The sequence below is a fragment of the Taurulus bubalis genome (genome assembly GCF_910589615.1).
Source record: "Taurulus bubalis genome assembly, chromosome: 4".
Lineage (NCBI taxonomy): Eukaryota > Metazoa > Chordata > Actinopteri > Perciformes > Cottidae > Taurulus > Taurulus bubalis.
Genome location: NC_136592.1, coordinates 32,911,897 through 32,983,985, shown reverse-complemented (window position 1 = coordinate 32,983,985; position 72,089 = coordinate 32,911,897). Strand labels below are relative to the sequence as shown.

The window sequence follows — 72,089 nt, the reverse complement described above, 5'->3', positions numbered from 1 at the left end:
TGTTCTTGTCTTTCTTAGCGTGAGGTAAAGAGTGGAGGCTGTTTTCCATCTCTTCCTCAAAATGAGGCTCTGCTTGTTTTTCTTCATCCTCTTTAGTATCTTGTTCCTTAACTCCTTCTACCTCCTTTAACTCCGCTCCTTTTAATTCTTCCCCCTCCGCCTGCTTTTCCTCTTTGAACTCCTGCTGCTTCCTCTCTTCCTTTATCTCATTCCCTTCCTCCTGTTCCTCTACTTCTTTTATCTCCTCCACTTCCTCTTGTTTCCCCTCTTCCTTTATCTCCTTCCCTTCTTCCGGTTTCCCTTCTTCCTTTATTTCCTCCATTTCCTCCTGTTTCCCCTCTTCCTTTATCTCCTTCCCATCTTCCTGTTTCCCCTCTTCCTTTATCTCCTCCACTTCCTCCTGTTTCCTCTCTTCCTTTATCTCCTTCCCTTCTTCCTGTTTCCCCTCTTCCTTTATCTCCTCCACTTCTTCCTGTTTCCCCTCTTCCTTTATCTCCTCCACTTCCTCCTGTTTCCTCTCTTCCTTTATCTCCTCCACTTCTTCCTGTTTCCCCTCTTCCTTTATCTCCTCCACTTCCTCCTGTTTCCCCTCTTCTTTTATCTCTTCCACTTCCTCCTGTTTCTCTACTTCCTTTATCTCCTCCACTTCCTCCTGTTTCTCTACTTCCTTTATCTCTTCCACTTCCTCCTGTTTCCACACTTCCTTTATCTCCTCCACTTCCTCCTGTTTCCCTACTTCCTTTATCTCCTCCACTTCCTGTTTCTCCTCTTTTTTTATTTCTTTCACATCCTGCCGTTTCCCCTCTCCCTTTAACCGCTCCTGTTTCTCTACTTCCTTTATCTCCTCCACTTCCTCTTGTTTCCCCTCTTCTTTTATCTCCTTCTTTTCCTCTTGTTTCCCCTCTTCCTTTATCTCCTTCCTTTCCTCCTGTTTCTCTACTTTCTTTATCTCCTCCACTTCCTCCTGTTTCTCTACTTCCTTTATCTCCTCCACTTCCTCATGTTTCCCTACTTCCTTTATCTCCTCCACTTCCTCATGTTTCCCTACTTCCTTTATCTCCTCCACTTCCTCATGTTTCCCTACTTCCTTTATCGCCTCCACTTCCTCATGTTTCCCTACTTCCTTTATCTCCTCCACTTCCTCCTGTTTCCCCTCTTCCTTTATCTCCTCCACTTCCTCCTGTTTCCCCTCTTCTTTTATCTCTTCCACTTCCTCCTGTTTCTCTACTTCCTTTATCTCCTCCACTTCCTCCTGTTTCCCCTCTTCTTTTATCTCCTCCACTTCCTCCTGTTTCTCTACTTCCTTTATCTCCTCCACTTCCTCCTGTTTCCACACTTCCTTTATCTCCTCCATTTCCTCCTGTTTCTCTACTTCCTTTATCTCCTCCACTTCCTCTTGTTTCCCCTCTTCTTTTATCTCCTTCTTTTCCTCTTGTTTCCCCTCTTCCTTTATCTCCTTCCTTTCCTCCTGTTCCTCTACTTTCTTTATCTCCTCCACTTCCTCCTGTTTCTCTACTTCCTTTATCTCCTCCACTTCCTCATGTTTCCCTACTTCCTTTATCTCCTCCAGTTCCTCATGTTTCCCTACTTCCTTTATCTCCTCCACTTCCTCATGTTTCCCTACTTCCTTTATCGCCTCCACTTCCTCCTGGTTCCCCTCTTCCTTTATCTCCTCCACTTCCTCGTGTTTCCACACTTCCTTTATCTCCTCCACTTCCTCCTGTTTCCCTACTTCCTTTATCTCCTCCACTTCCTGTTTCTCCTCTTTTTTTATTTCTTTCACATCCTGCCATTTCCCCTCTCCCTTTAACCGTTCTATCTCCTCCTGCTTTCCCGCTTCCTTTGACCCCACTTCCTCAGTCTGAGTCTCTCTTCCAGAGTCTGTAGCTGACTTGAGACCACTTTCATTCAAAATGTATTTCCCAAACTCAATCGTCTCAGTTTGAACTGGCTGATTGTTTTCGTCACTGTGTCTCTGAGTTTCTTGAACAGTTTCCTTTAGCTCGTGTGAATCACCAACACCTTGAGACACTGAGTCCTGATCTGCACTGTTTTCCATCGGTGTTGTGCTCTCACTGGTGGAAAACGTTCTTCTGTCCTCTGAAGCCTTTTCAGTACAGTCAGTACTTTTATTAGTAGAACGAGATGATCCCTCACCGGCCTCCCCATCCTGTCTGATCTCACCCTGAGGTGTCTCTGTTTCTGTGCTGTCGATCATAGCCAGTGAATCTGAACCATCAATATTGGTTTCTACACTGTGAGCAGGTAGAGGTTCATCAGACACAAAATCCTGATCCTTGCCGCTTACAGTTTTACTCTCGTCTCCTCCTCCTTCTCTGTTATTAACCTCAGCCTCACTTTCTATTGATTTAGGCATCTGATGATATTTACCTTTCATTTCTGCAGATTTCTTGCGATCATCTGAAGCACCGTCTTCCTCTTCTTCCTTACTGCTGTTGAGCATTGACGGCATTCCACCATCAGTCTTGGACGTCGTCTCGACCTCGGTCTGAAGAGGAATGTCTTCTAGGTTGACCTCGGCTGCTGCATCTTCAGGTGAGACACGGTCCTTGCTGCTTTCTGAAGCACCTTTACCGTTATAGTTCGTTTCAGGATGGACTCGGATCTCTGGTGGGACATTTTGGTCTTTCGGAGTTTCTTCCACCTTTGATGCATTGGCAGTCTCTATCTCTACCTCCTCTGTCAGTGCACTTTGAGATCGACTGGTATCCACATTCTCTGAGCCTGTTGGGTGTTCAAAGGTTGTGTCCTCTTCTGTCCCCTTCAAACCACTTCCTGCACTCTCCTCAACTTCCTTCTTGTCTTTCCCGAAGCCTAAAATGTCCCCGATCCCCATATCCAACCAAGAGCCGGACGCCGGCTGTTCTTCCTCCTCCTGGGTTGTCTCCTCTCCTTCAGGCGTTGCCTCGTGCCCTGCCTCCTGATTGGTCCATCCGAACCCCAGCGTGCTTGACAGTCCGTTTCCCAGCCAATCCAATGTCCCCGTCTCTTTCCGCTCCTCTTTGTGTAATTGGCTGCCTTCTAGGTCCAGAGTCATCCTCCTACTCCTGAATCTTTCTGCCTGTTCCTCGCCATCTTCTCTTTCTTCATCTTGCTCTTTTTCTGACGTTTTTTCTGTCCCTCCTCCAAAGCCAAGCCACCCAGTCATGGTTGACGCCAAAGAGTTCGCACTGTCTGTGTCTTCTTCTGTACCTTTCTCAGCGTCATCGGGTTTCCCTTCTCCTCCGAACCCCAGCCATCCTGTCACGGACGAAGCGACAGAAGCTTCGGCCCGCGTCTCTGTTATCTCGGCGGCGTCTTCCTCTTTAGCCAGACCTAACCACCCTGTCACCGAAGAACCGAGCCAGGAGGAGGGGGAGGGGTCAGACCCACCTTGTTCCATCCGAGCCGCAGGAGTCTCCCGCGATCCCTCGGGAGTCCCGGCTGCCGCGTCGCCAGCACTTTTGCTTTCGTCCTCTTCTTCCGAGGCTACGCCAGCTTCCGGTGCCGCAACTGGAGATTCTGCAGAGGGCTCTTCTGATGTCGGGGGACTTTCAGCGCTCGTGCCATCGGGGTAGGGAGTGGTGTGGGCGGTTTCTGACTCCTGCTTTTTCTGATCACCGTCCGCATCACCGTCCAAATGACTAGAGTCAATGGGGTAACCAAACTCATCCATGCAGAAGAAATCAGATTTCTGAATGAAAAAAAGAGAAGTGAGGAATAACAGATTCGACATTACTACTTTAGCAACAAATGTGGGGTTAAATACTGTACCATTTCACTCTATTCATTAGCAACCACATGCATAGTCTGTATGAAAGAGAAGTCTATAATCTGAAGAGCTACTGAAAATCAAACTACCTGTGTTGCCAATACTTTCTCCGTGGCAGCGTAAACCTGCTCCTCCTGCACCGCTTCCTTCGGGAAATAGCCGAACTGCTTGTCAATCTGAAAGCAAAAGGAAGCAGAGTTCTGTAAGGCCACGGCAGCATCGTGGACCAATGGAGGGAAGGAGGGAAGGAGGGAAGGAGAGAAGGAGGGAAGGAGGGAAGGAGAGAAGGAGAGAAGGAGGGAAGGAGCACACGGCGATCAAGAGGAGAGGAAAACGAGAGACTGATGAAGAGGACAAAGCGCATTTTTTATATTTCCTGAAAAAGTTTCCCACTTCGTTTTAGGCCCAGTGGCTATGATTATGTTTATGGCTGAAGTGTTGCAAATGAAGAAGAAATTTAATTTCTGTTATTTTTAAATATATTATATAAGCTAATCTCATTCAAAAGCCACTCAATGCCATCTTAATCAATAATGACATGTCTCTGAAAAGCAGAGCCGTTCTTATACAGTTAAGTGAAAGACTCACATGCAGGTGGTGATGTTGGGTCAGCACATTCATACCTTAGTGTTTACAATCTATCACTCATTCGGCCCTGTTTCCGTACACAAGTACACCATCATATAAGTGAACTGGAACTCTCACAGACATTTGTGTTCATCAGGTACAGAGTCACCATGACTTAGTCCAGTGGTTCTCAAATGGGGGTACGTGAGATTAAAACATATATATATTTAAAATGAGCATCCATTCAAAAATCCTTTAAAATAGCTATTTAATTAATATTCAATCAAATATAAATGAAAACTGAATTGTATATATTCTATATTAAATCAAAAACTGATGGCATACCGCTGTGTTTTACATCTTTTTTTTCAGCTTTGCACTAGTTAGGGGGTAGGGGGTACATCACTGAAAAAAGGTTGAGAACCAATGTCTTAGTCAATCAGTGCATGATTCTGATTATTGCAGCTGATTAATTCCAACCTCTGATGATCAAATTACTCACCTAACCAGCACACATTAGGATATCTCTCTGTATTATAATCAGGACTAATCTCCTCAATCCAGAACTTGAATTAGGAGAGAGCGATGGCGCTGTCAGACTCACGCTGCCGGCCCAGAGGTCTCCTCTCTTCCCAGCCAGTTTGTGGTAAACAAAAATGGTGTCTCCTCGTCTGAAGCTCAGGAAACGGCAGTCCTCGGCATGGTGGTCCCTGGTGGCCTGAACTCTGCTGATCAGGCCTGCGCACACACACACACACACACACACACACACACACACACACACACACACACACACACACACACACACACACACACACACAAAACAACAACACAGATCACCATCATAAAGAAAGTTTCTAGAAAGACAGACATATATTATATATACACCGGATCATAAACTACAATACAAGAATTAAAAACTTACTTTGACACTCAGAATCCCCACAGATCTTGTAGTCTGACAACGATCCCAGACTGAAGTGGGGTAAAATCACAAATACCATGCCAGTACACCACAGGATTCTGCGTGCCGGTGAAACAGCCATTCTTGTTGTTTTAACAGGAAATGTCCATACTAAGTCTGAAATAACTGCTAGTTATGCTGCAAGTGGACATTGCCTCCCAGCTGCTGCCGTCATGAAGACTCAATGGTAAATGCGAGGGCTGAGATTAGATACAAGGCTAGCTTGAGGATAATCATTAACACAAGAGCTGTTTGCAATACATCATTATCTGCACCTTGGTCAAAGGTGTTGTTTTTATTTTTATTTCAGTTCAATATTACAGAGGAACTTCTATGATGGACTTCTCCCCGTGGAATAAATTAAATAAAAAATAAAAAAAACATGGCAGCAGATTATTTGTGCTGGCTACGTCGTGGAGGTTTTGGGGACTTTAGCCTCCGTAGTGGCGTTCACGTCACCATAACAACCAGCCGCCGCGCACTGAGCCTACGTCATCACTCCGCGTTTCCAATCAAGATGGCCACCTAAGTTTGGGAGCTGCTAGTTTTCACACGCTCTACCAGCACACAGGACCCGGCAACAACTTTTGTTTGTGTTACCTCACATGTCTTGAGAGGAATTCGCTTTCCATCGGTTCACAATGAAGTCGGACGTGGAGGAGTTAATGCCGAGGCTGCTGCCCGTTGACTTTGGAGCCGGTGCGGAGGACCTGGACCTGAATGGACCGCCGAGAAACCCCCGGGAGTACCTCCGACAAGTCCAGTGAGTTCACTTCACATTATTCTCATGTGTCTTCTTCTCAGACAGTGGAGAATTGGGGTGACTGCCGCGTGCTACGCTTATGCTACCGCCGGAAAATAGTGTAACAATGGCGGAGAACAGCGGGTTCGTGACCTAACGTTAGATGGGTTCACGGACCCAGTGGACCTCGGACAGTAGAGTTGTATCGTGACAGCCAGCGTGACAGTACATCTTATTTTACGCATATGTACATTTTATGTATGCATATGTTTTATGTTATATGTATATAATATATGCTCTTCGACAGGTTGGAGGCGTCACTGTGCCCAGAGGTGGTGGTTGCTCAGATTGACCCCAAGAAACTGAAGAAGAAACAAACAATTAATGCCTCTGTGAGTAAACGTCATTTACAAAAAACAACCCATGCATAGACATACGGTGCAGTACATATCCTAATTATCCTCTTTCAAGACATGTGTGCTGTTTAGGTGAGTCATTTGAACATCAGAGGTTGGAGTTAATCAGCTGCAATGCAGATTTGTTTTAATTTTTATATGCAAATCCATAAAATGAGTTTGAAGGGAAACATGGAGGATGATGTTTCCTTCTGTTTGAAGGTGGCGGGCTGCCATGCTGCTCCAGAGGGTTTCTCCCCCAGCCTCGGTTGGCAGCAGCACCAAGTCGGTACCTTCTCAGACGTCAGACAGGTAAAACAAAACCCATAAGACATCTTATCTTACAGTACATGTTTTACACTTTAGTTAATAAAATGGCAAACCTTGTATCACATTGTACATTATACATCCCCAAAACCTCTGAGCTGCCTATAACAAGTGAACTATCCTGCTCTAGAACGCTGTAATGTCACATGTGTCTTGGCTCGGTGTTTGCCTGCTTTTAAGTGTGTTGCAATGATGCTCTTTGGCCGGGTTGAATAAAAAACTAAATCATATAATGATGATAATTCTATTACTACAATTCTGCCTTTTGCATTCAGAGCATCACAAAGAACAGGAGTCACTGGAGCGGCCACACTCTGGACGACAATGTGCAGATGGTGAGGGGATGGTGAGGGGATGGTGAGGGGTCATTTGAGGCGTCCGTTTGAACCGAATGCCGATCACGACAAAACACTTGCATTTGTGTGTGTGTGTGTGTGTGTGTGTGTCTGTGTGTGTCTGTGTCCGACAGCCAAATCTGACAGATGAGGAGGGCTGGAAGAGGTTTTGTTTAGGGGAGACGGTCTGCCTGGACACGGCATCCTGCCACACAGATGCTGGAACAGAGCTGGCGCTGGATTACAGCAAGGTAGCCTGTGTGCTGCTTGTGTGGAGGGAAACGATAACGAATCATTCATTGAACTATTGTTATTGTGATGGCAATCTAACATTTAAATAATTTTAGGTAATGGGCTAATATATATATTTTAAAGAAAATAAATCTGTGATAACAAAACTGAAACGTGTGTCTGTGCTCAGGTGGGCTTCCCTCCATTCCTCACCATCGTCAGCCGACTGAACCAGGTGAACAGTTTACTCATTTACACACGGAGCTCACATTCTGAACCCAGATCCAATTCTTAATAGTTCTCTCTCTCTCTCTCTCTCTCTCTCTCTCGCTCTCTGTGTCGTCAGTCCACTGTGCTGATGGTGTTGGAAACTCTAATCTGCTGGTTTGAGGAACACGAGTTTGTTCCACAGCTGGTGGGTTCAGTTCGTTAACTTCCCTCTGCACATTTTTTTAATAATCGGTTGCCAACGCCTCGTGTGTGACAGCGTTTCCTTGCTGCTGTGCGTAGGGTCGCTGGCTGTACGCCTTGTTGGCCAGCCTGGAGAAGCCTCTGCTGCCCGAAGCCCACGCCTGCATCAGACAGCTGGCCAGGAGAAGTGCTCAGCTGCGCAGCACAGTGGTGCGACTCAACCTCCTCTACCAATGTGTTTGCTGCTCCCTTCGCTCCTTCTTCTCTTTCTCTGTGTATTTATTAGTAGCAACCTAGGATGGTAGCTTATAAAGCTATAGAATCCGTATTCCAGTAGAAAAACATCACTGTACTTTTTAAATGTGTACTATTCGCTGGACCCATTATTTTATTTACTTTTCTGATCCCACAGGAGAGTCAGGAGGACGAGACACTGCCTGTCCTCAACCTGCTCATCTGTCTCGTTGCCAGGTATCATCTTCCATTGAGTAGTTCATATTGTCAGGTCACATGACATTTAATACATGAGGGCCGTCTGGTTAGTCGTATTCAACCCAAGGCAAAGAGAGAAAGAGCTGCCAAGAGCATGCAGTCCTACCAGTATCTTGTTTGAGTGATTATGCCAACATTTTACATACAGTATGTGAGCTATAACGTGTGCCATTATGCTCCATTGCTTTTCTTTCCTGCAGATACTTTGAGCAGAATGACCTGGCAGACCAGCCGGAGTGAACACAGGGTTGAGTAGAACGTCCAGATGTGGAGGAGGAATGTGTTGCATCTCTCCAAACAGTGAAGCAACAGGAAACACATGGACAACTGAAGATGTTGACTCTTTAAAAGAACAAAACGGAAAGATGCAAACAGCCGCGTGGAGGGCTGTGGCCATTCAAGTTGAGGACATAACCAAAAGATCTCGATCATGAACTCTCAACCGGGAATATTTCAATTCGCATTTGGATCTCTGCTGACGTTAACAGGACCATGAGAATGAGAGATTTGATTCTGTACATTTTGTTCTGGTGTTTATGGATGTATGGAGTTTTCTATTAAACTGTGATTTACTACTTATGTGGACATTGTCATAGAGCCCATTCAAATAGTTGCCAAAATCAGCATTTATGAAAGTGAATATCTTAGAGATGATTGGTCTTACGGTTAATTCAGAATCAGGTCACAAACTAACCACTGGGAGCTGTAAGCTGCAAGGTCAAAATGTAGAAACGTTCTAAATATAGCTCACACACACGGTTCTCCTGCTAAGTCCGAGTGTTTCGGGCTGTCCCACTGCCAGAGCATTGGAGGGCTCTCTGGCAGACAAAGCCCTTTATGAACCCTTCCGGCAAATCAGCATTAGATACCGACTTCCCCAAAGGGAATTACCCACAATTCCTAGCAATGTGACTAAGCATATTACCCGTAGAAGCATGGCGATGTAATGCATGCCGTCTCTTGACGTTATGAAATTGTTGAGCTTGGCCTCGCTGGAAATAGATTTGAAAAGACATCTCATCTCGTGGAAGACATTAAACCAGGGAGTAAAAAGTAAAATAAATACCTGCAATTGGATACAATATTTGTTTGTTGTCATGGTGACTTGATATCTTGCATCAAAGTGCTGTCCCATTCATATCTACACCACATCAAGCCCTCCGTCTCCTACACTGAACCAGTTAACGTCAGTAAGCGCCTGAGGGTTCAGGGATCGGGTCTGAGACTCTGGGGAATTGTGATGGAATCTTTCTGTATTTCGACATTCAACAAACAAATTAATCAGATTTCGTCGACACCGAAAACATTTGCAGCCCTAAAATGATTGGCAGGAAAGAAATACACCACACACGTCCACTAAGATCTCACCTTTAATTTGAAGCAGATTTTAGGTCGGTACAAAAAAAAAAAAAAAAAAAAAAATGGAAAAAACATTTTCAAAAACCAGCATTTGAGCTAAAAATCACACATGTACCAACGTGAGGAAGATACAAGGGCCTCAACATTGACCAAATGGTGGAAATAAGAGGATGAATAGCATTTAAAACACTAGTTAATGCTCACTGCTACCAGAACGCCCTCCTCCCCATTACCTGTGGCATTATGATTAGGATGGAAAAACGTTAACATTCAACACAATCCCTGCGTCATGAAGACTTTTCTTAAACTCAGACATCAGGTCGAAGATAACATGACTAAATTAAGCCTTGAATAAACTCGTAGGTGTCAAACCTGTTCGTCCAATTAGAGACGGATGCGCCGCTGACTAAGAGTTCAGTTTACATTTCTTTTGCCAAGTTAAAAAAAAAAAGTTAAATTTATAACCAGCCAGCCACTGTTTTCAATTCCTTTTTGACATCAACTTGTAAATCCCTACACTGAGAAGAAACTAAATCATATTAAAACCTCAAACGGCCTTCGTGACATTTTAAGAGAAATGCTAGTTTAAAAACTCTTCGTGTGCCATTAAGTGAATGGTGGATTTCCCCTCAGCGGGTTCCTGCGTTTGACATCCGATCAGCGTCTCTTGTCCTTCCTGTCTCTATCTTTATGATCCCTATCGCTGCGGGACGACCTCCGTCCTTCCTCGCTCCTCTTCTTCTCCTTCTCCTTCGACCCCTTGGAGTCTCTCCCTCCTCTCTTGCGGTGACTTTTCTCTTCTCCCTTCTTCCGGTCCCTGGCCCTGTCAGATGGCCTCCTCTTGCGCTTGCCGCCGTCTCGGCTACGACTTCGGCTGCTGGACGATGAGGACGACGAGGACGAAGAGGAGTGGCTGGATCCGGAGGATGAGGAGGAGCTTCCGCTGGAGGAGGAGCCAGAGGAGGAAGAGGTGGAGCTGTTGCTATGACTGCGGCCCTTCTTTGGCTGTTTCTCCTTCTTCCTCCCTCTCCTGCCCACCTCCTGCTTGGAGGGTGTGGGTGGGATGCCGGCGGCCTCCTGGGAATCGGGCAGTTTTTGAGGTGCTCCGTCCCCCGGTTTCTCTTCCACGGCCTGCTTCTTTGTTGCAGTGTTCTGGACCTCCAGAACAGGGATGATGGGGATATCCTGCCCAGGAGCCGTGAAGGCCATTTGGGGTTCTGGGGTTGGAGAGGATGCCTGGGTCTCAAAGGGCTTCACTGCCGGCTCCCCTGCTGCTTGGCTGAGCTGGTGACTGCCGTTTGGTGCTTCTTGGCTGGCTGCGGTTGGTTCAGAGGACGGGGTGTTCTGGGTCTTCTTAGTTTGGAGGTCTGTGGGCCCCTGTTTACTGTCTGTCTCTTTCTCCTCGCCCTTTCTCCTGTCCACCTGCTCTGGCCCGCCCTCTACCTCCACCTCCATCTCCTCTGACTCTGGACTGGCCTCCTTCTCTCCCTTCCCCCCCCTGTCTTCTACTACTTTAACCCCCTCCTCTACGGTATTCTTCTCCTCAGTCCCCTCCTCAATCAACTCCACCATCTCTACCTCAATCTCCACCTCCTTCAACACTTCCTTCTTCCCTTCCTCCCCCTTGTTATCCTTCTCAGTCACCTTTCTATCCCCCTCCCTCTCCTCCTCATCTTCCTCATCCTCTTCCTCCATCTCTGCATCCCCCTTGTTACCTGTCACCTTGACTACCTGACCTGCTGGCTTACCCTCCGCCGGGTGGTCCATCCCTGTTGCTGCCATGTTGCCATCCTGGTCGCGGTTTGGTTGCCGCCGGGGGCGGGACTCCATCTTGCTGAGGTGTTCGGCAAAAGCCTCACGCCTCTCCTCAAACACGCCTGTCCAGAAAACAGACTCGAAAAGGTTACAAAGTGATAAACACAAGTTCTCCCCCAGCACAAGAAACGCATGTATAAGATGCTTTCCAAACAAGAAGAATCACACTGACCATTTAGTTTCTTGGTGGAGTCGTCGAGGAGTTTCTGTGTGGCGGAGCATATTTTTCCAGGTACGTAGAAGAGATGAGGCTTGGTCTTGGTACGAATGTATTTCACCAGACGATTGTTGTGGCTGGTCCACTCCTCTTGCTGCCAATGGGGGAAAGTGAAGGTCAAATACAATTCTGTCAAAGTACAAACTTTCGTTTTTACATGCAATCATAGCATAAACATGGCACCATTTCTCAAGCCATTTCTCTCCAAATGCAAACAATCCGTCAGTGCTGCCAATAACCAAATTCAATGTCTTTTGTTTCTACTCGTATTTTCTTACCAGCTGAGCCAATTCCACTTTCTGTTCCAGCAGTCTCAGCTCAGTCTGCTTGGCTCTCCTCTCTTCAAACAGCTCCCTCTTATCAGTCTCCACCTTCTTTTTCTCAGTCTCCGCCTTAACCTCGAGCTTCTGCTCGATCTCGGTACGACGCTTTTGCTGCGGGGGCAGAAGATGGAGAAGACGGGATGAGTTCAAGAGGAAGAGGAGCACAGTTGTAGTGCTCAAGCATCAACGCACTGAATGATTATTGAGCCAGCAGATGGTCTCCCAACATTGTTATGTACGCTATTCTCAACTTCAATTTAAAATGTTGTGATATACAGCGATAACTATATATTATACATTATTAAGTGCATTACAAAACACAGACAACCCTGCCGACATCCATTACTTTTTAAATCAGAGTACATATATTAACCAAATGGTTTATGCAGTCTGGTTTCGGTGACAGATTAGTCGGTAAAAGGAGAATTAGATGAAAATATTTCAGGGGCATATAGTTCTCATTGTGCTGTGGATGAAAATAAGCGCATGTAATATGTAATGTCCATTTACTATTCAGGAAGTCGGTATATTTGCTTTGCCGACGCTCCTCAATAGTGAACAGTTCACGAGTAAAGTGGACAGGTTTTCCCTCACCTTCTCTGTGGAGACGTGAGACTCTTGCTTGAATTTTTGCAGGGTCCCCATCAGCAGGCCAAACATACGCCGATTCCTGAACAAGAGAGCACAACCCCACCATCACACACACATATATATTACAGCCAACTTCATATTGTCCTCTACATGTAAAAAAGTTGTCCGCGGGCTTGCAGCTCACGCCGTCCTACCTCTGTTTGCCCCTCTCATCCAAGGTCTGATCTTGAATGAGGTCTCTGCGCGTTCTCTCCTTGGAGGTAGCTACTACAGACGACTGCAACGCCGGCTGAGAAAGGAAGAAAACACGTAAACCAATTTGTTAGGTTTGTTTGTCTTTAACAACACCGACTGTCTTAGTCGAGATTAATTCTTTCTTTGTACCTTTTTGACATCGTCATCATCCTCGGCGTCGCTGTCGTGACGCGAGTCTCTCCTGGCCCGCTGGTCCCCCGCCAGCCTGCAGACACACAAAGATAAGACACTCAGAAATACTTCAGACATTCTATGTGCAAAGCTATCGGCTAAGACACATCTGTCAGAACACACAGCAGTAAAGTGAATCAATATCTAACGAGGCTGGCAGGATCTGAACACACTGGTTAAAGAAAAGGGTAAATGTAGTCATATTTCCTGATTGTCATTTGGCCGGAGGCAGTCTATGAGCTATGCCAAAATGAAAGTGGTTGGATCCCCTCGAGCAATACAAGCAAGCAACCCATTTAATTTCCCAATAAACTTATTTAAACGCGCTACACTGTATTGATAATTGAGTGGAAGTCCATTTGTTTTTCCCATTCACTTAACTTGTTTTCAGCAGGTTTGATTTAATCTACCTGGGATGTTTTTCCAGCATGAGATTGTGCGCAGAGTTGCTGTTAGTATGACAGTTAGATGGGCATTGCATATTGAAAAGAAAATGTTTTCATCTCACCTCAGCAGGGCTCCTTCGATGTCCCTCTGCTTGGCAGGGGGGCCGCTGCTTCCCATGTCTGAGAGACTACGCCTGGGGAAGGACGGAGACAGACGTCAAATGCATAATTGTAAAAATGCATCACTGTACATATACTTATCGAGCGTATTGTACACTTGGTGGCCAATCTATTAGGCAATGACTTTTCCATGACTTTAAACCAAATTTCCATGAGCAAACATTTAGTGAAATCTGGGTGTAAACAGTAAAAAGTGAGTAAATGTAGTATTTAAACTAACAATGAGAATACAAAGCATACACTAAACCTTAAGTGACACAAATGAATGAGACAATAGTTTGATTAAAAGAATAAACATTTATATAGATGCCTGTATGTATGCCTGCTTGCTTATATTTTGAGTCTTTCTTTTAAAAGCATATTCATTATTTCAAACTGAGCGTAAATGAACGACATGAACACATGAATATCACACATGTACATGACTTTTACAAAGCTTTGGGGATTTAATTGTTTTCAAGGACTTTTCCAGGCCTGGAAACAACCATTTTAAAATGCCATGACTTTTCCAGGTTTTCCATGACCATAAGAATTCTACAATTAGCCGAACTCACACATGTGGCATGCACCAAAATTCCCCTTAACCCGTCTTCTAATCCGAGCTTTTACCTCAGCAGGTTCAGTCCTCTGCCTCTACCTCCACCGGGGCCTGCCATGGGGCCGCCGAGCCGACGGATCTGACCCGGTCTGTAAACACAAAAAAAACAATGTCAGCGGCAACAACAACAACACAAATAAGTCACATTCTCAGCAACGACACAGCTACTTTGTTGGCCCGAGAAACGAGACGGGTCCATCTGGAGTGACACGCCTGCAGGGGGCCTTGCCCAGGTGGCGCACTTGTGGTACTCCACTCCCAAGATTGAGAGCAAAGTCCCGGGTTAACTTGTATTAGTTTCGCGTGGCAAATGGATCCATTTGGACGCAGTTAAAGGCGACAATTGTGTTGCGTTCAACAAACACAGCGCAATGTAGGGACACGAGAATGTTTGCTAACGAGCTAACCGACTCATGCTAGCAAACATCGCTACTCGTTTCGATGCTAGCACTGTGGTTAGCGTATCAGTAGAAATACGCCAAAAGCAACACAAAACCAACACTCGGGTATTTTTTTTTACCTTGATTCATTAGGGTCACGTCCCGTTAACTTTCGAATATTATCGTCCACATTTTTCAGGCTTTCCTTCGCTTTTTCGAGCTGGTCTTGCAAGCTCCGCACTACAACCGCCATCTTGCCAGCCAGTTTGTGCGAATCACGTGGTCTACTTCTTCTTCTACTACTGCGCTCGCTCTTCTTTTCTTCGCTTGTGGCAGCTGACATGCGCGGTCTTGGCGCACTACCGCCACCTGCTGCTCTTTTTGTTGTTGCATAATATAAAAGCATAAACTCATAATTTATGACTGTTTGAACTAAACAACAGACAAATATACCAACTGCATGCAGTATGATCTTTTAAAACCCAACGTGGATGAGAAGAAGAAACACTTAAAGAAACAAATCAAAATAGCAGCGGCACAAGGTTCTAACGTCTGTTGAATTAGTGTACAATTTTTTCTGGAAATTTATCTCTCGTTTTCAGAAATAATTAAAGTCGGTTTGTGTATTTGTAGAACAGAACAAAGTGTTCCTCCTTTAGTTTCCCCTCTTTCTCTCTCTCTCTCTCTCTCTCTCTCTCTCTCTCTCTCTCTCAATTCAATTGGCTTTATTGGCATGAATGTTGGAACAACAATATTGCCAAAGCAAGTACAAACACAAAAATATACAACTCTCATGGACAATAATAATAACAATAAGATTGAAAGAGTACAGGTGTGTGTGTGTGTGTGTGTGTGTGTGTGTGTGTGTGTGTGCATGTGTGCATATGTGTGTGCGTACATGTGTGTGAGCGCGTGCGTGCGTGTGTGTGTCACTGACTGTCCCTCAGGTTGTGACACAACAGGACATAAGCAGCAACAAGCTGTGCTGTGTTTCCTTCTCCTGGAGGATCCTTAGTAGAGGAGATCCTCCAGATCTCTGGAGCCAGAGATCTGGAGCTGAGCCGGTCCAGCAACGCTCATCTAGTTTCAGTATATTTATCACATTTTAGGAGGAAGTGCATCTCTGTCTCAACCTCACCTGTTGAACAGTGACCACATGTTCTGTTTTCTTCTGTCGGCCTTTCTCGATAGCTAGTCGGTGGTCGGAGAGCCTGTACCGGGTCAGGGTCTGTCTCTGCTTCTTCCCCCTGACAGAAGACAGATATTCTGACCATTCAGAATCTCTTTTTAGGGCCAGATAACATTCTAATCTACTTTGATTTGCAGTTTCTTTTTTCTAGTGTTCCTAATATGTTCCTTTGCTTGTCTGTATAGCTGCGTTGACTCCAGCTGGTGTCTGGAGAGCAGTGCTGCTGTGAGGCTGCTTCTGCTGGGTGGAAGTTCGTCTCACACCAGCTGCCTCAGGAGACTCTGTTCTGGGTTCAGCTCTTGGCTTCGGAGGGCTTTAACATGGAGGGGGGAGAGAGAATGGAGTTCTTGTGAATTTGAAAACAAACTCACAAGAACTCCATTCTCTCTCCATTCTCTTTCACACACACTCTCTCTCTCTCCCTCTCACACACTCATTCTCTCTCTCTCTCTCTCTCTCTTTCCCACACACACACACACACACACTTTGCATATCAAAGTGTGTGGCGAAGCATCAAGCAGCATTTCACTCCTGCAGATGATTGCATTGTGTGTAGTGTGCATCACAACATAAATATCTCTTTTTTTTAATGTCAGATGTTCTGTTTCATTCAGTTTGGAAAATGCAGTTTATTATTTTATACATTATTATTTATCATGATCCTTCGTCCGAGCTCTAAACAAAGCTAAAAAAAGACAACAAAAAAAAAGGCTCAATGCTAATTCCCCCTGAATGAAAGAAACAAACTCATTGTATTATTTGTAACTGCTCCTCTTATGTAAATCCTCCAGTTCAGCACCAACATCCCTGTCCTGCAGGTTTAACAGGGAGCGCTCTTCCTGCTCCCGTGGCTGTGTTGTCATGGCGACAGTGGTTGAATCTCATTACCACGTAGTGTAGGGACGGTTCACCGCTCACACTTCTGGGGTTTCCTGCTCATCCTCCCTTGGGTGGAGCTCGTCCTCTGTAACCATGGTGACGTACATGTCTTCTGTGTCCAGTGCTGAACGGTAAATAAGACGCTGGGAGCAAAATGACTTTTTAATGCTTTTATTCACTGACTAAAAGAAGAGAAGCATTCATTCAACATTAATTCAAATCAACATTCGGCATATTGACCTCCCTACCCCGTCAAGTGTACCCCACCTGTCAGTCAAGAGGTCTTACATGGAGGTTTTGTCCCCAACAGAACCATGATAAAATCTGTCCTCTCAGCCGGAGAGGACTCTTCCCCTGCAGACTAAAAAACACAAACAGCTGCAAAGGTTTCAAATCAGAGTTTTGTATTATTTTTATATTTAGAGCAGTTCTGCAGGCGTAGATGAAGCCAGGTTCTCACGTGCAGACCGAGGAAGGGCAGTTCTGGGAGGGGAGCTTTTCTTTCCCCACGCCGCTGCTCGCACTCGGGACGTTTGTAAAACCGTGCACGGGGTCAGATTCAACTTTTTTTGGTGGCTTGTTTTTTTTTTTTTTTTTTTATTATTAAGAAAAACTAATGAACTGCATTTAAAAAGATTCCCCATGCGATTTGGAAATGGGGTCCAGCTGCATTTTGGGGCTTTTGGTCTGCTTCCGTGCCGACAGAGAGAACCGGCTGCTATGTGCTCACTTCAACACGCACAGTCACACAGGAACAGAACGCCCAGAATATTCAACATTAAGGATGGTCCAACCATTTTTCGCAAAAAAAAAAAAAAAAAAAAAACACACACGCCGACGTAGCTTTTTTACCAGATAGACAAAGTCTGCGTGATGTTGTTATATACTTCATGTTCATAAATTGAACCCCCGGACATGTGTTGCATAAGAGTATACCACGGTAATGGATTGTTGATACCTAATACAAATATGCACTGTGTGAGTTTATATATATATATCTATATATAGATCTATTTATATTTCTTCCTCTATGGTTTTCTTAAGACGCAGCCGAGGCGCCGTCAGCACTGCTCGTGCCCCTTGTGGCCACTAGTAAGACTGCTGTTATTGCAAACTGTCCTGATTTTAAACAAATGCACAACATTCGTACCACGATAAAACTGGGGCCGTCTAGCCGGTCTCACAGAGACCAAGAGAGCCTCTCCGTCACCAGGCTGGCTGACCGGAGTCACAAAGATCTCAGACCAAAAAACCCCCGATAAAACCAGAAGATTTCAGAAATCATCATAAGGCCAAGTATCGTTGTTGCAAGTTCTTAACGGCTCGCGTCTCCATTTCTACTGTGTGACAGTGAGAGAAAAGAAAAGAAGAACACAAACAGAGACGAGTGTGGATTATATGCATTCCTCTTGCATAGTTGTGCGCCTGGCTAGTTGGGTTCGGCTCCCCAGACTTGACAAGAAAGACTTTGTTTCGCGGCCGGAAGCGTCGGGAGCCACGGGGCCCCGAGATCTAAACGAAGACAGATGGCGGACACTGAGCACGGGCGTCTACCTGGGAGCCGGGCGTCTACCTGGGAGCCGGGCGTCTTCCTGGGAGCCGGGCGCCTACCTGGGAGCCGGGCGCCTACCTGGGAGCCGGGCGCCTACCTGGGAGCCGGGCGCCTACCTGGGAGCCGGGCGCCTCCGAGAGTTTGGCCGGGTCATGCGGTCAGTGCCATGTTGTCGGTTCTTCTCTAGATGCACAGTGTGGCAAGTTGCACGGCGATACTCTTTATTTTCACCGTTACGTGGAGATCGTGGTCATAAAAATCTGGCCGGGAAAAACAAACGATCAGTTTTTAAGTGTCAAGACTGTTGCTGAATTGGTCTCAGCGTGGTTCCAGACCCGAGAGCCTCCCCAGTCGCTGAGACCACATCATGGTTTTATACAAGTGCACATCCAGTGTTCTGTCCTCTCCCTTCAAGCGTGCTGCTGATCTTCCTCACAGTCCAGCCCCGTGAGCCTACTACTAGTATGGTAGTAGTCTGTGGTCTTAGCATTTAGGTAAATAAAAACAACAACAACACAGAACTAAACGGGAAGCGTCTGATGATCTCTCATTGTGAAGAGGAAACCCTGTTTCTTAATGGCACTCTTTTCAGAAACAAGTCACGGAGCCTCCGTTGGTTCTGGCCCAGAACCGTCTTACTACCCCGTCCCTCTACGGCTATCTTCAAGCGTACTTTCCAAAATCATTGCGGATATTTCCCCCCCGAGAGTCGACGTCGGCTGCATTGGTACTAAAACGACACGCATCTCTTCCGTCCGCGTCGGTGGAGTAAAGTTGAGTCTGTTGCGTACGAGCACAGAGCGTCAAACCCGACTGTCAACGGGCCGGGTCGGACAGACGGACCCAGAACTCTGAATATCTACAGTTTTACAAGCCGCTCAGGCCAACGGCGTCAGGTGGACTACAATAGAGGCCAGCTCTGTGCATTCAATTACCCAGCAGGCCACAGCGGGGCCCCTGATATCATCTAGGGTTTCTCTATGGATGCATATAATAAGCAGAGAAAAAAACAAAACAAACAAGTCCAAAGGGCAGATTGAACTGGCTGCGACCACATCACTGTACAGTAACTGCTGGTAATGGTCTCCTGAATAACAGACGCCTCACTCCTCCCCCTCCGCGAGAGCCGTCACACCTGTCAGTTTAAATGGCATTTTTTTAAAATAAGGCTCCGCTAGCTGTGCGTCAGTCAGTCACACACAAACCTCTGTGTGCATGCGGGGTATAAATAAGTCCAGGTGCCCCTTTGTGTCCGCAGAGACTTCTGCGTGTGATAAATACGCGAGCCGACTTCCTGTGGCTGTTCCTTTGAGCTGGCAGGTTCCATTCCATGGAAAAGGAGAAGCTAGTTATTGTTGCTGTATAGTAGCACACGTCACACTTGTTGACCTTTTGTGTACCGGACACAAAAAAAAAGAAAAAGAAAAAACACGGTCTCGGGACGCTGAAGCGAAAGCGGAACTTGGCGTCGCAGAAACTCAGGCGACTTCATACTTTAAATAACCAACGCACCTCCACTGCGCTCAGACCAGCTGGTGACCCGGTGCGTCCGGTCCATAATAGCTGCTTCCCAGATCTCTTCCCAAAAAAAGAAAGAAAACAAACACGCCACTCGTTCAAAGTTACAAAAAATATAGCATATATATTTTATATATATATATATAGTCTAATCTGCATGCGGACACTTAACTAGCCATGTAGTGAACGGTTTGCGAAAGTCAGGCGGCCTGATCGACCCGCCGTAAGTGTCCCGATCCCAGCAGCCAATCACGTCACAGGGACTTTCACACGTGACACCGAGCACGTCGTCACCTGGCGTGTTCCGAGATGGAACCTCCTCCTCGCCACTTCTTAGCTTTCACATTGGAGGGATGCGCGGGCCGGACCGCTCTACAGAGGAACCCCGCGCTTTGGCTCGGCGAGGCGCCGTTCACCGATAGGGAGTTGGCCGTGTTGTGCTGCTTACTCTCATCGAGTAACACGCTGGTTAGAAACATCAAACTGCGCTTCGTATGACACACATTCCGTACAGCTGCTGGGGAATCCCGCTGACTTTTTTTGCGCTTTGGTCTCGTTGTTTAACGGCAACCGCCTGTTGGCGTTTGGTCTGGTCCAGCACAGCACAGTGTGCGTGTGTGTGCGTAGTGTGTGTGTGTGTGTGTGAACACGGTGGAAGCAGCCACAGCTCAGGGGAAGAAACCCCCCCAAAGTCAAAGGGGGAACCACTAAAGAAACCGGAAAAGAAATCACAAGAAGGAGGTACGGAGTCGGGAGGAATACTGGACCAGCCTCCCGCCAGCCTGCGTGTAACATGGGCACTTCAGAAAGACTTGTCTGGGTTCAGGTCTGGTCTACTGTGGTCTTTGGCAGCTAAAAACACATCAAGGGAGGAGACCAGATCCAGCGAGTGAGCTAGAGGCCTGAGCTATGGTAACTTTCCCTCCTCCTCTTGAAAACTGATTGTACCCTGAGAACGAACGAGAGTTTTCTGTTTCCTGCTGCAGTAGAAGTGATAAGGACCCCCCGTCCCCGCTTAAATACACACACACACACACACACACACACACACACACACACACACACACACACACACACACACACACATATCTTAACACAGCCACACCAGCGTATTCACACATTTTCTACTAGGTACACTTTCGAGAGATTGCATGAAACTGCGCAGGAAAACAAATTCAAACACAACACGCTTTACAGAGAGATTAAAACGCGCGTCCCGGCCTCAGAATGCTGCCTCCCGCAAAAGTGAACTAACAATCACTGCAACAAACAACGGCAAGCAACAAGAAGCTATTAACAGGGGGCGACTCCGGGAGCTTTCAGGCACAAGACGGCTCAATGTTCCGCTCTAGACATTGTTGATAAGTCGTTGTTTCCCCCCAGTAGTACTGTGGCCACGTTCACGAGCGTCAAGACACTCAAGTGTTTTTTCCCTTTTATCCAACAGAGGCAGGAGTAATGAAGCCCCTAGTCTGCAAAGACGCTTAACTTTTTAGAATCGTCCTCACGAGCCTGGGAGGGAAATTCATGACAACACATCGTCTTTGTGCGTTTTTCCAGTTGGGAGTATATCCTTTGGGGCGACGTGACGTCGGAGCCATTAACAGTTAAGAAGACGAGAACTGGACGAGGAAGCACACACGGTGGGGATGGTGGAGTTTGTAAAATCAGCTGTTTTTAAAAATAACTTCTATTTGTTCAGCTCGGATGACCATCTAGTGTGACGTGACATTCGACTGTAGATGTCTGTCCCCCTCGTATCAGGTGACGCCTATACCAACACAAACAGTAAATCTCTCACATAAAAAGGAGCAAAGCTCTAAAAAGAAAAGAAAAACAAATGAGACGAGAGGAAAAAAAGACAAGATAAAACAAACCAAACTGATTTTGGTCTGAATGCGTCACGTTGGCATTGCCGTCCCCTCTGAGTGTCGGAGCGCAGACGGCCTTTAAAAGAAGCTCCTGGTACCAGAGTGCATTTTATCCTGAGATATGGACCAAGGACTAGAGAGATCCATCATGGCTAAACCACGAGGTCCCTTAACAGACGAGCAAACATTTGGTAACCATAGGCCCCTTCCACTGGGACCAGTTCATCCTGCTGGCAGCTCAGGATCCACATCAGTCTATGTATTTAAAAAAAAAAAAAAAAGTATCACTGGTCCACCGTGTAAACTACAGACCTCGATATGGACCTTCAGTCTGCGATGCCCCGACCCTCTAAAGCGCCATGGTGTGCAAAACAAGCGAGCCCATTAGGGAGTGACTTTTCCTAATAAAGGCCAGGTGTCAGCGTTTGCTTCGGGAAGTTAGGCGCTAGGATATTCCCGACGAGGGTGTCGCAGGCCGTCACAGCCCTGAAGCGGTAGATAATATATATATATATATATATATATATAAATATATATATATATATATATATATATATATATATATATATATATATATATATATATATATATATATATATATATATATATATATATATATATATATATATATAAAATCTGGCCCGCTTATTCGTCTGGAGCCTCCACCCCGACCACAGAGCCTGAGTGACATTTCTTTAAAGTCTCGCCTTCACCCTGGTCACTGGACGCCGGGGACCGAGTCTGAATGCCGCCGCCGCCTTTCACACCGGAAAACTGACTACATTCACTTCAGAAGTTAATTGGGCCGACAGGTCCTCCGCCAACAGCATGGATCCCTCCCTCATAGACTGAGATATAAAACATGTGCAATGAGCAGACAGCTTTTGCCATTCTTTAGTCTTTATCAACCTTAATCTTTGAAAACAAATGTATGATTAAGTTTACTGACCCCCCCTCCCCTCCTCTCTCTCCTAACTAACCAACCGAGGTGGAGCGAGGGGTTTATCAGATGGCATAATGAACAACATTATTAATAATAACAACAACAACTGTATCCAGAAATCAAGGGGGCTGTTTCCAAGGCAACTGTGACTCAAGAGGAAATAAAAAATATATATATATATCTAACGACAATATCTCACACTAACTGATTGTTTCACACACACCCTACTCGACGTCACCACTTCTCTCCTGGTCATAGTGATGTTAAACGCCTTCAGAAATACGCCAAAGGTTCACACCCACGACCTTGTTGTGCTGTTGGTGCCACGCTGCCAAAAAAAACAAAAGAAGAAAAAGAAACCCAGCCGGTGGAACCTACGACGCCCCAACGCGTTTATTCTGCCGCCGTGACTTATGGCGAGATATGCGCCTTCGATATAAAACATAAACCTGACCGGCCGACACAGAGACAGAGTATAGTTACATTCAGTGCATCTTTTTTCTTTTAGCGGTTCTTTAGAGTGAAATGACGGACTCCAAAACAGGAAATCCACCGCGAGGGAAAGAAACTAGTTCCTGGCTGCAAAACATGAGTTTGGTTTTCGCCTCCTGATGGGCGCTGAGCCTGCAGAACACTGGGTTGGTTTGCACCAGTCATTTTAGTAAAGTAGTCACAGAGATTTCTCTTTCTTTTTAAATCTCAGAGCCCTTCATCTGATGTCACACCCTCCTGTTCTTTTCTTCGACATGATGACTTCACATGTTAGCAGACGGGGCTCTGGAGCCGGTGAAAGTATTGACCTCTAAAAAGGCAGCTATATTCATCCCGAATAAAAAAAATAAAAAAAACATGTAACTACGACCTCGCCACAGATTGAAACAGAACCGCGTGTCGCATCGTGTCGGCTGAATTCCAGTTCGGCTCCGAGCGTCAGCGGGAAGACGAGGCTCCCGGTTTAACCTGCTAGCGAGGTTTTCATGAAAGAAGTGAGCAGGATGGGAAGTGCGTTGGCTGCAAGCATGTAACAATATTCTCCGTAACACCACCAGCAAGGGGCTCAAACCATTCAAACGGGGACATCCGAGTCGCAGCGCTGACATGGTTGTTGCTGGTGAACAGCTTGAAACCTGATTAGCACCCGCCGCAGTCAGCCACATTGCTCTGGAGGTTCCCACCCTGCTGCCGAGGGGCAAAGTGTCCGCTGCTCTCTTCCAGAGCAACAAAAGAAGCGATAGTTGCGTTGACCCAGGAAGCAATCGATTGGTTAGTTTACAAACTGAGGGTCGCTGGAGCTGACAGTGAGACCAACGCGGAGCAAAGGTTTTCAAAAAGGTAAAAGGAGAAATATGTTCACAACTAAAGCATTGCCCCCATCCCCCACTTAAAACCCACCGGCCGGTTATTCAACCTGCCTGGTTGTCCCGCAGTAGCCGTGAGCAGGATAATAATATATCTGTATTTAAATACACACAAAGCCTATACAGGCAAGGGAACCACCACACAGGGGGAAAAACAAGGTTATACAGAGCAGGTTGAGATGAGAAACAGTCAAAGGAAAAGAAAACAAATCAAAAAGGTACATCATACAGAGGCTCTGGAGGTGATTATGGTGAAGGAGAGACATCGAGCTCTGAATACTTTACTTCACTCAAGACCAGACCAGACTGGGCCGTGCAGACAAAGAGGGCATTGGAAGTGGCGGAGAGACCGTTAAACACGTTGGTCATGACTCGTGTCAGGCGCCACAGATTGGTATGAGTTCAAATTGAATGAATATAGAATTTAAAATGTCTAATTTGAAAAGGGATGTTCTTAATTGGTCATTGGCCGACTAGATAATCAGGAGGCAAAGCAAGAAAAACAGGGAATCATTTGGAAAATGACTTGATTGTGTGCTAAAACCCCTGTGAAAGAAAAATAAAAGTAAAAATAAAAACAATCGGCTCACATCAGTTCACATAAATGTAATCCATAGATTGCTTTACGATCCAGTTTAGATTTCTCACTTCGTCTTTGTTTGGCCTGGTTCAGAGGTCCGAGTTGACTTGGACCGGTCTGGTCTGGTCTGGTCTGGACGCAGTCTAGGCTGCGGCGCGTTGGACTTGCCGTCCGCCTACATGCCGGCGCTGAAGGCTTGCAGCTCGCGGTGGAAGTGCTGGGTGGGCTCGGACAAAACCAGGCTGGAATCCAGGCAGGGGTGCCAGACGCGGCCGAGGCCCAGAGAAACCTCCTTGACCAGGTTGTGCACCGGGTCGCCCTCAACGCCCACCGACTGGTCCGGGTCGAAGTCGATGCTCTCCTCGGAGACGGTCAGGACGCGGAGGCTGGAGCCCCGCAGCCGGGAGATGGCCACCAGATTATGGGACCAAACAGTGTAACCTAGAGAGTTAGAGAATATTTAGGATCAACGACTACACAGCTTTACCCTCAACGTAACGTTGATGTATGATGATATACTGGTTACATCTTCATAGTCGTTAAGATTGCAATTGCTTTTCCTCGTCTCCCGTAGTTGCAGAGAAGGACTTTGACCTACTTCCAGACCAACACAATGCCAGTAGCTGGCGGTTGAAGGCGCTGCCTGAACAGGAATAACAACAACAACGGCGTCTAGACCAGCTGGTGTGCAGTATTTGAAAACATGCTCTTGGAAATAAGCAAATCTCTTCATGTGAGAGATGCAGTGTGACGTTAGTGTGAAAGTGTACACGATTTTACACATTGATAAACCCACAGATTATAACCACCGAACTCTGCAAGCAGCAGGAAGCGGTTTTCAGTGGAAAATACACCCACCTCCCCGTATGCTGCCTGCAAAGCAGCAAACACCAGACTAACAGAGGTAGTGACAAACTGGAGAACATAGCATTCAGCATACTTAATACTTAGCAGCTAACAAGCTAAATATTCTTCTCTCAGTTGACGGCAAAATGGAGCTAAAAGGAGGGTGAGTATTGAACTTCAATCAATCAGGAGGTCAGAAGCAGACTATGCAGCCCTGGAGGGGACATGGATGGAAAACTAAATTGATTTCTAGAATTATTATAGGACTAGGAGCTGATGGAAAGTCATCATCCGTCTGTCTTTGGGTGCAGATTTGTGGTTTATGCGTTGAACCCTGGGGGACATGAGGTCAAGCTTGCTGTGACTGGCACAGCTGTTTCAGAGCGATGAGAACAGTGATGTGGCCGGCTAGCAGTATTCAATAATCAGTCGGCGTCGTCACCATACCTGCTGATCCATATTCACCTTGTTGTGGTTTCTATGGTGCCAAACTGACCCAGAAGTACATTAACCTTTTCTTTTGGTATTGCCTCCTAGTGCCCTCATCCCCCATCTTGAGTTAGATTTCAAGTTACGATAGTTTCTCTTGGCTTCCCACCCATAGTCAGATCACTCCAACCAAGCCTGAATCAATGTATATAATACCTGTAAGCACGACAACCACATGTCTGCTATCACAAAGTTGACCCTTGAAACAACAAGCTGAACTCACCGTGTATCACCAGTACAGCCAGCTGAGTACATCTCCATGACAAGAGGACCAGCGGGTCTTCGTTCCGATTGACGTTGAGGTCGGGGAAGTCGGGGTCGTCCCTCAGGAGCAGGAAGTGAGTCAGCGTTTTGTTGTACTGCTGAGATATGAGCTCCAGTGTGGCGTCGGTCACCAGCGTGCTGTAACTGTCGAGGTGGAGGCGCTCCAGTGGGAGGCTGGGCTTTAGGACCCTGAGGAGCTCCGAGCTGTCGACCTCCAGGGCCATGATGTACACGCGCAGGTTGGCGCTCGCGCGGATCTGTGGGAGGATCGGGTAAACTTTACAAAACGGAGCAAGAGGCTGACCTGGAGTCATTTGGTTTCTGGCTCGACGGGCCCACAGGACGGAGAAACAAAGAGACGCCTTGCATTACCAGAGCTTTCCAATCGTCCTCGGTAGCGGTCCCTTCCAGCGGTTTGAATTCCAGGGCGGCGCCGTTGAGCAGCAGGGAGAGGCGATGCAGCGGAGTTCGGTGAGGAGATGCCAGCAGACCGCAAAGCTCAGATGTCAAATCAGCGAAATCCACAGCCAAAGAATGAAGATTAGATAGACGATCCAACTCCGACGGCGAGATGAGGGGACCTGAGGGAGACGAGGTAGAGGTTAGTTATACAAAACATAACATTGTTCTGGATTCACACAAATATAATTGTTGTTTTGTTTTCAACTGAAGCTGTAACGGACACACAGAAGAACCACGCCTACACATACCCAGCTGGTGGTCCAGTAAACTGAGGTGCTGCAGGGTCTCCGCTGAAGGATTGGACAGGCTGGCTACAGAGCAGGGGGTCACCAGACCCAGCATGAAGCTGCAGGACAGCCACCTCAGCTGCCTGCCGTTCGACAGCAACTCCATGAACAATTGCTGGATTCTGCAGAGAAGGAAAGAATGAGCTTCAAGTCAATTTTCTAGCATTACGAGAAGAACATCTAAGACACGGTGAAAGTGGTGTGTACCAGTTCAAATCCAAATCCAGGACAAACTTCATCCCAGAAAAATGTGTGAAAAAAAAAAAAGCTGAAGATATTTGTTTGTGCGAAGAGAAAGATATGCAAGAAAAGCACTGGACGCAAGACGGAGCATGTCCCCATATTAAACTCTGTGATGAGTAAACACAACAACAGGCTACAGTTGGGTAATCTGGCCTTATATTTCAACACATTGCCTGCAGCTAATGAACCTCAAGTTCACGAAAACAACATGACATCATCGTGTAGAAGATATGAACCGACGACGCATTTTCATAATGCCACCCACCTGTGCTGGTTGCCATGAATGAGAAATACTAAGCAATGATCTGGATCAATGAGCTGTGTGCATTGAAAATAGTCCCCAAATTGAGTATTCTGATGCGCGCACACGCACACACACACACACACAAACTTTATACATTATAGTGCACCATCAAGGAAGTAACATTACCCAAAACAAAGCCTATTGTCTCCAAGCTCATGCAGAATTAATCCTGACGACATCAACAAGGTTATTTCCCCATATTTGGAGAGATTAGCGTCGACATAACTTTGGATTCGGCCACAGCAAATTAGAGGTCCAGATTGTCCGATTAATCAGAATTGTGCGCCATTGATTCCTTTCATCTGCGCTGGCATGCTTTGCTGGTTGCAAAAACTCTGCGTCTACACTGCCGGAAACGTGTAACGAGAAAGAAAAAGAGCCCAGCGAAGACAAAGAAGCGAACCAAAGCCCGGCTTCATTTCACAAGGGAAGACGACAGCAGGGTTACTTGTGATGGCCGTAAAATTATTGTGCCACCGCTCCCTCACCTCCAGCGCATCCCGGTACCGAGGAGGAATATCTGACGTTATAAAACCACCAGGCAGGCTCTGCGCATTTTACTGTTGAACCACGATGACATAAATGAAAACAAAACACGTCCATCCCCGTTGGTAATTAGCATTCGGGATTATTTTAAAATCATCACATGATTATTTTCCGTTCTCAGGCAGTGAACACTCCCTCCCTCCTCAGAGACGGATCCCCAGTCCGCTGCAGCTCAGCAGCTCCATTATTCATTCCTCCATCAGCCCGACAGAGAGCTGGTCACACACAGCGATGTGTGTGATGTTGTGTGCCGACTGGACAAAGACAAACCGCCTACCCATCTACCTATTTTGGAAAACGAATCATGCTTCTGAAACACCAAACATCTGCTGTTTTCAATTCCAAACATGGCGGCCAACAGAGCCATCTTGTGAATAGTACTCTCCCACACAAACATCCACTGAAAATCAAAAAAAAAAGACAACAAATGTTCTTTTGTCCATTTCATCCATGTCCATCCAGGAACATATACTGAATCCAACCCGTTCTCACTGAACCATGTGTTGCTTTACTCGGACTTACTCGTTGATCTTTTTGTCCCCCTGGTGAATTTGGTGCAGGTTGGAGCGGTCCAGAAGCCCCTCCTGCTGGAGGACACAGGTGTCTCCATACATACTCAGCTTCCGCAGGTTTCTAGAGGACGAGAGAGAGAAAGAGAACGTTAGGAAGATGAAAAAGAAACGACCGCAACAGTGCATTTTGTTTTCAACTTGTGAGCTTCAACATACAACTGTATGTTGAACAACTGGTGTTATTGCGTTCGTATGGAATTGAAGCCAGATAACGACGTATAACTATACATCGTTATCTGGCTTCAATACCCCAACAAAGTCCCATGATGACGGTTACGAACTCGGGAAGGAGACCACGCGTTTCTCAATCTAGCTATGAGCTAATATTCTAAACATATAATCCAGGCTAAAAGCGACACTTCACAACTACAAGGTTGCGTAGTTCAGATCCAATTTAAGGCAAAGTGTGAGGATGGTGTGGATGAGCAAGAGTGCCGTAAGCCGTCGAGAGTTAAACATAATGCGTTCATGGTAACCGTTACTTGTCTATTTAAAATACATTCAGAACAAATCGGTTGTTTTTCCTTTTGTGGTTGAATCCCAATCAAACCTGGGAAATAAAGTAAAACCTAATATATGACAGTTATGCCTTCATCAAGAGTGGGTTAAGAAGTTAGGTAGAAGCCATTATATGATTTGTGTTTCACCTGTTTGTTGGATTCGCTATGTTTTAATGACGCGATGATGTCAGGGGGCGTCAACGTTATGTATAGACGTCACCTGAGGGCAGCAGGTGTGTTTTGGTTTAGAGAGCGGAAGGGGAACCTATTTTTAACGGCATTATGAGAACCCATTAAGACCAGAGATATCGCCCCTTTTGAAACGCATTTAGAGACAAAGCAGGTTTTTCTGTTCAAGAGGAGTTTATTTATTTTTCTGTTATACAATAAACGGATTTGAAGTGCGCGTTAATTTACCGACCGCTCCTTCAAGTGATGTTGTGCGTTAGTCATTACCGAGACGCCTGTATCCTAAAGAACAGTATACACCGTTGCATGTGTGTTAGCATTCTGAACAGAGAACCAAACCCAGTCGCATAATTATCTCAAATGGATGGTTTCATTGTCGTCCGTTTGCTCCGTCAACATTTGCTGAAGTCATTACTGCCGTAAGTTGTGTTTCAGGTTCAATCACCTGAAGCGCAGCTCGACTAGAGGGTTAAGTTTAACCACTTCCAATGCAAACAACATCAGAAGAGTGGGGCTGAGTTTCCTCACATCTCAAACTGTAACCATGTTGTGCAATCTGGTCCAGCCCTGCCCCGTTCCTGTGTATTGCTGGGTCGTCTCCTATCGTGACAGAAATATGACTGCCTTGCACTTCGCTGCACTGCCGTCTAGAGCCCTTTATATGCTGCAGCGCAAAATGGATTTCCAACAATCGAGCAGCAAACTATATGCCAAAAGTTGCTGCTTTTAAAAGCAGTCCAAAACGGACCGTCTGCAACCGTCTCTGACAACAATGTCAGTTGCGGGATAAGATAACCAACCACACGTGCGCACCTCCTGGGCTCTTTGTCCCTTATGTTTGATAAAGCCCACTTTCTGCAAATTAACCAAGAGCTAAGCTTTAAAATAATAAACCAAAAGCAGGCTCATGCGCAGCTACTTAGTGGAGGAAACCACTAGTTATGTATACCCATTATGTTTTAACATGTACCAGTGGAGTTGGCCATATGTTGGCTTCATGAAATGTCACCTGATAACATGGGAGCTGAAGTTAGATATGACATGACTTGTTTTTACATTTCATTTCATTTAGCTGACGCTTTTATCCAAAGTGACTTACAATAAGTGCATTTCAAACATGAGTACAAACTCAGAACAACAAGAATCAAGAAAGTACAATTTCAATAAAGTTAAACTACAAAGTGCTATCAGTACCAGCGGTCAACTGTTTTGAATTGATACAAATGGTAAATAGCAATTAAATAATATGACAAGTTGAGTATGGCACATTTTATTATGACATACTGCTAAATTTACTCGTTTAATGTATTGCTGGTTTGCTTAAGGCCGTCGGGAAGTAAAAAGACCTGCAGGAATCCACACAACGTGCCACCATGGACTAAAGCTAAGCTTCACCAGCTCGTTTCCATCAGTGGATTTGCTGAATGGAAACATATTGGAAACTGCTCAATGAGAACAAGTCGGACAACAGAAAAGAAAAGAAAAAAGGTTTCATCCCCCTCAGCAAGAACGAAGACAGACATTGCACAGCAGTGGATGGGAGCTATTTCCAACACTACAAAGCACCGTGGAGAATAAAAGAGAATGTGGGAGAAGGTACAACAGAGGGAGAGAAGTTCTGCACTGAAACTGCACCGGAAGCTGAACGTTCAAAGTCACGTTTTATGAGCCAAGTGGCTAGAATGCATGTATGCAGCACATAGACGGTGACATACCAGAGCTAAATGCACACACACATACACCCAATGTGTGTGTGTGCGTGTGTCAGTGCTGATATCAGCAAGTCAAGGCCAACAAAGCCTCCTGCAGCTGCATTGTATCCGCTGGTAAGAAGACCCCCAATGTGAACATAGAAAACAGAACTGGCAACACAAAAAACGCGCAGACGAGCGTTTAACGCGTTGTCAAAAGGAGCAAACGTCACACATACGATGTTTGGTGATTTTAAGTCTGTGTACAAACAAGAAAGCGACACGATACTTATAAATGAACGACGTTTTCAGAGGTATTACGAAAACGTCGGATGCTAAGCACGCCTGCAAAGACGAGACCCCATTACGTAACTCCTAATGTCGGGGTTTGTTTATAGCTAAGTAAGCTAACTAGCTAGCTAGCTGCTAGCTAAGTGCGACGCACCAAATACTACGAAACAACAAAAATGGAGGAGGAGGAAGGAAGGAGGAGGGTGTCACGCGAATTCCGGAAAAATAATAAAAACAAACACTCGGGAGTTTTTTTTTTTTTTGGAGCAAAAGTAACGATACCTGTTGTTGCGGATGCTGGAGAACACACACAGCACCTGTTCCAGGTAGGTGGCCATGGCGTCCCTCCATCGCTCGGAGAGCTGCGGGTCGCTGTCGGGCTGGTCCATCCTGGCGGACGACGGGTCGCTGCTCAGCGGGCTCAGGTAGCCCTCCACCGGGGCGAGCTCCAGCTGCAGCTCCCGCACGAAGGAGCCGAACTTGCGCATGAGGAAGTCCAGCTTCGGGGTCTCCTCGGAGCTGGAGCCGCCGCCGTTGCAGCCGCCGCCTATCCGCAGCTTGAGCTCGGTCCACAGCGCCGGGTAGAAGAGGCACTCCCTCCATCGCGAGCACACGGTCGAGGCCCGGAGCTTGTCTCGGTCGGACAGAAAAGAGAATATGTGCACGATGAGCTCGCTGGGCAAAGCCATGGCTCCGACACCCCCGCACAGAGCCATGGCGAGCAGAGGAAGCTGCTGTCCGAAACGCAACCAGCTATAAAATAAATGTTACAACCGTTGTTAAAATAATGGGTGCTGCAGCAGCGAATTACAGCAACGCTTCTTCCTCTCGGTGAAAACAAACCGTTTTTTTTTAGCTTTGCCTTCAATACTATCGGACCGTACCATTCTATTTCAATGTACGGGAAACAAAACACTCCTCATAACTATTACATAAATGCATGTGACGTAACAAGTGTCATTTTTTGCGTTTGGTCAAATGTAAGATTTTATTTATTCATGCATGTTAAGGCTTTATTGGATATTGGCCGTTTTTTTTAGGAACCAGTAATAGCATCGCCTCGTTATCAAGTGAATGGTTTAGTCCTGAAGTTCTGTTATTTTTGCCATACCGCCGTGATCCGCTAGAGGGCGGTGTTTCTCAGCAGTAAAACTCAAGTCGACACGTGATCTTTATTTTGGAATTGATTCCAACTCAGACACATCGCCTCCAATTCACGCCCCACTGCAAACACAGATTACAGAGGGCGAGCAAAACCACAGCATAAGGTTAAAGTGACAACAGTATTTACACAGATGATATGCCTCAAGGAAGGAGGAGCCATAGCCTGTATATAACAAGGGTATAGCCTATATTCCTGTTATTGTGTCTGTCTCACAGCTGTGCACCACACTGGAATCATAAACTTTCATTAAAGAAACCAACACATTGTTTTATACTGAATTACATCCTTTCTGCTTTCAGCCATTTGATTGATAACACTAACTTTACATGGACAAACATCTTATAAGATAGAATGAAACAAGATCCTCATGTATTAGTTGCACAGCAGGGACATTTGCAGTATTACAACAAAGGGCATCAGTAAAAAAATAAAAAAGTATGTATAACAAATAAGTAGTCAAACGGTAAAGGTATTATAAATGAGTGAAGTGTAAAATTACTAAAACATCCTATTGATATTGCACAGTTGTAGACATTGATGTTGATATTGCACATTAATGAATAGTATGTGCGTTCTATTGGGAGCAGCATTGTATCACTGGTGTTTAATGTAATGCCATTGCGTAAACTGCTCCAGGGAAACTGCCAAGGTTAAATTTGACAGGTGAGTTTGTTTGCATGTAACTTTTTAAGACATGCACATCACAGTTTGACGTTAATATTCAATTTATTTAGACAACATTATTTGTTTCCAACATCGGCTGTAGATCAAACCTGTGCCACCGTGGTCACAGTTAAGTTCCTCTCCTGGTAATCTGTGTGGGATGGGGTAGCGATGACTGTGGGTCTGGTCATTCGGCTGCACTTACAATCACAAGATGGCAGTACAATGACTTAACAACGTTGCATCACTGCTGGGCCTCTATCTTGTCTGTTCTACTTCAGTCACAATCACTGATTTCCTGACGGGGAATTACTTGGAGGACATGAAGCATGAAGAGAAAAAGACAAGAAAATTCTCCGTTTAGATCTAAGTAGTAAACCACTTGATTCTGGTAAAAAAAAAAGAGTACATTTAAGTGATTGATTGCAGTAATCTTATCATAAATGTACCAGCATGTCTGAAGTAAAAGCCCATCTTCCGTGAGTGTGTTCGGGATATAGGAAGCTTTTTATTTGTGGTGTGTTGGTTTAAGTTAGCAACATTTATGTCACATCAGAATTATTCTATTCTCCTCAAAGTGACGATTAAAGCCCAATTGCGGAGGATTTAAAAAAAAAGGCTTATTGCACATCAAAAACAAGATCTAGAGGTGCGCTTAAAAAATAGAGAAGAGAAAACCATGTGTTTGTGTGTCCTAAGTACAAACATAGCAACGTCACATACAACACAAATACACAAACTAGATTCTAAAACTCATTTATTCTTAAATCTAAATTCGAGAGCCATGAAAAGGTAATTTTCTCACATGACAGACTCATAAAAAAGACATGCAGTTCATGAATACTTTTCATGGCCAAGGATACTATTTAATTGATAACAAATACATAAAATTGTTCTCTTGGATAAAGAGTGTGTTTTAAAAAGAGCAATAAACTCTGCTTCAGGTGATGTTATTTATTATGTAACCCCAAAGTGGTTGGTATCAAATAAATAAAACGTATGAAAACATTAAATCAAATCCTGTCAGTAAATCATGTTTTGCAAAATGAAAGACCTCATTAAAAACTAGACAATCGTTTATTCGAACCAATTTACACGAGGCTGTGCTCAATCTGAAACACTTTTAACATTTCTATTTTTGCAATGATGTAGTGTTGCTTTGATTTTTCAGCTATATTTATAGTGAAGTAAAATAGTATCATGACTATAATATCTATTTCTCTCCACATTGTAAAATAAATAAATTCATCAATGCATTTCCAAAGGCAACATTTTGCACAGAAAACAAGAACAGAGCATATTCTAAAAGGCATATAGAACATATAGTATGCATATAGTAGCAAAATCATTTGTGGAGACAGAAAAGCTGGCAACTATATTGACCAATTGGTCCATGGGTGTTATGAAATGGCAATTCTGTCAGATGCCTGTGTCTCATGGAGAGAACTGCGTGTGATGTGTTGTAAAAGGTGTGCTGTTAAGTGGCAAATTGGTTGCAAAGCAGAAAATGTGTTTGTGGTTTTCGAGACGTGAGATTTTGTTCTCAGAGTTTCCATAATTGAGCTTCTGTCATTTTAGTGTGTTAGCAATGGAATACACTAATACTTTTTATGCCAGTGGTTTTGTCACCGCCCTTTGACCTTTTGTTTAAGTAGAGACAATGGAATTTTGCTTAGAGTTCAGCAGTCTGGAGCTTTTTTGTGAATACATATTTATCATTGTGCGCATAGTATAATTTTTCCTGAGAGCCTCCTCGCCGTTTGGAGACGTGCAACCCTGGTAACAAGCAAGGATCTGTGAGAATCATACATTCTGAACAAATTAAAAAATATACCACGCCGATAGCGAAGTGGAATCTTTTTGACGTTACAGAGCTGATGTCTGCTGTGTTACCGCATTGCATTGTGGGATGCTAAATCTGGCCTGGTATCCAGTGATTGAACTTACTAAATATTCATGCTAGTATGGAATTTCAGACGCAACCACAGGTTATTTGTCCTGTAACATAGCCAACGACACCCAGTTTGTAATACTGCAAATATATAAATACTGCAATACTTTCAACAGTGGGACTCAATCAGCATTGTGGCTGTTACTTTATACGGCGATAGTGAGCTGAACAGACATTTGTTGGAGATTCACGCTTTAAACAGTGACGTCAAAGTCATTCGGAATCAGGCAACTACAGTCTGCAGCTGTAAATGAACACAGACGCCATTAAACCCCTTTTTTATTTAGTTGAACTACTTAGCTCGCAAGCTAACTAGCTGGCCAGGTGAGTTGGCTTTCTACTCAATATTAGAGACACTGTTAGCCGTGTTAGCTAGCCCCCATTGGCCATATAGCAACCATATAAAGACGGTCTGTGTTGTAGTATATTGTGTGTCAGTGTGCCTTCGGAAAGGGTAAATAAACAACACCATTGTTTTGGTCATGTTTTAGATGAGGTTGCAAAGTTATTTTATAGAGATTATCTGGCTTCCCTCCTGAAGTGTCCTTGAGTTTAACACGTAATCCCACTTGCTAGTGGATGCATAGCCTTAACCAGAGGGCAAACACACACTTTCCCTCCGCAGAAATTAAAAGTACATCCCATTGAGTGAAGCTGAATACCAATGTCCGGGAGGCACGGGCCAAAACTATCAATCTCCCATTATCCAATTGTGAGATAATCTGTGTTTATTTCCACCTGCAGAGTTTGATGGCGGTGCATGCAGGCTCTCATGTGGGCCCCTTCATGGCACTCCGCACATTATTCCGCTGTAAAGATAAGTGTCACCCTCTTTGTGTCCATAAAAACCAGAACAAAGGAAATGTTGATTTCGGCGAAATGTAAGTGGTGAAAATTGAGTGACTGCAGAGACCACAACAAACAAAAAAGGAAACCATTCATGATGCGTGCCAGGGTAGGCATTTCAGCCGGGGGTCGCATTAGAGCTGCAGCCAGCTAATCAATGACATCCTCACTCCCTCCATCTCTGTGCTCTGATTGCGCGCAGATTGCACGGCGCTATCACCAGGACGGTTTTCATGCTGTGATGCCAACAAGCCAACATTCTGCCCGTGTATGTGTGTGCAGAGCAATTTGCAAATAGAGCATAAAGAAATCATGTTGAGCTGCGATGTGGTAGATGGCGTTCAGCTCACTCTCGGTCTCTGCGGAGACCAGATAGGTTTTGTGAACTTGGGCCTTGCAGGCAGACGGATCCATTTACTGCAGCGCTGCATCAGCTGGAGTGACAGCCGGCTGCAGGTCTGCTGCGCAGCACAGGGTGGTAGTAGAGCTCTATGACCAACTGCCTCACTGTGAGGTAACAAGAGAGAAAAGCAATCCCTCTTAGATAGATAGAAAATACATAAAACAAGGTATTATAAAAACACAAACAACTAAAATCGTAACTACAACAAGGACAATACTAATGAAAACCAGTGATAGAGCAGGGTGTGTCCCCGCACATCAGAATATGCAGTAATCTATATATCCACACATTATAGGGATATATACGTATAGGGGTGTGAAATGTGTAGAATTGTGTAATAAGCCGCTAATTATACTGACAGTAAGATATTAGATGATGATAAAAACACAAAACTTTAAGTTATTATTATGACTGAAAAATGCATGCACGTAGTATTGATGATTAAAAATGAATAAGTAATCAAAGGAATGTTTTGCCTGGAGGAGTGCAAGTATGAGCATATTTAATTGATCAAAGGTGAACATGTTATTGATTCTCAGCTCCCTTTCATACACTGTGAGTAAAAAATAGATGTAAAATCTGAACTGCGGGTCTGCAGATGAGGTCAGGAGGGGGGAGGAGGGGGAGTCATTTCCAAAGAAGAGAGCTCCTGAAGAGCTGAAGGATGGAGGAGAGGCTTGATGGGCAGCTCGGTACAGACTGGATGAGCCGTGTAATGAGCCACCTTGTGTTTGTTAGATAGCACCAGCTGAATGATCCTCATAAGGCATCTTTCCCGGGGAAGACTGAATTATTACTGAAGTAAACAACATGCATGAAAAAGAAGAATTAGACATCGATACCACCAGGCTTGTGCTCAGGGGCAGAGACGTTGCAGGCGTCAGCGCCGAGAGAAACACTGGAGGATATTCATTACATATGAGGGGGCGCGTATGGAAAGAATAACAGAGATGAAACTGCATTAATTTGGAAGCAGAAACGAGGGAAGTCCTGACCTCCGAGAAGGTTTCCATAATATGCCGTCCCACCGGGGTTTGAAAAAAACAAACAGAAAATGTTGGAAGTAAGTTCAGTGGCGTTAAACACAAACTAGAATTCCGTTAAATTCACTTGAGCTAAATCCAACTTGACTGTGCTCGTTGTTTGTGATTCGCAGTGCAGTCAGTTCGGTGTGTCGAGGCGTCAGTGTTGGTCATTGTATTCTTTACCGCGTGACACACTCTGGGCCCGGTCGTTATGCTCAAAAAGAAAATGTCATGGCCAGATTGAAAGGCAGAAGAAGAAAATTGTGAATCCAAAACATCCAGCATGGTTAGTGCAGTGGCGGCCGTCAGCGCCTGCTAAGCCTTCTCTGCTGGCCTAAACAGAATCAAAAAGTTACAGCTATTTTATAAAGTAATTGTTTTTCGCAAATTACACAATTTCTCATTGCACAGCTCCTGTCTTCCTCTGTTCCTCTGCTTCAGGCCTCTGGTATGCCTCTGTTTGGGAGCTGCTTAACAGCATCTTATCCAATCACATTTCACCTCTCTTTCTCTATGGAAGAGTAGCCTGGTTAAACTACATGAAACAGCCTTCTAGAGTGTCTGGACGTCTGATTCGTCCCAGGGCCCGTGTGACCATTAAAATGCGCTGTGATTGGTCAATTGGCTGCCGTGACTCGTCTAACAGAAAACTATAGCTAGTTAGAAAGTTCCATGTTGTTGAAACTGTTGTTCGAGAAATAATTTCATTTTTTGTATTTGAGTTTTTTCATACTCTATGGCTGAAGGAGGAGAACCGGACTTGGTGGGGGATTTACTTCATGCCTTTCTCATGGAGGGTTGCATGTTTTGGCATTGACGATCCTCACTGAAGTGCACAGATGAACTGAACACCCACGTCATTGAACTGTGTTAACAAAGAGAAGGATGGACTTTGTCTTTATCCCGTTGTCTTCGTGTCAAAATGACCCGTGTACGAGTGCATATGTATGTGTGTTGATGGGTCATTTTGACCCGAAGATAACGGGAGGGTTAAGTGGACAGCATCGGGTGAGTGAACAGTTATTTTCTGCTTTTTGTGTTGTTGTTTTTTCACCCTGCTTGGCTCTCTGCTGGGTCCCAGCCCCACCGCTAAGCTAAGCTAGCTCGCGGCGTGGAGGTGTTGGGAGAGCGCTCGCTGCCAGACCTGCAAGTTGCTTTGGATAAAAGCGTCAGCTAAATGAAATGTAATGTAATGTTTTCCCAGCCACCTCGGGTGTGGTGCATCGTAGGTGGGTGCCGACGGTGTGGCTGCTGAGGGGCGGCGCAGGGACAACAGCTGGAAGTTGCACTGCTTCTGCTGCTGCTGAGAGGTGCCGTGTTTCAGAGCCGCAGTTTAGTTGGATTGTTTTGTCATGTTTTGTTATAACACAAAGCTATTATATCGAGTACTTGGACAGTTCTCTACAAAGCAGTGTTCTGATGTAAGTTTCTGGGGCTTTTATTGTGAAGGGAAAAATGGAAGAAGAGGAAATGTTCTAGTGGAACATAAAAGTGGTTGCCGTCTTGTGCAAACTGCAGCATCGTGTTGTTGTTTTATTAATAAAGTGAAGTCTCGGCACAAGATAAACCCTCGGATACATAACTACATGTGGCTGGTTCTTGTTGATGTGAACTACATGCATTGTCCGTTAATGAGGTGTATTTATGTAAACAATATCAGACGGCACTGAAGGCCTGGGTTGAAAATGCACGGTCCGCCACTGGGTTACTGGATTATATTTTCAAAACCCAAGAAGTAACCAAAATGTACAAGATGAGTCAGAAGGATCAATGTACTGCTTTGCAGAGCGGATGGATGATGAAAAGAAACATCTTGAAGGCTTCATACAGACTTCAAACGTTCTCTCTGTGTTCCCCATTCTTACCGCTTTACAAACAGGCGACAAAACGAGCGCAGAGATTGTCATCATGTCCGCGATTGCACACTAACAATATTTATACTAATTATGACATAAATGTAATATATTATGTGTTCACACTGCATGGTATGTAGATTTTGCATACGTGAGAAATGCCCGGATGTATAGTATACTACATTGAGACGTGGGCTGACTGCACATTCTCAACTGCCCCACAATGCATTGCATCTGGGTTCTTTGAGCAAGTAAAGCCAATTACGGACTCCTCCGCTGTCCAAATACAGTCACCTCCGTTCACTGGTTGCAAAAAAAAACACCAAGATGGCGGCGGCAGAAATGCCGACCTCGAGGCTTCAAAATGGCAGTCCAAGAACCAAAGGGAGACGTAACAACGAGTATGTCCACTTCTTATGCAGTCTTTGTACAGTGAGATTTTGAACAAGGCTGAAAGCTGTTCATATATGTTTCACTTTATGTGAATTTTAACAAGTTTTCATTTGACAAAGGAACCGTTTAGATTCCCAATATGTTTGGATATTTGCTGCAACGTTTTCGGAGATAGTTCAACTACTTTTAGACACTTTGTGTCCAGTCTGACAGTCCCAATATAATGAGTTAATGCAGGGAAACCCGCTGCTGTCTGTAAACATGCCACTAAACCTGAAGGAGTCATGTGACCTGATGTGTGGAATCGGTTACACATCTGTGTGTAGGAGGGTTCACACTCTCGCTGTATTTTATCCCCTGAAGGCGGCTGAGGGCCGTTTGCATGCTCCGTACTGCAGGAGGAAGCAGAGCATCCTAGTTTATTCTGAAATATACCTCCGTCCTTTCTCTTTGCACACAATTTAATCACATTTTACATTTTGACACTTTTTTACAAGGTTAACCTTTGGATTTTGTAACATGTGTGTATCTCTGGTGCCACCTTCAGGCCAAACATCATCACTTTATTTTTGTTGCAATGTTTTTTCTCACATTTTTCTCAAGTGCGCTGTATTCCACGTTATTCCAATATGTTTTATTAAATATGATACCTTCACCAGCAGCATGGCTGTATTGTTTTACATGTAATAATTGTCTTTCAAACTCAAAGCAATGCTGAATGAAATATTGATTCACTGGTTTGCAGAACACGGGAACAGAATCTGCCTTTGAAATGAATTTAAATGAGTCTGTTGATACGGGATGTGTGTGTGTCCAACGTGTTCATCTTCTCAGAACTCATGAATATGTGGGAACGCTTTAAACCTGGATTGATTTAGAAAAAGAGCTGATCTTCGCTGAAAACGGACGCTAACTGAAGCGCTAACGCCTTGTTCTGCGTGTCTCCGAGTTAAGAACGGTGGCTTGGTCACGTGACACGAGGATGACGCGTCACGTCGCTCTGCGTTTCGACGCGCTGGTTGCGCAATATCAAGTTGTTTATTTCTGAATAGACAAAGATAAATAGAACGCCGTGTTCCTTGTGATTGGGCCGCTCGGTGGCGCAGTGCTTAGCACACGCGCCAGTCATGCATTCGGTCGCAGGTTCGACCCCGACTCCGACGGGAGTTGTGAGGGGCGCCTCCCGCACCTGTGGAGGTGTTCCCCTCCCATTACTGTGTAATGGTGATAACGGAGCCCGTCCGAATGTACGTGGAGTATCCTTGGTCTCCCCGAGTGAGTGTGGGTTTACAACAGGTGTTGACGGTACGATTACACGTCACGGTTTCCTCCCACGTCTCCAAAACCAAGGCGCAACAACGGTTGTGAACTAGGAATTGATCTAAATACCCTATATATCCCCCTTAGAAAAACTTTTTTTTTCAGTATTTTTTGTGTGTTTTTCAATAGTTGCACATGTACAATTTTATAAATGGTCAATAACGGCAATATAAATTGAAATTAATACAGTCAACCCAACAAGCCAGGGGCAACTGCAGAGAGAGAGAGAGAGAGAGAGAGAGAGAGAGAGAGAGAGAGAGAGAGAGAGAGAGGGAGGAAACAAAGTGTAAAATATAAATAAAACAGACACGGGCACAAACTCTGATTGTGTAATTACAAACATATATCATAGGCAACTAACGTCAGTTAGTTGTATTCTATTTTACTTTATTGTGTATATTTAAATATATATATATATTACTTTATTTAAATTTGTATATATATTTCATCCCTGTTGCTTCTTTATATATTTAATCTTTTATCTTGTGTGTTTGTATCTTCAAGCTGTAAGGCGACAAAAAACGACCAAAAAAATTCCCCTTGGGGATTAATAAAGTATATATTCATTCATTCATTCATTCATTCATTCAACGCATGCCGTTATTGTTCTCATTGCCTTTTTAAAAATATATATATATGTTCATGTTTCAAAACTCTTTGTAAAAAAAAAAAAGAAAAAAAAAAATAGGTCTTTGGCTTGAAAACTTACACTCGAGAATATAGAATTTAGCAAAGATGATCAATAAATCCTCAAATGTTCTGTCATGGCTAGTTTCCTGTTGACTTTGTAAGAGTATACATTTCTGCAGCAATGGTCACTTTCTGTGCACAGTCTGACATCGCAGACAATCTGGGGTTAAATTGGTGGCAGAGCACCAACAGTCCCAATATAATGAGTTAATGCAGGGAAACCCGCTGCTGTCTGTAAACCTGAAGGAGTCATGTGACCTGATGTGTGGAATCGGTTACACATCTGTGTGTAGGAGGGTTCACACTCTTGCTGTATTTTATCCCCTGAAGGCGGCTGAGGGCCGTTTGCATGCTCCGTACTGCAGGAGGAAGCAGAGCATCCTAGTTTATTCTGAAATATACCTCCGTCCTTTCTCTTTGCACACAATTTAATCACATTTTACATTTTGACACTTTTTTACAAGGTTAACCTTTGGATTTTGTAACATGTGTGTATCTCTGGTGCCACCTTCAGGCCAAACATCATCACTTTATTTTTGTTGCAATGTTTTTTCTCACATTTTTATCAAGTGCTCTGTATTCCACGTTCTTCCAATATGTTTTATTAAATATGATACCTTCACCAGCAGCATGGCTGTATTGTATTACATGTAATGATTGTCTTTCAAACTCAAAGCAATGCTGAATGAAATATTGATTCACTGGTTTGCAGAATCTGCCTTTGAAATGAATTTAAATGAGTCTGTGTTGATATGGGATGTGTACTTCACAGTTTACGAAAGTGTAACCCTGCCTTTCTCTTGGTTGGTTGCGCCCTCCGGTCCTTCAGCCTCTTCTTTACTCAACTGTTGCACACGTTACTCTGAGTGTTGCACTCACACCTGTCCTCCACAAGCCAATCACACAACGTGTGATGTTGTTTATATGTTGTTCTATTCTATTCAATTTGTTTTTACTTTAACTGTTTTTGCACTTTATTACAGTACATTCACTTCATGTCGGACAGAAGAGAAACACAATTTCAAATCTTCTGTATGCTTGCACAATGGAAGAATTGACAAATACAATTGACTTTGATTTTGAAATTAGACTGTTGCGCCAAGGAGACATGGATTAGCATCTTAAATGTTACATGTGTAAAAACTTTTTTTTTAAAAAGAGGAAACCTTTTGTTGAGGAGCTGTACATGACCTTGAGCGTGTTTAAAGTTAATAGGTTATTTATGTGCATGAAAGAAGGAAAATCCTACTGGGAATGTCAAAATATATGACGTGAAAAGGGTCAACTGCAAGTTGTCTGTAACAAGATGTTTAGTGTTGAAATAAATCAACATATATTAGTGAATGTCATTCCAGGTTTTGAGTCATAGCTAAAAACATATTAGATCAAACTGGGTAAAAAAAGGACCCTTTTGGATCTCTTTTTTTGCTGTATACAGAGTTTTGAAGGTTTGAAATAGATAATTACATAAACATGCTCATGGCATATTGAACCATTTTTCTTTAAAGATTTTTAAATACATGCATTGTCGCTGCTCTCGGCTTCTATCTTCTTCAACATCCAACCAAACATATTATACAGTCACTACATCCTGTGTTGTCACAAGATGCCTCATGATGACATACAATACCGTGATTAAGCTCCTTAACCACTTTAAAATATTGCATTTTATTATAAATCAGAGAAAAAATTAGATGGGATGGATGAATTTCAGAGAAGGGAATTTGTTCAGGTACGCACCAAAAAGGGAGGAGGAAGCAGAAAAAAAGAGTGTGCCGAAGGACAGGATGAAACAGAAGTTGATTGAAAAGGCCCTGTTGTTTTTTCCAGGTGGAATAAATGCAGAGGGGAGCCTCACCAATTTTGACATTGATTCATCTGACTTTCAGCAGCATTCATTAGATAGTATCACTCGGGGAACTGTATGAAAAGACAAAGTTACGTCTTTTACGTTTCTATTCAACAACCAAGAAGAAAGACATTGTCAGGGACATACATCTTGAGGAGGAGAATATACCCTTTTTGCGTGTAAGAAACACCATGCATCAGCTGCTGTGTTGCTGACATGAGAAGAGTTTAACAAAACATCCAGCAGGTGGCGGTATGGCACACACTCAAATGGAAATAACGGAGCTTTTATTGCATAGTTTGGAGTTGTTGAAGCGTGACATCTTATTGTGAAGGACAGAACTACGGTCCCGGATGTGTTGACAGAGTTGATGGTCGCACGGCTAATGTACCGGCGTTAGCGTCCATTTACCGGCTCTAGCAAAGGCAAAGCTAACTCTAATAATTCAAACGATATTAGCTTGAAAAGGTAAGAAATTAAAGTTTAGTTTACCACCATTAAATCCGCTGAAAACGGACGCTAACTGAAGCGCTAACGCCTTGTTCTGCGTGTCTCCGAGTTAAGAACGGTGGCTTGGTCACGTGACACGAGGATGACGCGTCACGTCGCTCTGCGTTTCGACGCGCTGGTTGCGCAATATCAAGTTGTTTATTTCTGAATAGACAAAGATAAATAGAACGCCGTGTTCCTTGTGATTGGGCCGCTCGGTGGCGCAGTGCTTAGCACACGCGCCAGTCATGCATTCGGTCGCAGGTTCGACCCCGACTCCGACGGGAGTTGTGAGGGGCGCCTCCCGCACCTGTGGAGGTGTTCCCCTCCCATTACTGTGTAATGGTGATAACGGAGCCCGTCCGAATGTACGTGGAGTATCCTTGGTCTCCCCGAGTGAGTGTGGGTTTACAACAGGTGTTGACGGTACGATTACACGTCACGGTTTCCTCCCACGTCTCCAAAACCAAGGCGCAACAACGGTTGTGAACTAGGAATTGATCTAAATACCCTATATATCCCCCTTAGAAAAAACTTTTTTTTTCAGTATTTTTTGTGTGTTTTTCAATAGTTGCACATGTACAATTTTATAAATGGTCAATAATGGCAATATAAATTGAAATTAATACAGAGGGAGGAAACAAAGTGTAAAATATAAATAAAACAGACACGGGCACAAACTCTGATTGTGTAATTACAAACATATATCATAGGCAACTAACGTCAGTTAGTTGTATTCTATTTTACTTTATTGTGTATATTTAAATATATATATATATTACTTTATTTAAATTTGTATATATCTTTCATCCCTGTTGCTTCTTTATATATTTAATCTTTTATCTTGTGTGTTTGTATCTTCAAGCTGTAAGACGACAAAAAACGACCAAAATTTTTTTTTGTAACGTGTGTATCTCTGGTGCCACCTTCAGGCTAAACATCATCACTTTATTTTTGTTGCAATGTTTTTTCTCACATTTTTCTCAAGTGCTCTGTATTCCACGTTCTTCCAATATGTTTTATTAAATATGATTCCTTCACCAGCAGCATGGCTGTATTGTTTTACATGTAATAATTGTCTTTCAAACTCAAAGCAATGCTGAATGAAATATTGATTCACTGGTTTGCAGAATCTGCCTTTGAAATGAATTTAAATGAGTCTGTGTTGATATGGGATGTGTGCATATGTGTGAAGGCCTCAGTGCGCTCTCTCTCCTCTCTGATGCGTTTACAACCTGTAGAAAACCTAGAAACCTAGAAAAAGAGCTGATCTTTGCTCTACAAGTCATCAGATGACTCGTAGTGGTGGAAGAGGTTTCAGCAGCTTCACTGTCAGCATGTTTACGACACCGCAACAGATTCCCTGTTTTAAAACTTTCACCACACCTCGACACCACTGAAGCTACAATAAACCTCACAATACAAAAGTGCCCTTCAGTGAGAGTTTTATTGAATGCAACACCAACGTTGGGTGACAGTGCGCTCAGTGGCTTCTGGGACGCTCGGGCTTTTGGCTCTTTTGTGCTTTCTTCACATCCATCCGGTCGAGCCCCGGGACGTCCTGAAGGCACAAGCTGCCCGATATCGAAAACAAAGAAAAAGGGAAATGGAAAAGGCAGTTAGTCACATCTCTGAAAACCAAAACCAAAGAACCAGAGAAGCCAGAAGCAGATGATTACCACTACAGAGTTAGAGAAGAGTCGGGGTCGATGTGCTGGAGGCGATGAGTTGACCGCAGTCAGGTGAACAGGAACCGAGAGACACTCTAGAAATGATCTTATTGATCATCTATATGTCCTGAATACTTCATTTACAAATGGGGACTCCATCATTTATAAAGTATGAAACCCAAGCTTATTAATCAAGAATGAAACATTTATAACTGTGTTTATGAATGAGTTACTAATGAGTATTCATGTTGGAATAATGCTTTATAAATGATGAATTCATTGTTTATTCATGCTAATGCTAAACAGTGTGTAGTTATTATAAAGTGCTACCAATACACCTTTAGTTTAACAAGCAAAAACCTTGTCAAATAAATGACCTGATGCAATGTGATTACCACAAACACTTTTATTGATCATGTAAACCTGCACAGACGACGAGTCATGGGACAAATCAAGCTGATATAATAACTAATTTAAAGGCTCAAGTCAGACATATTAACACACAAATAACTAATAATTAGATTTGACTACACTCTAAAAAAAAAGAGAAAACAAATTGAAACATGATGTAGAAATAAAATGACTACTATTAGGAAAGTTGTATTTTTGAGGAGTCATTTTATTATTGAACTACTACAGTGCTCTCGACTAATCCAAAATGTTAATAAACCTCAAACCTGAATGTTTAAGACGGTAAAAGTGAGTTGTTTTACTTTCTATATATAAAATATCTCTGTGTGCGCAATTATTGGGCAACTATTAGTGTGCAGAAGGTCAGGTTTCAGCCTTCTTTACGTTGGCCTTGTCTCTGAGCACTGAACCTCGTGTTGTGGGCTCTCCAGGTACGGCACTGCAGGATAACGGCTTCCTGGTAGCTTCACGCTTGATTCTTCTCAAATCTTTGGCAGTTCATTTGTGTCTTTTTTTTCTCATCACATTTCTTGCGACTCTGTTGAGTATTTGCACCAAACCGTTTGACGGTTCTGTGATCACGCCCCAGTATCTTAGCAATTTAAAGAGTGCTGTATACCTCCGAAAGACTCTTTTCAATTTTGGACTTCATGCATCTTCATGCACACATATTAAGGCCATTTCAATCTGTGGAGAAAGACTTTCTGGAGGCATGTTAACCGGATACCGACTCTCCGGCAGACAGAAAGCAAAGTGCCTTGGGAGGACTGCAGACCGCCTCCATGTGGCACACCGGGGTGATTCAAGCACAACCAGTGAAAATGCAACGCAAGTGCGGAACCAAGAGCAGCCTGAGGAGCAGCCTGAGGAGCAGCCTGAGGAAACGTCGGGACGCATCTCGGCTGAGGAAGAAAACATGTATTCGAAAAAGTCACATTCTCCACTTCCATGAAACCTCCCTGCACAATGCACAAGGTTGTGCACTAGGTTCATTTGAATTGATCTGAATTGTCACATACATGCTATATTGTATAGAACATAGTATATATATATTTTTATTTTTTTAATGCCCTTGCAACCCAAGGATGTCTGGTGCTTTAATTTTCTTCAAGTGGAGAGCCGGCTTTAAAGCAAGACTGTGGCTTCACAGCATACGGCCTCCTTTAAAATAGGAAGATTGTGATCAATGCTGTGAGTGCAAATGGAGTCCATCAGTGTTCAATACATTACCCAGGAGGAGTGATTTGCAAAATTGCTTTAACCACTCACGGTGGCATAGTATTGCTGTCGTAATGCGATTTGCAATACATGTGGGGATTTACTTCCCAGCATCTGACTAATGTGTTAAATGGGTGTATATGTGTGTGGGTGGCATAACATGTTGTTACTGAGTCTGAGATGCTTTGCTTAGGATGTGGTTTCTCTGAATAAAGGACACTCCGGAGGAATGGAACTTGATTCGTCAGCCAGGCATTCTTCACAAAACCACAGCAGCGAGTTTATTAGGGAGGCAGCAGACGATCAGCTCTCTATGTCATATAAAGACGTGGGACCAAATATGAATTATAAAGAAATAATAGTAAAAGATTTAAGTGCAGAAACAGCTGGAAGAACAACGTCAGTTTTTATTGTTTTTAAGAGGGAGTCAGCAAAGGACAGGTTGCAGGCTTTTAATGTGAAAGAACATCTTCTTTTGTGTGTGCTGAGTGTAAAAGAGTAAATAAAACTGAATTGTGAGCTGCTGTCATTTAATGTTTTCAACTACATGTTATTTATTTATTATTTACCGGATTTAGAAGATAATTCACAGTAATATTGTACTTTTAACTCTCACTGCGTTTTAATTAATCTTTTATCGCAACCAAAACGATTCCGTGATCAAACTGTTCGTCACAACGTGTCTACGAGAAGAAAGAACACGAAATATGTAAAATACTTTGATTAATAATCAATTTAATTTGCTGGCTATTTTCTCCTTTAATCGATTGATTGTTTTATTTGTAAAAATAGAGCAAATAGTGTCAGAATTACCCAGAACCTAAAGTGACGCTTTACCCAATGTTTTTTTTCAATAATAACATCATTGACATTATTAACAATATATTACAATGATTAGCATTACATTGGGAAACAGCAACTGTTTTTTTTACTTTTGGGATGTTTTGTGTAAAATTCTGAACTTGTAAAAGTAACTAAAGCTGACAAATAAAAGTTGGACAGAAGTAGAAAGTGGCATTAAAGGAAAATACTACAAGTACCTCACATTTGTAGTTAAACACTTGAGTAAATGTTGCCTGTACATTTCATATTTCAGCCTGAAGAGAGGAATAATATTAGCTGGAGCATCTCGGTGATATTAAGTCAGCCATGGTTCCTGGTCTCCAGGAGCCAGAGGTCCTCATGAATAGCTGCTCTATATTCAGCAGCGCTCTGGTCCGTTCAGGTCCACTGCCTCCTGGAGCAGGTCTACCGATCCTCGGGCCCCTTTTAGATCCAAAGGTCTTGGATCAGTGCTTTAAAACCACACACACCGGCAGAGGCACAATTAGCTTGTTGGGGCTAAAGCGCCTCAACTCAGGCTTCTAATCCAGACTGGGTCCGCGATGATGTCACTTCCTGCTGTCTGAAAGGACGTGTGTGTTTGAAGTCTGCAGGGAGGAACAGGAAGCTTCAACTGGGAGTCTGGCGTTTGAGGGGTTAACTGGTGTTTTTAATGTGCGGCTGCAGAGGAAATAAAGCGCCACACAACGCGGGAAGAGCTTCCTTTTGTCTTCTGTCTCAGATTCAGCTTCTTTCTTCATCCGACGCAGACTTTGATTAGAAACGTATTTGTGAAACGTCAAAAAAACAACAAAAGACAAAATAAGTTTCCCTCAAAACTTAATTGTCAATGCAGTTTTGTTGTATAGACACATTCATTTTAGGAGAACTTGATATCTGACAGATATAATGTCCATTGCGTAACTTTAACGTGGAAATGAAGGAATTCATTTAGGAATTAATGGTCATCACAAATAAAGTCTCCTGCTCTTCTTCTCCAGATGTTATTTGTATTTCTACCATTACTTTGTTTTTCACCATAACGTCAGACAAAATGAAATTGGATGAAATATAGAATCACTGTGACAACCTTTGAGACGAGTGTGTCCCAGACCAAGGGGTGTCATCCTAGGTGCAACAGCAACGTTGGCCTAAAGGCTAAAGCTGGATATCTGGATTGGGTCTGCATTGCACCTTGAACACATATCATTTGGATAAAAGCGTCAGCTAAATGAAATGTAATGTAATGTAATGAGTGCTGACTTGCGGGTGCCAAACAATGCTGATGTGCCTTTTGATCTAGGGCTTTTTCCGTGGACATGAGATTTGTGCACAAAAAAAAGTTCACAAAGGAAAAAGCTTTCTCAAATGCAAATGCTGCGAGAAGAAAACAAAATAAAAAGTCTGCTGTATACAACAGGACTGTGGGAAGCAGAGACGCATCAGCCAAGAAAGTAAAGCATAATGGTCAATGTTGTTTGAGGAAAAGAAGAAGAAACCAAACCGATCTTTGGGATTCTTTACAAGAGCTGGTTTCATACAAACAATGCATGTGTTGCTCTCCCCAGCATCTACATGTTGGACGTTCACTACGCGGGTAAATTGGTCCGTGGGACTGTTTGCCTGTTGTGCTGACAAACACCTGTCCAGATGTGTTCAACAAAGAGCAGTTGTTGTTGTTGTTGCTGGTTGACATGAAGCCGGAGCTCCTCGACCCCCTTGGTGCCAAATGATTGGAAAGGATGGGCCCAGAAAAAAAGAAACCAATTCACTGGTGAATCTGAAAGATTGGCCTCAGTTCAATTTCCAGATACGAATCTTGTGTTGTGTACACAGAGGCAGTTTGTATGGGAGGAGGGACAGATGGACGCTTTGGCCGTCTCAGGAATGTTTGTTCTGCTACGCAACGGAGGAGTGAACCGAGTAGAAGCTCAAACTAATTCATTTGAGGAGAACGTACAGTTTCCCTGCACACTGTCAACAAAGCAACAGCTGAACAAGCTGCTGAAAGACCGGAGGGGAGAGTGGGCCTCATGCTAATTCATACTTTGGAAGAGAGAAGGACCAGTTTAACAAAAAATTACATTTTTTAAAGATTCCGAAGAGTGTAATTTACAGATTTCCTTTTCGTTTAGTTAATCTCTTCCAAAGTTTATTTGACGCTTTTGTTGCACAGTATGTAAAGGCTTTGAGATGTTGGAGCATGTTGTAAAGCTTTCCATCCAGCCGTGTTGGTCTGTTTGTCAAGGAACGAACCAATCAATGACGTTAAAGCATCATGAATGTGTCAATTTAACCAGAGAAATGGTTCATGACAGTTTTCGATAGTCAGAATCGATATTTTAACAGCGGACTTGAGTTCAACAGCATTACTAAAAGGTGTTTCAGTGACCTTTGAGAGGGAGTGGTGACTTTTAGAAAAAGCCTCCGTGGTTGCTCACAATAAAAGATTGGCGAAGATAACAAACATCTATGAAGGCTTTGACGAGGACATGACCTACACGACCCAGTTAACACGGTCACTCGCTAACCCGAAACACTGACGGCGCCTGTGGCTGCTATTATGCGCTGACAGGACTGATCCAAAATGCCTGTTTGTCGTTTAAAACTAAATAAAGTTAAACCTCTGCGTCTGTGTCACGGTGTTTGTCCACATTTAGCGTAGTTGGAAGTTGTTACGCTGCACACTAGATCTCTCCGCCAAATACATATGTGTATCTGAACACTAAATATTGGCGCACTCGCTAATGTATTCCACCCACTCACTGATGGCACTTTATTTAGGTTGCATTCACAATCATTGGTGGTAAATGTCCTTGCATAGACAGGCTACTGCACCATGTTTGCAAAAGCGTCCATTTAAAGAATGCTTGACCTTCGTTCAAGTCATTTGCATTGCGCCTTCTTCCTGCTGGGTGCCATTGTTGTATCATCATTGTATTCTACATTTTGTTTGCCCTGCATGCCACCACAAATCTGAATCTGCATTAAAAAACAAAAAGAAACATCTGCCATGACATCATCAACAAGCAGCACAACAAAAGCCTATAACACATGCAGTGAATCAGACGGTGTGAAGCCCATGCCAACAATAAGCACGGCAGCCCCGCTGTGACCGGACTGAGAATACACAATGGAACGAGCAGCACGTAATCATCCCCCTGCGCCTGCGTGGGGAGTAAGCGGCGTGAGGCCGATCAGCGTGGGCTCGAGCCGGGCGGAAGCACCGACTGGCAGCCCGGCTTCCGCCCTGAAGCGATTTCGCTCACTCAATGAGTCCACCCGAAACAGGGAAGGTTGCAGGTTGCTGCCGCGTGTTGCATTGCAGATATTAATCTCATCTGATTGCCGGCGCGTACCAGTACCCTGCTGCTCGAGGACTTCTGATGCAGTGGCCTCTTCCAGATTAAATTGTCGCAGTTTAATCCGGCAACTTCTTTTCCCCCAGTTCTTCATCAGCTCGGTGAACTTCTTCTCTTCTTTTTTTTAAGGCCACAGTGTTGAGCCTCAGTCTTTGCTCCAGTAATCTCTGGCAGGTGAGGCCCTTTAATAAGGCTGAGAGGAAGACAGACAGATGGGGACATGAAGCGATTATTTATGAGCGAAGTAACAGAGAGAGAGAGAGAGAGAGAGAGAGAGAGAGAGAGAGAGAGAGATCCCAACACAGTATAAGGGTATAACACAAATGGAAGATTAGACTCTAATGTATTAGAGCACATGAATAAAATACCACACATTTATGCCTCTCATTATCAAATGTGGTATTGACCTTTGTGGTTTATAGGGGACACACATTTTCACGGTCAATAAACAGGGGAGAAAGAGAGTCTGTGTGTGTGCGCGTGTGTGTGTGTGTGTGTGTGTGTGTGTGTGTGTGTGTGTGTGTGTGTGTGTGTCAGCTGGGATTCATACTTCATGTCGCTGTCGCAGGATTGATTTCAGAGGTTAGCCGTAAATCTGCTGTTACCATCGAGAGTTCAAACGCTGTCGGAAGAAAGACCTCCGTCATCATTATTACATCTACTGAAGCCGAGCTTAAACATCTACTCCTTCTGAAAGATCCTTTATGATTTGGGCCACATTTGATTGTACTGTGAACGTAGCCTAGGATCCCCCAAAGAAAAAAACGGGCATTTCTTGTCAAGGTAGTAATCATCTCCAATCATTTTCCCCTGCTGCTCGGCAAACAGCAGGGGAAAACCAAACACCACAAGAAGGCGATCACGGGTCTCCAGAGAATAGAAACTCTTTTTCTGTTTTCTGTTCCTGCTGCAAGGATGTTCGAAATACACACGTATTTGTTTATCTATAGACATTTATTTTTCTCCATTAGCTTGTGTCTTTACTTTGTTGGGGAGCAATATTGATGTCACAGCTCCTAATTAAGTCTGTTTGGAGAGGTCATCAAGTGGTGTGTGTGTGTGTGTGTGTGTGTGTTATTTGCTCTTTCTTATGACGCGCACAGAGATTGTAGATGGGAGTTTTCGGTATTGAAGCCTTTTGTTGCAATCTGTCTGTGAATTCATTCATTTTCAGTTACATTCAACATTGTATTCTATGTATAAAAAAGAAAGAAGAAAAGATTGTCACCTGAAACACTGAGAACAAACGGCTCGGTGTCTACGAGAACGAGTGGCTACTCCTGTTGTTGTTGTTCTGTTGTTGAGCGGCAGTTTGCTGAACTTTTTTGTCAGCTTGTACGCACTTCACCTGACCATTATCCAACTCTGTCGGCCAGTGCACAACGGAAAATCCAGGAATGGAAACCAAAACTATCTCTGCTTCTAATGGACTCAAATTCAGCTGCCTGTTCGAGCTTCCCCACCAACCAGGAAGACTGGACACAAACAAAAAGAGCCCTAAAGCTACCGGCCTGCCCTCTCTTACTGGCTTTGAAGGATGTTTTGTACAGCGATTTAAGCAGCAGTTCACACCACTGGTTGTTAAGGTGCTGGACGTCTGACTTCTTACCAAGACAAATGATAGATAAGCTTTTTTTTTGCATGTGTTTAATGGCTGTACTTTGAGTTTTTTTGCCGCTGTTTCAGTGTCTCTTAATGAATACAACGAATACAATGAATATCTGGGTGTTGCTTCTTCTGCCAGACCGTTGTACTTTTGTTGTAACCGCCTGTGTGTGTTTGTGTTGTCAGGGCTCCAGGCCATGTGCCGCTATGCCCCCTATTTATTTCTCCTGACATGCTGGTACTGACTAGGCCCTCCTGGTGGTCTCTGAGCCCACCCACACTGTGATTTCTGGCCATTGCTAGAGGGAAGTTGTTCCCACATTAATCAGCAAAACATATTCCACTCACTACTTAGTTGTATCCCACGAAACGGATCACTGGGTGCAATTTTTATGTTCTCAAGTCCAAGTGTAGTAAATGTTCTGGTAGCATCTGCCAGAAGAACAAAGAGCTTTTGACCTCTTACCATTCAGCGGCTGGCCAACATGCTTGTCACTGAAGCCGGCTTTGAGCGAGCTCTATTGATGTGTGTGCAGATCTGCGAGTGCAGCTGTCAAAGACTTGCTAGTCATGCCAGCTGTGCTGTCTGAGTGCCATGTCCGGCGGTCCCCTGGTGTGCTTCAATGTCTTTCCGGCATCAGTCAGTGCGTCCACGCGCCAAACGTGTGTCTGTAACTGACAGTCTGTACAGGTCTCTCCAGGCAGTTGAATTCAATTAAAAGCAAAAAATGACACCGCTACACAGCTCTCAGGGAAGGAAACAAACGAGGACCTTATGACAAGCAAACCAGATCTTTTAGACATGTGTACAAACAAAAGGTAATTTCTTTTGTTGTTGACATTACTTTGACTTTTACGTGTCTCTGGAAACAAAACCTCTGCTTTATTGTTTTCTTGCAAAAACGAGTGCTATGAATGCTAAAAACACCTGAAGACCTACTCATTCAGACAGGTAGATGAAGTACTAGCCTACGAGTTCATCTTTTTCTGATTACATTTTGACTAGCTTTTTATTTCTCTGCCTTTTTATTGGATCTTTCATTCTATACTTGTGAACTTATTTATTCCTTGTACTTTATTTCTGTTGTGTTTTTTATTTGTATTCCATATTGTAAAGCACTTCAATGGGAGGAATATGTCACTCTTACCTGTCTTAAAAACTTGAGAGCCCTGTAATGATTTACGTTTTACCGTAAAGACTGGATCTAATTATGGGAAATCATTAACGTCTGAAAACTCTGAACCAACACACACAAAAGACTTATTTAATTGGTTTTTAAAAATGATTTTGACTGTGTTTGGCAAGAGCAGTTTTATTTCACCGTTCTCCTGAGCGTTATATGGGCTGCCGTAAAATTTACAGCCCAATAAAATTAATCTATATGGGAAGTGGCAGCGGGAAAAAATTGGCACTAAAATGACAGATGTTTTCACTCAACGGAGAAAAAACGTGTGTATGCGTGGGGGGGTGTCTTTCATAAGGGCAGCTTCTGGTCAGTAAACGTTAACATTTATATAACATAATTGGTGGTGCTGTTGGCCTCCCTTGGCCATGCAATTCATGAGCCATGAGGAGGTCAGATAACCTTGTGTCGCTGTCACAGTACATGTAATGAACATGGAATTTCTACCTGACACTGCACAACATATATAATCTTTCTAATCTGACATACAGTATATTCAATCCATTAATTTTTCATTCCAGCCAATGTTGGTCAGTGGTGGAAGACGTGCTCAGACACTTTACTTAAGTAATACAATGGCAATACAACAATGACAAATTATTGCATAACAAGTAAGTTAGTAAAAGTACAGAAGTATTAACAGCTAAATGTACTTCAAAGTACAATTGGGCAGTAAATATTCCTGTTGACTGATATATTATTATACATGACATTATTAGATTAATATGGTGATGTACTTTTATGAAATAACAGAATGTTTGTGTGAAATCTTAACCTTAAAAGTAACTAGTAATAACACCTCCCAAATAAATGTACCGTAAAAGTTGGGTTACAAGCCGCTACTACCTTCGGTCAGTGTCCCCGTTAGCTCCCTGCTGTAGCCAGCTAGCGCTCCAGCTAGCGCTCCGCTAGCTCCCGACAACCACAGAAGGTAGCCGGACCAGCCCCAGCTCGACACCTGACTTGGGCAGAGGGGACACGGTTGTTGCTGCTGCTAGCTTGCGCTGCTGCTAGCTTGCGCTGCTTCTAGCTTGCGCTGTTGCTAGCTTGCGCTGCTGATAGCTTCCTACAGCGGGGACAGCCACCGGAGGTAGAAGCGCCTTGTTACCTGACTTTTACGGTAGTTGAATACAAATTGCAAATATTTGCTTCTGAATTGTAGTGAAGTATCATAAAGTAGTACCTGATAATTGTATTTACGGTACTTCAGTAAAAGTACTTTCTTTCAACCAGTGACATTTGTGTGACATTGTCACTCGTCTTGACATCCCAGCTCTCTTCTTGCATGCATCATTCCGGTCTGCCTCGCTGTTTCAAGATGTCAGCAAAGTGTCGTGTGAATCCTTTTTGTAACAGTCATTTGGAAACCATTGACAGACGATGTCAGAAAATGCTGTTTTAGAAGGCAGCGGCGAATTACATATTTTGTCATTTAGTTTGCTTGCAGTATTGTATTGTATCATAAGTACATTCTACTAAACACAGTACGGTGTTGCTGTGGGTCCTTTCTCAAAGGCACATGGGGTGACATAAATAGAGGACCCACCCTGCTAACCATGACCCACCGTGTGTGTAAGCGATGTAAATATGCACTTCAGATGAGCGTAACTTGTAAAAAAACACATGTAAAGTTCTCTAATCTAATATAGCACCAGAACATCTCTCTTTTTCCTCATAAGATCCCCACTTTGTGGATCATTACATTATTGCTAGTGTTTCCACGCTCTGCGGCTCATGTGAACACGCTGTACTTGTGATATTTTGTGGTACTACTGGGAAATCCAGACGTAGTATAATGATGCTGTAAATATCTCAGTGTTGCCGGAGAAAAGACGAATACAGTGCAAGTATAGAACAGCATGACAAGGTGAATCACTTTTAATTTTACAGGATGTTTTACAGGATGTTGGCGACACTATAGGAGCTATACTTCGTTACATGGCAACAAACAACGGCCTGCTTCTCACATTTAAAAATGGAAAGGACAACAAAAGTTCTCCAGTACTTTCGCCTGTGAGCAGTGTTCCATGTGATCGTCACAACTGAGTGCAAAACAAATGAACCAGTAGGTCCACAAGGGGACAAAACAGTTCAGCACCACAGCGTACAACACCAAAAAAGCATTTTTAAACAAGCTACCACATTAATTCAACGCTAAATGAAGTGATCAGTCCAGGGTGGAAAGCTAATAAAGCGTGGACCATGCACTTAACAGAGAAAATGAAACTTTCACCCACCAATGCTGAGGGTTATATGAAGAGGAAATAGACAGCCGTTCTTCCTGTTAGCAAACCGTTCAGGAATCTCACTTTTTGGCAGCCCTGCAGTTGCTGAAATCAGCTGTTTTTCGGCGGAGAGCAGGCCCAGTGCATTCAGTCAGTGTTTTGATCCTCTCTAAGGTGGAATTTCTCCGCTGCCACCAATACAGGATTTGTGATGATTTTCAGCAGACTGTGTGTGTCAGCTAAAGTCTTGTCTAAGAGGCTCTTGTGGATGAACGATAACATGCACCCTGAGGCCCAGAGTGCATAGCCACTGAGCACCCTACTCAGACCTCAACTTTCTCCCGATTCCCCAAATGGCTGTGGTTTGACATCAGAGTCAGAGTCTCACAAAAAGTGAGAAAAGAACATTGCTCTTCTACCTGAGAGATGATGGTGTTGCATCGCTCCTTCATCACCGGCGCTGTGCGGGTGACTCATCTGCTCTGTCATGCGCTGTGGAGTCCAATCTATCAAGTTGCAATCATGCAGAACATTTTCAACATTGACCTTGAAAAGGGACTAAAGGCTGCATATAAGAAAGTGAACAAAGTCACCGTGACATTGGTTTGTGGACTACTTGGTTTATTGTCTATTTGTATAAATGTGACCATACGTTACTTAATGAACATCGTGCTGTATTGAAGAAGTCTAGAAACTAGAGATGTAGACCTTCAACTCATGTTTACAATGTTTACTGAGGGAATAAATCAAGTGACATCTATACAATCAGACTTATGTTTTGCAACCAGTAGTCAGAATGCACGTTGAAGGCACATTGGCTTCCCTTTTCAGACCCAAGGTTGACAGGACCTCATGTTCTCAATACACACACACACACACACACACACACACACACACACACACACACACACACACACACGTGTCGCTTCTGCCTGAGCATGAACCATTTCTTTCCTGATTTGCTGTTGAAAGGTGCATTTTAATACGCCTACAATTTCAGCGGTAATATTGTCCCTTCTTGTAAAGGTAGTTTAGAAACAGATGACACCGCTTTCCCAGGTTTTTAACATTTCATTGCACAAATGTTTTTGCACAGTGTAATATTCCTATTCATGTAGCTACAGACAAATCTATGGTTGACAGTTCATTCTTGACCTTTAAGTAGTGACCTCCATCCACAAGGTCAATGCAGCACCTGTTCCGGGGCATTTGGAAATGATTGACATTCAAATAAAATCTTTTTTGCGCATTTTTAATTTAATAAAAAGGTGCAAGTAAGTACACCTCGTCACACGATAACTGCTGGACTGTGTTGGTTGGTGATAGATTACGATGTACGAATATGCAACTTATTTTGGGAAGAGAATATTGACCCCTTTGTGAGAGAAATAAAAATAAAAAACATGAATATTGATTTGGTTGCAGTTGAACAACTTCTGCCTATCCTTTGATTTAGAATCTGCTTTGAATTCACCAGATATGAGTGATCTGGTTCAGCCTTATTTTCCTTCAGTACATTGCAATGAGCTGATTAATTTGTATTTTATTTTCTATTGACCTAATTTCCCATGTGTTTAATAAATGAATTGGATAATCGGCTGGCTTGGCTTTGTGTTACTGCTTCAGTGGTTAGAAAGCTATCGACATTTTTGCAAATTCAAAGCAAATCATTAATAGATTAAAAGCCGGGTTTTCCCCAGACTTTTACCGAAGAGACACCAGGGAAACTCTTGTTTGCAACGATGACGCTGCGAACCCTTTCAGCACTACAATAATTCCAAACCATTTACAGCCGGTCCCAGTGTGCTGTGTTATACACTATGACTAACAATGTCAGTGAAACTAATGAGACGCAGCAGAGCAAACCTACCTGACTCTCCTCGTTTCACACCAATGAGGTCAAAGTCTATTTCAATATCCAAACCCACACATTTCAATCCAGCTTTTTACGTATTCATGGACACGAGCGAGGGCTGTGGTTTCCAAACACCGTGCAGCAGATGAGCACTAAAGGCAACAGACCATTCGCTATTGGGCTGCAACAATACAACATTTATTTAAATTTTAAGCGATTACCTTGTGCAGCAATTAGCTTTAACTCGGTGTTTTTATCTGTGCTGCAACTGTCCTCATCCCTCCATGTCATGCCCACAGAAGACTGATGGCAGGCAGATAAGCTTTTGCACTAGCGCATGGCATCTGGCATATCCACAGTGTCTGCTACGCTTTTGTGGTAAACAGCAGAAGGTTCATACATGCAGATGTCACTACAGTCTAGAATAAGGGGGTTTCATCCATCAACAAAAGCAACGTGCATGCTTGAATGTGTAATTACCCGTCAGTGCATTTGGTCCTTCGTAATGTGAACGGCACGCTGTGACACTGATTCACTCTCGCTTTTCTTTTGAGGATCTGAGAGTTTCATCGTTCTGATCTCGTCCAAAAGTGCAATATCCATCCCCGTGTCCCTGCATCCCCCCCATCCATCTGCCCATCACAGCTATGCCATCAAAAATAGTTTATAAAAATGGTTTCCCAGCAGCTAGCAACCCCCCGATGGGGCGTTTCAGCTGGAAGCCCACAGAGTCAAGCCTCCCGCTCCAGAGAGCTGTTTCTGTCCTTCCCCTCGTCTCCCTCTCTCTCGCCCTCCATCTGTCTCTGGGGTTTCTGTCTTATGTGTTTCGCTCGGCCATTTTCCTTGTTGTGAGGTGGAGCAAAGGTTACAAAACACCTGTAGAATGGTAGGAGAGCAATAATGACCATGTGTGTGTGTGTGTGTGTGTGTGTGTTCCTGCTCTCCAGAGACAAACTGTCAAAACCTATTAGAAACAGCTGCAACTGCCCTCTGCTCCCCAAAGATAACACACACACACACACACACACACACACACACACACACACACACACACACACACACACACACACACACACACACATATATATTTTTCCCCTCGGGGATACTACAAATGGCTAACTTTTAATCACCACAACCTTAATATAGAATTTTTTTGCAATCTTTCATTTGACATTCTTAATCTTATGTGGAACAGAGATCATGAGGAAATATGACGCAATAAATCAATTTCTAAAGATCAGCATCTGATTCCTGTGATATTTCTCAGTTGGAAGAAAAGTGGACAGAATGACTTTCATCACTTGTCGGTAAAGCAGAGGTCAAAACGTGTTCCCAAAGTTTTACTGTTGAGTTAAATTATATTAAGTCTGATCTGAATTCAGCTGATGGAGTTGGGCAGCAATTAGGAAAAGGACTCTACTGTACTTAATGTCTAAAATACAATATATATATATATGTATAAATATATATATATATATATATATATATGGCCTCCAGTATATGAGCAGCTGGAGCCACTTACCTTTTAGGGACAAGACATGTATACAAAGCTAACAGAACATTATTTTTTGCTAAGGAATATGAGAACAAACGAAGATAGTGGGCTAAGAAGTGAGTCCAGTGGGACAGAACAGCACATGCCTATCAATACAGATCTATTATTTCTACCAAATTTACAGAAGGTTTTCAATATATACTGTACAGAGCAGATTTAGAAAGGCCATCTCAAACTTGCGGATGGTAAAGTGATTATCATTGCAGGAATCAGTGGTGGCGGGCCAATAGAGAGCCACGGGGCCCCACCCACCTTGAGCCACCAAAAAAGTCAATATTTGTGTTTTTGAGCTATGGAATATACCCAGTAATATTTGTAAAATAGGATATCGACGCAAAATATATGCTTTCCCGCTTGTCCTCTCCGCTCATGCACCTCTCAGCTGCTAGTGCACGTCTCTGCTGGGGCCAGAGCCATTTGGCCCAAGGAAGACGGGTCTAATCAGCACTTCTTTAATCACTGATTAAAGAAATAAATTAGTGACGTACAATTGATCCAATCAACGCCCTAAAAAAGTCTTCCGGAAGGGCTATTCCCATCTCACGTTCCCGTCTCTCCTTCTCGTCGGGCAGACGAGGCGTCACCCATGATAACAACATGACAGCAGCGAGTGGGAGCGCTGCTCTTCACAGAAAACCAAACGCTAACTCGGTATAATCTCTCCTCCAACACCCGTTTGAGAGAAGACCTTTGGTGGAGAAACTACAGGTAAAACACCTGGTCCCGGATCAGCCTGACCTCACTATAAGACAACAGACTGCCGTGAAAGGGAGCAGCTTCTGTGGACACAGCTATCCTACACCAGGACGGTGTGGCTAAGCTAGCTGCTGGATGCAGTCGTGCTAACGGCGTATTTTACTTTCCATGCTTGCTTTTTTTTAAAATCAACGTGAACCGATCCAACACCAGGACACATGGATAACTCCGTCGAGCTACTAAGCTAGCATATCAAGCTAAGTCAACATCGCTCCCCACGGACACAGGACTGCGGTGAGGAAACACAATGAGGTGAATTAAAACGGGCACATTTTATCCAAAATCATTGATTGTGTGAAGTTTTGTGGGGCTTTTAAGTTGGCCTTGAATGACGAGACTGAATCCTGAGTGTTGGAGGAGCAAGACAGCCAGCAAGACACGGCCACTGATATATATATATATATATATATATATATATATATATATATATATATATATATATATATATATATATATATACTGAATTGTATTAATAAGATGTCCTTTTTTTGCATTGAATCATACGGGGATGTTTGCTTAAATTGATTAGATGGCCTTACCAAAATAAATTGCGACCACCACTGGCAGGAATCAAATATTTTATATGATTACGGTGGTGTGGATATTATTTAACACAGATCCACATTTTGATTGAGAGTAATGCATAGACTAAACATTTCTTTTGAAATACACTTATTACACTTATTGTCCGAGGAGTCCCCACACTCCTTTATACAGCCTGATTTTTTACGTGTGCAGTGCATCATGGGATTTAAGGGTTACGCTTCTGATGTGTCTTTCTTATGATCATCTTTGACAAAACCCAAAGGAAGATAGAAAGCAGCCGTTTAGATTATATCTGTTGCACTTCTAAACATGCTGAATGCATGCATGTATTTTCCTTTTTAAGAACAATATAGTTGGTTAAACAAAACCGTATAACAACTTTGGCTGAAGGCACAATATATCTGCAGTCCACCAAACCTTCAGCTGACCTCCCTTGGCCCATGCTACACCCTTCCACCAAGGTTCAAGAAAATCAAGTGAGTAGTTTTCCATAATCCTGCTGACAAATTGACAAACAAACCAATTAACCGGCCCGAAAAAACACAACAATACTTCCTTGGCGGAGGTATTGATAAAGAGCTGTAGCGGCAGCACGGGAAGTCCACTGCAATTTGGTTGCAACATTTAGCTGCAGGGATCTGGAATGAAAACGCATCGATATTGACTCAGTTAAGTGCCTCCCGCGGTGACAATTTAACTTTCCACCAAGTACACTCTAGTCTCCGAGAGTAGATCAATATACTGTAATTGTTCAGTCAAATACATCTTGAGGCTCATATCAATTAAAGCCAGAGTGATTCATACATAATTAAGCATCCCACTTGTGAGGTTAGCTAACAACTTTAACGACATAATTGCTAAACGTGATAGCTTCAAAGAGAAAAACACGGTCCTGGCTTGAACTTTCTTCTATTCTGTGGAATGAGACACAAGAAACAGGGTCATATAATGTGATTCATGTCTTCACCTTGTTGCCTCACTTTTAAACAATGCTTTTAATACTAATTTAATCAGCTTTTCTTTCAGTGGAAAAGTCCCTTGTCCTTAATTAAGCTTCAGGGAGATGCACTGTCACGCCTGGTGTTGTTTATTAAGGCAAAACAGCATTAATATACTACTGTAATAATGTACTTTGGACCTACAGGGGCAATTTGAGGTGCATTTAACGAATCATGGTGCAACTTTATTGTAACAATGCATTGACTTGGGCTGCTCTGATTCATACAATTTCGATCTGCTTTTCCGTTCCCTTTATAAATGTGTAGTAGCAGCTTACAATGAAAAATAATTCACATTTCGCTGAAAAAAAGAGAAAAGAAAGAAGGAGTATGATCACTTGCTCTGTCCATTGCAAAGTCACATGAATGTTCATTTGTGTGCTCGGCAAAAAAAAAAAAATCCCAATTGACTTTCCATTGGCATTTTTTTCGTGCTGCCGACGTTCATCACATTTTGTGCCCACCAACACGTAATATAATGCGCAGTTAACAGGTTAGGACCATTTCAAGTATTTCTGAGACACCAGGCTGGTTCCTGTGTGTCGACTCTTTAACTATGAAGCTGGAGCTGTTAAGATGCGTTTTCATTGCATGCAGTAGGCGTTATGTGACTCAAATTAAGCGCAACAGCAGAATAATGTTAAATTTATACCTGACTTTGGCAAAATCTACGACTGTGATGTGATTTGTATGAGCAAAGAAGCAGCGTAAGCAACTTATAGTACATCACATGTCACAGTTAAGGTAATTCATTTGACTATTGACCTGAGAACAGTGTGGAAAAAATAGAACTAGAACGTTAGAAGCGGCTTCAGTGCACGGGGTGAAAATTGATTAATTGCTTGGTGGGTGCAAATCAATAGGGTGAACCTAAATGGAAGACAGTGAAGCACTTGTGTACAACATGCAAAGAAAACCAAAGTCATTTCAAGCAGCGTTGCAAGCTTGTGTTGCTTGAAATGTGTTAATCATCCTGCATTAGTCTAACAGCCTATCACTGGGCTTTGTAATAGCTTTATATGTGGCTTATTGATTTGTTCCAACCAAGCACTCAATTCCCACCATTTGCATTGAAGTGATTCTCAGCATTTTCATTTGAAAGGAAATAATGAATGAACAAAATCTATGACCTGATGCAGATTTTCTGCTCTTTGTTCTGCAGCAAAGAGCACAAAGCAGCTCTTTGCTGCTTAATAAAACCAGTAATTTGCTCATTAATTCTGAACAAAAGTAAATTATTGTGAGACAAATCCTCTTGAATAGTAACCTGTGGTTTGTTTCACGGTACAAGTAGCACGATGCACAAGACTCCAGCAGTCCATTTATTTCACACAGAACAGGGAAACTTTTTTAGGTTCCGAGTTACTTTTCCCCTGCAGACTTGAGTTTGTTTCAGTTTCAAAAACTCAGATCCAACCAGCTGTCTGCAGCCATCACAGAACCACCCTCGTCCCTACGGCTTTTATTTGAAAGATAAAACACATCGCTGTCTGAAAGCGATGCTCAGACTGCAGTGTGTTTGTGTCGGCAGTGGGGTTGGTTGTGTACGTCTAATCAGCTCTCGCCAAACAATACAAGTTCAGTCCAACTACGACTCACTTGGTTCCAAAAACTTTGTGCACTCAGTAAGCCAGGTTTATAAACTAATTCATATATAGATAGTCCTCACTTTAGTACAGTGGGACATCAACAAAGTATACAAATGTAAAAACAGGCAGACTGCTCCAACTAAAAATAATGAAGACAAAACTGCTGCAAACAACTAACAATTTAGTGATGCAGGCGTTGTTATCTCGCTGTACTAAAGCCTGAGCCTCTCGCTGAGTCATGCATTGTCTGTAACTTGTCAAGTTTACTTAAATTAGGAAGTAAATAAAGGCTAACACAGCATCCAGGTAGGCGTAGCACGTTAGCAGAGCAGCAGCAGTCTGAGGCCACGCGGGATGCATTCAGGTACAGCGCTTCATTTGTAAATCAGGACGTCCCGGCGACACAGAGAGGGTGCTGAAACATGTCTGCAATCTGTGATCAGAATAACCTGCATTTTGAAGACCTTTGAAAGGAGGATGACTCCATTTCCTGGTGTGTGTGTGTTCTTTCTTCTCTTTTTTTTGGTAGACTAAATGCTGCATATGTATTGTCATGCAAAGACAACGCAGTCAACTTACAGAGTAACTTAACGCCCGACTGAAAAGCAGTGTTCCACTGCCGTGCCTCTAGCTGTGTTGCACCTGTAAGCACAAACAGTGATGTCACTTCTGCATCTCTACGGCAAGAAGAAAGGTTATGAAAATATCTCACTCAATAATTCTGAAACTTCTTTCGGCGCTTTTTTAACCCACAGGGACTCATTACATGACATGAAAATTTGTGCATTAATTGGTCCCTCGTCTTTCTCCTCCTCCCACTTTCTCACTTGTAAAGGTCACAACAGTTTCTGCCTCCGCTCAACACTCATTAAGAAATCACTGGGTCTCTTTGTAAGACGGGCTGGTTTAACCACCACACACACACACACACACACACACACACACACACACACACACACACACTGAACTCACTGAGTGAAGAGTGACTCAGAGGCAGTTATCCATAGAAGTGTGGCGATAAAATATTCACACAATTAGTCTCACTCCACTGATGGGTGTAACTACAGACTGACCTCTGCATTGAACAAAGCCGCTCGGTTTGGAGATGAGGAGAAATTTAGAGCTTGTACGGAGGTCTGGATTTGGGCTTTTGGTAATTAATTTAGTCCAAATACAAGAACACCATGAGGACTGTGTGTGTGTGTGTTTGTGTGTGTGTGTGTGTGTGTGTGTGAGAGTGAGTGTGTGAGTGAGTTCCACGGAATGGAAACTTCCAGTTTATCAGTCATGGAGTAACTGCTAAATAAGCTAAATTAATTTAACACACACACACACACACACACACACACACACACACACACAGAGGTCAATGCACTAATACATTTGAGGTGTGGAGCCAATCATGTGAATATTTAATGGTGTCATTTCTCTGAGAGACAGCGTCTCTTGTGAGTCACGCACAATGTGTGTGTGTGTGTGTGTGTGTGTGTGTGTGTGTGTGTGTGTGTGTGTGTGTGTGCATAGGTGCACAGATGCAGGTCATGTCCTGAGTCAATCGCTACCTTTTAACCCTTAAAAACTCGACCATGCGACATGAGAGGCATCACAAGTCTGGGATCCGGTGTCCAGGAGGCCTCCCACTCAGAAGCCCCTCATACCTCGACTGGCACTCTTCCAATGGTAACCACCTTATTGGGGTTTAAGCTTTATGGCCATTTGAAGTGGATAAAATCAGAAGGTAGAGCCTACGGTGAACCCAGCCGCTGGCAGGACTGATATTAATCCCAATACAACCAGCTGGTTCAAAAGGATTGCATCAGTATCCACGTATATTCACTGTCTGTAGCAATGCAAGGTGAAACGCGCTCCCTGTTGCCCTCAGAGACGGTGTCTTCTCCGCCGGTGTCTCTGGGGTTCAAATGTGATATCAAGCTCCCCTCAGAGGACAGACGGATGTCTTCATCAGAGTGCTGATGAAACTCGTCTCCCTGTGGCTCTTTTATTCTTCCCCTTCACTCCCCTGCACATGTCCTTTGGGGCTATTACAAACAGATGATGACGGCTTCAATAGAGGCAGACTGTGGAGGTAGAATATCAACCAGAAAAATAGATGGACAGATAACAGTAGGGGCATTTTGTCAGAGAAGATGCAACCGTGGGAGTTACATACAGGGGGCACTGTTGTTCTGTACAAAGCCATTTGTGTGTGTGTGTGTGTGTCTCTCTCTCTCTCTCTCTCTCTCTCTCTTCACACTGACCAAGCTTCCCTTCCTCAATGCCAGAAAGTAATGATTTCACCCTCTCTCCCTCTTCTCACACACAAAAACACACTCTGCCCCTCTCTTTCTTTCTGATGCTCTCTCTCTCTCTCTCTCTCTCTCTCTCTCTCTCTCTCTCTCTCTCTCTCCCCTCCACACACACTCTCTGAAATGTAAGTGCCTCCAGTGACGACGTCTTTTTTCCAGCCGGTTGATAAATCTGTCTGGCGACTGAAGAAAGACGAGTGTGTGCGTTGGGTGTCGTCACCATCGGATTTGTGCGGCTCTCGTGGCATCAGTCAAGTTTTTACCTACGTCATAAATATATATATATATATTTATATATATATATATATATATATATATATATATATATTTATATTTATATATATATACATAATGCCCTGATTTGTGCTTGTAAAGGTTAGTTGACATCAGTCTGTTTACTAGCAGTAGATGACTGGAGCACAGCTATTGTTGACCTCATCAGTCACATACGCTGGTAGAGCTTCTTCCCATGGTGTGTGCATTGCTGCCAATAAGCTCTATGGTCCAGCTCCAGTGTCCTCTCCAGGGCCACGAGCACTGAACCCTCGCAGACTCGATCACCTGTGACATCACCGTGAAATGCGCAGGAGGGCTGTCCGATAAATGGGAGGACAGCACTTTGTGACATCACGCTTCCCGGATAAAAACATTTATGTGCACCGGAAGGTTTGAGGCCGTTGTATCAGATACTCTATTGGATGACCTGGAGGGTTTGTTAAGACAAACAACAGCGACTCATGCATTTACGAAAAAAAGCCCCGTGATAATGTATTTTTTATTACGAAGCAGGTCAAAGCTTTCAAGTGCTGATGGTGGAGTCTGGGTGACAGACTGGGCAGATTTGACCAAAAACATAAAGCACCATGTAATCTTTCACTTCTCTCCCTCTGCCAGAGAACATGTTCATTTTTCAAGGCTGACACTGACATTTTTGGGATTGAAGTCATGGTAATTAATTTGGCACTCACACTCAGTAGTGTTGAATTGGACTTGAGCTTTCAGAGCACACAGCGGCCGCATTAAGTGTCTGACAAGCTGGATCTCAAATGACTGTTTACCTCCACAAATCCAGTTTCATACAAGCCTTTTTTCCCACTCTGCTCTCAGCATTTAATCACCAGAATTATGCCTTTTCGAAACAGCACTTGTTAATGTGAATTCACCAGTATTTCTGCAGGTACAGCACATTGGAAGCGATTGCCTCTCCGCTGTCTTCATCAGCCGATGCATCAGCGTCTGTGTGGAGGGGAAGATGAGCGCTTGAGAGCATCTGCCAATGTCCGTTTGTTCTTTTGTTCTATTTCGGGCGCCACAGTTATACCTGTGTTAGATACAGTGAGACAGATGGAGCACTTAGTCAAAGCACTTTAGCTCCATAGTCCAGGTCCATTAAAGCCCAACGCTTCTGCGCTGTGGAGCACAGGCTTCAAAATAGCCAATCTTTTGTTTTAATAATGATTCAAGCCTCAGGGTGATGGTTGTGGCTGAAAAGTGACGGACAGTGACACAACAATAGCATAAGTTACGCCTATTGTTGTCTTTATTGCATGGAAATTGTTTTTCTTGGAAACATGATCAGAGTTTAACCGTCATGGGAAAAGTGGAAAGATGCCAATTTCATCACAAGGTGGAAACTTTCATTGTAGCTTAAAATGAATAGTCTCACATTTAATGAAGACGCAACGAAACCCCTAAAGTCGTATTCACCTTACATGAGAATATTGACACCCCTCTTGGGTCTGTATGATGAGCCAGTTAGCATCCTGCAAAGGGGTAGAAACAGCTAGCCAAAGTTAGCAAAATGCACTTCTAAATCTTACTAATAAACGTTTCATGACTTGTTAGTTGGTGCAGTAGCTTCCTTGAGTCTCCGCTGATTGCTGGCAAACAAAACCCCAGACTAACCGGCTGCTGGCGGTAGCATCATACTTACATTCAAACACAATATTGGGTCTGATATTATCATCTGAACCTCAGCAAGAGAGCTAGTAAGCGTATTTCCCCAAATTTGGGTAGGAGAACTGTACCTTTAAAAACATTTAGCTGATTGTCTCTTGAACAGGAAACTATGATTCTTCCCTTGATTTAAGGTCCAGAATTAACCGTCAAGCTCAATTTTAAAATCGACATGGCTGCGATGTCTTAATAATTGAGTGGTAGATATTTTTTTCTGCTTTTTTAACAACTGTCTGAGCCAGATACGAATGTAGCTGTTTTCTACCATGCCTTTCACACTCCCAATCTGCAGGAAAGTGTACAGACAGTGGCTAATTGCTAATTATTTGTGTGGTAATTTCTCCTAAACTGAGTGTGGTAGGACTCATTAGTCAGTCTCTGAGGAAATGAAGGACCCCAGGGCCCCACAGCAGGAGCAGCAACTGGCCCAGCAGATGCTCGTACCAGGGGAGGTGAAGGGTGGAGGTGGCTCCAACGCGTCTGCATCTTCAGAGGCAAAGAGATGCATGACACAGTAAAGCGCTGTTCTAGGCCGGAGCCGCTGTTTGATGGAAAACACGCACGCCTCCAGGCTCAAAATGTGTCCCGGGACATAGAGCGACAGCCCCGGTGATCGTAAAGCTCTGTGTCCACGTGGAGGCCATGTGTCATCCCCAATCCCCGTGATGGACAGGTAGGGAGTGGCAGCGTGGAGACAGGAAACAGACCCGAGAGACGCAGACTCAAACCTGACCTGAGGCCTCTGCTAACTCCGTGTCCTCTGCTGGTTCTCCATCTTCCCAGTGACTCCGACCAAGTGGACCGTGTTGATTTTCTCAGCAGGTGCAAACCAAAGGAATGTAAAGCAACAGGGAAAAACACAATTACATAAATACAGTTAGACAGAAAAAAAGAGATGAAATCATAATAAAACACAAATAGACAAAAAAAGAACAGACTTTTGAATAATTCAACACACCACAGATGTCCTCACGAGTTGGACCTCATACATACACCAGTGTTTTGTTGCGTAACCACCAGGACTTCACCAGGTGGAAATCATGCATGAATGAAAAGTCAGTCAGCGAGTGTGACTGCTGAGGGGTGGCGCTTCAACACAGTGTTAAATGAGCAACACACACTGACTGGAGAGAAATACACTGAAAACTAAACTGGTCTCCTCTGTTTTGCTTTTTCCACTTGTCACGTTGTTGTAGCTCCTCCATTGCTTTTAATGATTTATAATTCAAATCTCCAGGATCTTGTGATAGATTCCACATGACTAAAGCCCACGTATCGCATGGAAGATTCTGTTCCATTGCTGCATGCATAAGTCTCCATTAAAAAGCATGCACATGTATAGATCCACTGATTCACTTACATGCAAGTATATGGCCCCCATAAATAAAACAAACAACACATATCATATAATTGGACATGATCTAATTTGATTGCATCTCTCCTCTCCCTGTAAATGTGGAGCCTTCTCATTCTGTTGGCCCTCAATGATTTATGACTTGGGTTGAGATTATTTGAGCTTCAGTAATGACATTTATTAAATTAGAGCGCACAAATATGTCATTGGCTGCACGCCAGATGTTAATGTTAATAGGCCTCCTGTATGTTTTCCATAGAAGACACTGATTTAAACACAGAGATGCATAATGCCATTTTCTATGTTGATCTTGAAAAATCATTCTTTCAGGATTTATGGATTCAGAAAATCATCCAATAGAGAACACAATTTGTACACAAGGCTGCTCCCTGGAAGTGGAATCATCAAGAGGAGCCGTTGTTCTTTTGTTAGCGTTCGCCAATGTGCATCAGATTATAGTTGAACTACAATGTGAACTAAACCTCATAAAGTGGGTTTGTTGCCTGAACATAACTTTCGTTTTGGTGCGTTAAATTGTCCCAAAAAAAGAAGACGATTTGCGTGCGTGCACACGAACAATAGATTGCATTTCGTGACTATAATATAAATAAAGAACTGACGTGAGACTGCGACGTCCATCCAACCTCCAACCGGCTGCTGCGCATCGCCAGGGAAGAAGGCGCAGACTTTTTATGACATGAGTATTTAGGACATCTATACTCATAGTATGAAGTCGATTGAGAGAAACTTTTTTCCGGATCCTTTTTAAGTCGCATCTAAACAGCATTGCAGCAAAGAAAAGTCATTTAAAAACTAATTTAATTAAGTATTTTTGCCTCTGCATAGGGCTCTGGCAAAAAAAGTGCAGGTTCATTCTGCATAAAAGCTGAGCGTGGCTTCGTTTTGCTGCAATGTGTAGTCATCGTTCCTGGCAGTGAGCTACACTGCCCAACCACATGTGAGTAAGAATGCACAACGGGAAAGAATACATGTGCTGATTTTCTTCTTTGCGCTCAATATGGAGGAGAATGGATTGTTATTGCCTCTCCTGTCACACAGCTGGGCCTCACCCAACTGCTCTGTGCTGCAGCGCTTCAGCACCTTGTCGACCTTGCTGTCATTTTTCATGCAGGCATGCATCCACAATTAGACCGCCAACAATTGTATAGGATTTGATGATGTAGGTCCATATATGGTTGTGTGTGCATCTAAGTGTCGTGCGTGCGTGTGTGTGTGTGTGTGTGTGTGTGTGTGTGTGTGCAGGAGGCCTATTTTCCTGAGGCAATCACATTAGCTCTTTGCACCCATTTGATTTATTCACGAGTAAAACCTGGCAGGGAGCAAATACAGTTAACCTACATTAAAATAATGTGTGTATTGCGATGCTTTAATACACACAGACATCGTATGCAAAGCTACATCGTCACTCTCACAGCTCTGTAGCTCAGCGGTACGCGGCATGACGTTTGATTCCCAGTGCACTGGGCCGTCTGTACGTTTCTATGAAAGCATACACTTAGATAGCACAAACGTGCAGCTTATAAATAGGAGGTTTAACAATGTGGGACTTAATAGATCTGGTTGGGTCTCCTGACACATACTTGAAGTCTCTTTCATGGTACAGTTGCTGTGGCATCTGGGCTGCGTTGAGATTCTTGTGTGTGAGATTGGTGTTGACATTGCCTCTAATACTGTCCTCAGCATCAACAACATCAATATCCACAGCGGCACAGTGGGGAGGAGAACAGAGCAACGGAGATAGATGACAACATAGCTGATACAATATTGAGGCGCTCGGCAGAGAACTTTATTGCTGCGGAGAAGTCGAGACACACACACACACACACACACACAAACGTTAAAAGTTTAATACCAGTGTGGCGGAGGCCGGTCATAGCTCTATATTACAGCTATAGCTGTTTGTAGAAGGCACTGCAAGGACAGAAGACAGACTCTCTTTATGTCTTTCTAACGCCTCCACGCACCAGCAGACTCCAGATCAGCTGCGTTCGGGTCGTCGGTGTCCACGGACACTAGCATGCAGGCCGCAACCAGGTCGTCATAGATTTCATCTGTTGAGCGCCGCATCAGTTATGCGACCTGGGATTGTCTCTTCCAGAGGTAAAAACGCGGCAGATCAACCCAGATAGCTCCGGGAATTACCCTGCCAGCAATCTGCACACGATCTCCAAGACACAGCCAAGAGCTTTACAGCGACGTGAAACTGGACTGATCTGCAATCTGCCAGCATACGGAACCCATGGAACAATACAGATTCACCTGTGTGTGTGTGTGTGTGTGTGTGTGTGTGTGTGTGTGTGTGTGTGTGTGTGTGTGTGTGTTATCTGGTTTCCCTGCTGCTCAGAGATAAAGAATGGAACACATGGAGATATCAATACCAGGGGTATTGACGTGATATTAAACACCGCTTAGATCAGACTTAGTTTCACAGTTTCGGGCATTAATGCACTCCTTTTTTTATAAAGCAACCGGCAGTTTTCATGCATTGTTGTGAAGATCCGGTGCAGACATCTGCAGATTATCTGTTGTGCGAGACGTTGCGGTTTAGACAATTGTGGTCATTCAATCAAAGATTTGCAGCAGGTCATTGCAGGCACACCTGGCGGGGATCTGCTGATCTACTGGGTTCCCCGTTCTAGTTTCCTCCCTGTTAAAGTTCCCCCCTCTTATCCGAATATTGACCTATGATATTGACATTCATGTGAACGTGGCCACATAACTGCATCTGCCAATTCAATGTTCTCAACAGCACAATGCTGGTTATTTGTAGTGTGGACGGGGGAATCCTGCTGTTAATTGTTGCAACGGTGGATTAAATGCTTTCCAGATTTGTAATCCCTCCACACAGTATTACAAAGCACTGTGCTATGGTTTGGCGCCTTCAAACTCAGGGAAATGTGTATTTTTCAAACTGCGTGTCCTGG

General features: G+C 43.7%; 3 protein-coding genes across 3 annotated transcripts; 1 reads left to right on the top strand and 2 right to left on the bottom strand.

The window, feature by feature from the left end:
- Window positions 1-5,944: 5,944 nt before the first annotated feature.
- On the top strand, window positions 5,945-8,924 carry gemin2 (gem (nuclear organelle) associated protein 2; the record flags this gene model as incomplete). The annotated part of the gene is made up of 10 exons (XM_079216418.1): window positions 5,945-6,066; window positions 6,353-6,437; window positions 6,663-6,752; window positions 7,043-7,102; window positions 7,237-7,353; window positions 7,524-7,568; window positions 7,680-7,748; window positions 7,844-7,954; window positions 8,157-8,215; window positions 8,437-8,924. 10 exons carry the CDS (start codon window positions 5,945-5,947, stop codon window positions 8,474-8,476), a joined length of 798 nt encoding a protein of 265 aa, XP_079072544.1. The 3' UTR covers window positions 8,477-8,924.
- Window positions 8,925-9,588: 664 nt separating this feature from the next.
- On the bottom strand, window positions 9,589-14,784 carry pnn (pinin, desmosome associated protein). The gene is made up of 9 exons (XM_079217582.1): window positions 14,652-14,784; window positions 14,143-14,220; window positions 13,476-13,547; window positions 12,926-13,001; window positions 12,736-12,830; window positions 12,545-12,620; window positions 11,906-12,061; window positions 11,583-11,721; window positions 9,589-11,472 (listed from the first exon to the last, which is right to left on the bottom strand). The coding sequence occupies exons 1-9, from the start codon at window positions 14,762-14,764 to the stop codon at window positions 10,253-10,255; spliced, it is 2,025 nt and encodes a 674-aa protein (XP_079073708.1). The 5' UTR covers window positions 14,765-14,784; the 3' UTR covers window positions 9,589-10,252.
- A 9,792-nt stretch (window positions 14,785-24,576) lies between these two features.
- fbxo33 (F-box protein 33) lies at window positions 24,577-31,801 on the bottom strand (the record flags this gene model as incomplete). Its single annotated transcript, XM_079216959.1, has 6 exons — window positions 24,577-24,842; window positions 25,960-26,257; window positions 26,373-26,581; window positions 26,711-26,871; window positions 28,365-28,475; window positions 31,368-31,801. 6 exons carry the CDS (start codon window positions 31,799-31,801, stop codon window positions 24,577-24,579), a joined length of 1,479 nt encoding a protein of 492 aa, XP_079073085.1.
- Between the last annotated feature and the right edge of the window lie 40,288 nt (window positions 31,802-72,089).

What these genes read in the sequence shown, in the direction of transcription:
- pnn (XM_079217582.1), bottom strand. Translation starts at nt 14,764, where the DNA reads ATGGCGGTTGTAGTGCGGAGCTTGCAAGACCAGCTCGAAAAAGCGAAG. An exon ending in AAGTGGAATTGGCTCAGCTG is followed by an intron (nt 11,722 to 11,905) that starts GTAAGAAAATAC and finishes CCCCATTGGCAG; the next exon opens with CAAGAGGAGTGGACCAGCCA. An exon ending in CTCCACCAAGAAACTAAATG is followed by an intron (nt 11,473 to 11,582) that starts GTCAGTGTGATT and finishes TTTTCTGGACAG; the next exon opens with GCGTGTTTGAGGAGAGGCGT.